A 72,089-nucleotide genomic window follows, 5' to 3' on the forward strand; every position below is an offset into this window, starting at 1 on the left:
AAAAAAAATAACGTCATCAATAAATATTACGAAATATTTGACTACTAACACATCCTTTTGTTAAGTCATTTTATATTAAAGCCTGAAAAAATTAGATGTTAATTGGAAAATAGAAAAAAACATCACACACAGCCCACCAACAATACAAATCCTAAGCGCATGCTCTGTACATACTCGTATGTGTATGAGCGATATATACTCGTAAACACAATTAGTTATTATTAATTTACAGCATGTCGTTACCTTTATTGTATGATACAACCTTTCCTTCAAAAAGAAATAGGGGAAACATGCCAAAATGTGTGTTGGGTTTCAGTATGGAAATCCTAGACCAGATTTAGTTGGACCTAATTGGTTTGGTCCAACAAAAAAGCTTGGTCTAGACCGGTGTTATATAAAAATTTGGTCTAGATAGTTCCAAAGGAAAAATTCCGTCTTGTTTGGTCCGGAAAAAATCGGTCTAGACCGATTTTACAGATAAATTGTTTATATCATAACATCATATGTTTTTTCCAAGTACAATGATGTTATACGAAGTTTAAAGCTCGGATTAATTTTGATTCCGCCGTCTTTTATATGTATACAGTATTTGATCTAGAAATTATGGTGTACTTTTGAGATTTTTTTCAAAAATATGAATGACAGTTGATCTAGAAAACAAAATTGGTCTCTCATAATAAATGAGACGTGAAAAAAATTATTGAATAAATTAAGACCGAAAACAAAATCGATCCATAAACTGAGATTGAATCAAAATCGGTCCATAAACTGAGACCGAGAAAAATCGACCCGCAGTCTGACATCGCGTTCTGGACCGAAAATCGGAAAATGTTTTTAAAAACGCCCTTTGAAGACTAACATTTTAGAAACATAATTTTTTCGTTATTATGCAACAGAAGATCGAATTAAAAGATCCTCCTAAAATTTGAACCCCCTAGTACACACGTTAAAATGAAAATTTAGGAAAAATTGACCTTATTTGTGACCTCTGACCTTTTTATGACCTTAAACATGTACTTTATAAACTTAAAATGTTATATAACTATTGCTTTAAGTATAAAAATACTTTAATGAGCACCACATTTACGAGTTTCTTTTACTTACTTTGAAAAAAGATTAAAAAAATACGGATTCGGATTTTTTTTAAAGACTGGACTTGACAAGACCAAATAAATAAGGACTGAGATAAATTGAAATTGTATTCCTCTCCGTTTGGAAACGGAGTAAAAGTTTAATTTTATAACTTATTACTTTGTTATAAATTATACTATGAAAAATAGTAAATTTTGAAATAGCCATCACGTTTCAAGTTAAACAATGGAATCGAGAGCTCACAAAACAAATACAAAGGGTATTTTTGTGTTTGCAAAGTAACTCCATGACAGACATCCAACCCATGTCTATATTTTAATTTTGTATTACATTAGAAACTTTATTACAATAGTAGACAAATATCTTACCTATTTCATGTGAAATTTCGTTAAGGTAATTGTAATTTATGTTTTTAATATGAAAGCGGAAATATTTTTACTTTATTTCTTGACCTTTGTACAGTTAGGAAAGAGAACCATAATATATGAGTAATTGTTCTCAATATTAAAAAGAGAAAAAAAGAATGGATATAATACTATGTTGTATTTGAGTACAACCACTGGCAGCTTAAAGAGCAACAACCATTGAAAAAGACCTCCCTCTCAGGAAGCATGAGAATTTTTTTTTCGCTGTTTTTCCTTATTTTGAATGTGTGTATATTTTTTTTACATTTTTCCTTCATTTTTTTATGTAATGAAGCCGAAAGGTTAGATCATGAATAATACATTTTTTTTCTATGCCTTATTTTTTATGTTTTTATAGGGGGGAAGGGGCTTAATTAGGTTTACATTGAACAAAAGAAGCAATTAATTGCAGATGGCATTTTGAGCAAGTGCAACTGGTGTGTACGTCATAATCAATGTTTAGCACTGACACAGCTGAACAATTATAAAAAAAATCAGATATATGCAATATTAGATTATAGGCTTCAAAGTGTTGAAATTGGAGTAATCTTTATTGTCAAATAGACATTAGCTATCAATGGTATAAATAAAAATCGTGTGTATTTCTTAGGTCAATTGTTATTGACTTTTTGGAGTTGGAGAATAAATTTTCTTTTCCGTAGTTGTTGTCATTATTGTTTAACTCCTGAGTGGTGAACTTCCTTTCCTATTAGATTCAATTATATTCAAAACCTGACTGAACATTTGTCTATGCTCATCAAACACGGGGAATAACCTTGAGGATTTGTTCTGGAAATATATTTGTACGTCCTTGTTACTAACCTGCTCTAAAATGCCCAAAATATTTGTAATTTTACGGCACTAATAATTAAATTAAAATATTATAAAATGTACAGAGTTCACTGCATTTTTTTAAATAACTTAGAAAAGTAATAAATAATAAAATGCCAGTCATAAATAATAGTAAATAAAAATCTGAATCGCAAATGAAACATTATTTTCACAGTGCTGATTGCATTTCAGAAAAAAACACCTGATTCTTGATTCCGATTAATTGTCCCATCACTAGTAAAAATACTCAAAATTTCAAATCGAAAATTCTCAAAAACCTGATTTTTGACGAAAAATGTAATTACATAGGCTATCAGCTGGGCAAGTATTGCAAAATTGAATATGAAGTTAAAAAGGTTTCTTGTTTGTTGTGGACTTCTGCAGTAGTTGTTTGTATTTCTGTCGTTGGGAAACGACTCTCTAGGCACACATTGCCAGAAAAAAAAGAAGGTTCATTTCCTTTTTATCAATCTACATACATACATATAGGAAGGTCAAGGGAAAAGTTCTGGACTGACAATGATAGACTGCGACTTGCAGTTAAAAAATAATTTTAATTTTGTAGTTATTAACCCTTGATACTTGATCGAGCAAAAAAAAAAGTCCATAGTTACAAATCACAGCATAAGATCAGCGAAGTCGTCCTACAGATTGCTGCATAAATGGTTTCTGCATTTTCTTTTGATCAGCATTCAGTAAATATGTCATCCATCATGTTTCACAGCTTTTCTTTCAATATTAATACCGTCTCTATATCTCATTCGTCTACTGTACAACACGATATCATGCACTTTTAATGTGGTTTCCGATGTGGTTCCAGTTCTGAACCGTCCATTACCTGAGTAATCTTCGAGATATATGCAACCACGTTTAAATTCACCAGCCCACTTTTTAACAGTTGCATTGGGTGGGTACACCTTTGTCAACTTAATCCACCCATAACGAATAATTTTATACCCGCACGATATTCAATTTTATCCATTCCATATCCAAGATGTTTACTTAAGTATTTTGGGGGAACAAACTGCGTGAGCAAACCAGTCGAAACTAATTGTAAAAATGTATGACCCTTGCACCCAAGAGGAAATATATTTTTTACCGATAGCAGCACCATCTCTCTATCAGACTCTGAACTTTTCACCTTACTCTAGTATATTTAGATATATTCTTCCATTATGAAACTTGTATAAACAGAGAAAATATCATCATCATCAAGAGAATTCATCTGATGAAATGTATTTATGAATGTATGAGTTAGGAAGGAAAATTAAGAAAATAAATCGTTTATGTTATATTGTGTATGTATGTATGTAATGAAGGTACCGAAAGAACGAAAGAAGAAGAGTAGAATAGGGAGTAAATGAAGATGTTAACAAAATTACTTTCATTAGATGTGTGAGCATGAATAGGGAGAGTGAACAACGAAATAGGAAAATTACCTTTATAATGTTTAGAATAGTCAATTTACACAATAAAATAAAAATATGTATAAAAAAAGTGTACCGGGTGTAAACTAAAAGTGCATATTGTTTGCATATCAGAAGTATTTATTACTATTGATTTTATTTCATTAGGGGGGAGGGGCGTGTAGTTTTTAGATTTTTATTTTCAAATATTACATTTTTTTGGAAAAAAATCAAAAATCCACAGCTATTTATAAAAAAAATTCATTTTTGAGAAAAAAATAACAAATAATTAAATTTTAAATATTAAACTTTTTGAAAATAAATTCAAAAAATTATTGTTATTCACAGAAAATTTATTTTTGTGGAAAAAAAATTCAAAAAAATCCCATTTCAAACATTAATTTTTTAATAATAAAACTTTAGATATGAAATTTTTTGAAAAAAATTTCAAATATTCTTAGTTATTCACAGAAAAAAAAATGTTTTGGAACTTTTGTTTCAAAAATTACAATTCAAGCACTAAATTAAAAAAAAAAGTTTAAACACTAAATTAAAAAAAAAAAATTAAATATTACATTTTTCGAAAAAAAAGTTCCAGTATCCTAAGCTTTTCACAGAAAGTTAAATTATTTTAAAAAACAATTGAAAGTTTAAATTAATTTCAAATATTACATTTAAAAGAAAAAAAATATATAAATTTTCAAGTTAGAAGTATAAAATCCCTAATTTGGGTTATGGCTACAGCCCTCTAACCCACCCACTGCGGGCGTTTCTGCATATTAATTATTATTCTTCTTAAATGCTTGATCTACTACATTTCTTATAAAATATGTTACAAAAAAACTAAATCTAATCCTGTCCAGGGCTATGTATTTGGAATCGTGGACTCGCACATTTGCTATGTTTTTTAGGACCTGCACTTGTTTAAGTTTAGTGCGAGTCCCGAGTCCTTCCCCCCGTTTTGTTTTATTCATAAATAGTGATGTAAATCCTGTGAATTTTTTAGCTGGTCTCTTTTTTTGGAATTGGCAATCTGAAGAATGGATTTTCTTTTCCTTAGCATATGTCATAATTATTTAATTCCTAAGTAGTGAATTTCTTTCCTAAATAGATTCAATTATATTCACACCCTGTTTGAACGTTCGTGTGGTCTCATAAAAAGACGAAGAGTAATTTTTTAAGATTTGTTGCTGAGTTATAAATGTAATTCCTTGTTGGACCAGAATGGAGTTGGGGATCGACATTGGAGTAATTGTTTCCAATATTCTCGTGTATTGTACCTCCCTTGTCAGAGCTGATTGTGTCTCCTCCAAAACATTCTTCAAATTGTCTTGGTTGCCATGTTGATTTTTTTAACATGCCCATTAGATACACGATTGTCATCTCTATTCATAAAAATGTATAACGCCCACAGTGAGTCAGACGCTGAATAGTCCGTTTTCATTTACGCATTTGTGTGTGTGTTTTTTTTAATTTTTAATAAAGGATAGTTGCATAGGTAGTCGTCTACTGGAGTTATTCATTCTCTATTCATGAATTTCACCGTTGCTTAAGATCAATAGGATTAAAGTATGCAATCACCAATGTTGAGAATGGACTTTGACTCCGAGGTAAAACAGTCTTTGACTCCATAAACAAATATCCTTTTATCTATTCCTCGCATGTATGTGCCCTTGTGTTCACATTAGTATTAATTCCAATACTGAGTGTTGAAGGACTGTTCTCTACAATGAAATTTATTTTAAGTCAACAGGAGGCATCTTCTTAATGCAATCCAGTTCTTAAGTGCAAACTGGGATATATACTAAATGCTTGTTTGTTGCTTTTTCTCGTATAATATTTGTAAATATACATACATTATCTAAACGAAAATGTTTAGTTTTGAAGATAATGTTTACCTTCCATTTTTATGAAAATCAAAACTATGTTACTTAAGTATCTATTACTAATAGGTATATTATTGTATGTATACCATTTTGCAGATTATGAGAGTGTTTTTTTGATCGTTTTGTCGTAGTGTTCGTCAAGATCGATTGACAGATTACAATATATGTATAAATATATACATATATCCAAGTGTGTACCTTTCCAGATTTCGGACTCGGAATGAAATTCCCGTTAGACTTGGAATCGGTCTCGAATTTCAAGTCGATCCTGGAATTCGGACTCGCCCTGAAATTTCAGCGAGTCCACAGTCCTAATATTGTAAACAATTATTATATTCAATTTTATCATTATAGGCTGTAATACTCAATCAGAAAAAACACAGGACTTACGAATGTATTGCATATTCATATTAATTCAGGCCTTATGAAAAGCCGACATCATTGACTCCATACTTCCACGACATTCTCTATATGTCCTTATCTCAACATGCAGCCCGTATCTATAATCAAGAGGATTATTATTTGGGATATTGGGTGCCCACTATTACTTTTTCAAGTAATTGATATTTTTAGCTAAAAAGGTGTTGGAGATTTTGGCTGTATGTTCATGAGGTACATACTGCTAGAAGATTACATTGCCCGCCAGTGTATACATTTTAACACTATAAAGAGTTTTGTTGACCACTCCAATTATCTTTGCAATCTCAGTTGGTTTCTGATCCGTACGAATTAATGTAATAAACTTGAGTTTTGTGTTTTCTGTTCAACCAGTCCTTATATATTAGGTCCAGTCCATACATTTGACCCAGTCCTTAAGACTGTTAATCCATCGGACTGTAAGTACCATAACCAGTGATGTCACAAATGCGTTACTTTAATCCGACTACATTTTTGTATTAGTGAGAAACAAAACGTCCTAATATTTTCAAAGGAGCAATCAGATTAAAGTTACTTACAAGTTCAGGGGGTGTTACTATTTTTGTCATTTTCCTTCGAAAGTATCCTCTCCCGTTTAAAATAATCTGGTGTTTTGTTTGTTTTTTACTTTTGAGGCAGAGCTTCAGGAGACCTACTCTATAGAAAAGGAAGTCATGGACTACCTGTGGTCAACCTTTGACCTTCAGCATATCCATCAGTTTTGCAATATCATGAAAATTTTCTTGAATTATAATGCTCCAACCCCATCAAGTGTTGTTCATGTGGAGTGGCTATTCAGCCTAAAGGGCTTAGTGCTCATGCCTAACAGAAGTAAACTTTCATACAGAAGATTTGAAAAGCTGCTACTCAATGAAACAAATAGGGTAACTTGTAGTCTAACTTAGTTACTTTGAAAATCAAGTAGTCAGTAATGTAACTAGGTTACTTTTTGAAGGAGTAGTTAGTAAACAGTAGTTGGACTACTTTTTCCATGTAACTGTGGCATCTCTGACAATAATTGACTTAAATAGGAAGAAATAAAGTTCGATTGACCTCATCAAAGACCGGATTTTATAAGGTTCAGGACTGAACTGGACCAGACCAAGACTGTACCGTACATGCCTGTAGTCCTCATTCCTAAATAAGGACTGTCATAAGACTACTTGTATTCCACTCTGATATGTTTTTGTAGGTGAATTAAAATATAAAAATGTTTGTTAAATGTTGATATTTTATGGTTGGTATGTAGGATATGCATTTTTAAAATTACAATCTCACAATTTGAATTGTAAAGTGTATAAATTTTTAGTTTACACCTGCTATAAAAAATTTGTACGATTGAAGATACCTTCCCAACTGTATGACTCACAATACAACATTTACTTTAAAAATACAGCATTTAATAGATTGTCATTGATGTATATTGTATCTATATGTATACAATATATAGGACTAAGTATATGTACATAAAATATAAGGAAATTGGCAAAGAAATCAAGTGAAAAGTAATTTACTTCTATTATTGTCTAATAATGAACTTTAACTTCTAATTTCTATCAATAAATGCAAATTAAAGCTGTGAAATGAAATTTAGTTTGTATACTTACAAATTTATTTATGCATAAAGCGATACATATAGGCTTTGGAAATAGATCATAACACACGAGATGTCATTCCCATCTGAGGATCACGATGCATGCTTACCTACTTAGTTGTGACATTTAATCTAGGCTATATGCATGAAAGCACGTCAATGGCGTTTCTACTCGTACCAAACTAGCTTGAGTACTTCGATCCCTTAGTTTGTAATTTTTTAAAAATTGCACGAGAATATACATTTTTTAGGTATTGGTGAACCTGTATATCGTAGTTAAGGACAGTGGCGTCTCTAGCATTTTGTTTTGTTTTGTTGTATGGAAGGGGAAGCCCAACATAAAGTTTCTTAATCCCCTCAAAATTTTTAATAAATCTTATATATGGTACTAGGAAAACTCCTCTGAGGAAAATTTATAGTTAGAAAAATTGCCCGTATTTTGTTCACACTTCATGATGAACAATGACACATTATATATTCACTTATTATTTTATGACAAATATCTAAACATATTTGTTTGTTCTATCACCCAAGGAAGTACCTTCAAGTGTGATTAATATTATTGCAATAAAATTTTCTTGTAATTTTTAATATTCAATTCAAACTTCCAAGAAATTGATCGAGAGGATTGTTAAGATGTTAATCTTAAAATATGGTAAAATACCCTATATATATATATATTGGTCCTGATGTAGTTTAGAATTGCTAAAAGCTACCGCCAGTTCATTCAAAGAATCTCTCTAAAACCACAAAATAATTTCAAGCCCTCAGTTTGTGTGGGGTACTTGGTGAACCCTTGGATCCTTAAAAGCCACTGCCAATTCATCCAAGTCTTCTCTTCTCCCCCTGTCTCTTTCAACATCCCTCTTTGTGTGTCTTTTTTACTACCTTCTTTTTTTGTTTTTATTTCCATCTATTCAGCCCTGCAACACGGACTTCAATGAAGGCGCAAAAACCATTCTATTGAATTTTACTTTGCTTAATGGCGACATGATAGACATCAGCCCGTGATGTGTTCTTCAAGAAATATTAAACTTCTTGGTGCTCACATTTATAGAGATAATAAATTGTTTGCTAAGGCCCAAATGCAAAATAAGTGCAAACTATTATCGTGCTGAAAAGTCATTTAGAGTTTTACTAAACTAATTTAATTGATTATTTTTTTCACTTTATGTTTCAAACTATACAATATGGAGGTATAATACGTACACATGGGAAAAAATTTGACAAAGTCATTTTGATATAAATTATAAAAGATAGATTTTATACGTTTCTTCATTTTGAACCTACCCACATATTTTCCATCAACCTTTATCATATTCATAGTTACTACATTTGATATTCTAACCCATAATTCCTACGCTTCATATATGCAAAAAAAAACATAAAAAATGTACTTTTAATTATGGTTTATTTATGGGTTGTTTAAGACGAGAAATCCCTATTTGGTTTTTTTTTTATCACCAGACACATTCTATATAATATTTCCATAGAATTAAAAAATGAATGACAGTCCAAGGAATGATAATTAGGGGGATAAATTAATGATGTTTCTTGGTTTGAAAATTCTTCTGATTGAGGGGCATTATTTATTTATTTTGTTAAAACATCTACCGTTAATTCGTCCCGTCTGACTTCTAGTTTTATTTATTATCGAATGAATTAATATATTTTTTATATAGTAATTGGTTTATTACACAGATGTAAAAGTTTTGTTACATTTAAAAGAATATTAACAAACGTTGTATGAGTCTAGAATATATTATAAAAACCATCACTGATGAGTGAAGTTATCTTCTTATGAATAGAGTAAAGTTTATTTCCATGGATATATACTGCTCCCTAATGTACATCTTAAACATATTTATGCATAAAAAATAACAATGTTTTGTATTAATGAAATATTTCAGGTCCTTTTCTGTTTGTTTCTGTTATTCCTCTTTGATGAATATCATAATTCATATACATTTAAAGTATAGGTTAAGATCCAAAGACGTTTTGTTTGGAGCATGTGGTAAGCACTGGTTTATTTTCTTTTGTTATTGAGTGCTCTAGAGACTAAGGTACTCATCAGGCAACCCATGATATTATTATTTTTTTCTTAAACTCTTATTTTTATTCTTTTATATTTAAGGAAAGAACAAATATAAATTGATAAAAATATTGAGTAGTTACGTGTAATCAAAATTTGTTTTTGAGCCGACCCCTAATTACGCCTAATCCAGGCGATACTAATAACATATCTAAGGTAACAATCCCTCTAATACAACTATTTGGTTATCAAATGAAGGCATTTATTAAAACATTAAACATTAATAAAGTGGATAAAAGGGGTTACTCCCTATCATTATTTATTTGGTTTATACATTATGTATATACAGGCGTACGCATCTAAAACTGAAAATTCCTTTAAATTTTACGGCTTGAGGGCTTGACGAGGGGGTTCTCTTGTAGACCTTAAGACCAAGATCTTTCTTAACTAGCCGGTCCATGGTCCTACTGCTGAAGTTGAACTCCCTGGAGAGGCCGCTGACGGTGACCTTCCCTCTCTTGTCCTCGACAGACTTTTTCACGGCAGTAACCATTTCGTCCGACCTTCGAGGCCTTGACTTAGATCTTGTTGTCGCCTCAGGAGTTTCTTTGGCTACCGCGCTGTAAGCGGTGGTGCGGCTGCAATTCAGAACTTTGGCAATTTCAGTGGGAGTTTTTCCCCGCGCGGAAAGTTCCAAAATTGCAACTCGGTGTCTCTCCATATTATCAGCTATTGGTTCACTGGTGCTATTTTGAATTTGCTGGAGTTTTGGTTATAACTAGTCAAGACCCTAGTCTCTAAGTATAAACCGGGTTCAACTCAACTTTGGTTTATACATTACGTATATATTTATAAACGGAAGTAACTCCGTTACTTATTATTTTTTACAAAATCCTGGCGATATTGTGACTGCTTATCGGTTTTGTTTATTAAGGGGAAATGAAGAAAAGCTCTTCTTTTTGTGAAATAAGTTTATAAATACAAGAATAATAGTATTAAATAACCCGTGTATTTTTCAACTCAACTCTTGTTTTTTATGGAAGTTGTGTATATTTAGGAATAATTTATTTCTACAAAAAAAGTTATTAAAAAATAAAATATCGAAAAAACTTAAAAAACTACATTCATTCTATTAAAAAAACCCATTTTACTATGATACCGTAAAGTTAGTACCGCAGTTCGTAACGAACCATGGGTTTATCGTACTGTCCTACCCCTACTAATTACAGACATATTATCGAATATTTTTTTAACTCCGAGCGTAAGAAGTAGTTCAATATGTGAGCTTGGTGATAAATAATATTGATAATTGAATAACTGTAATTATAATTATTTATTCATTTATTTTTACAACATTCATTTTTTAACTCGTTTAAATGTATATTTTATACGTGCCTATGTATATCTATGAACTCATAATAGTAAACCCCTTCTTAAAATGCGTCGTAATAATCATAAATTTTTATGACTATGTTTTTTTACTCCTTTAGCCCAGTCTGTACTGTTATTATTATTTTTTTGCCACATCGTAAAGTACCTACATTTAAAGTATTTTAATGTGTGCTTGAAATAAGAGGAATTTTTTGTAACATTTGATAAAAAATATGGAGAAAGATTATTTCTAAAAAGGCACCGAAAGGTGCATTACTCACAGAGTCAAATATATATTTTTATTATTTTATTTTAACGCAAAAGATTTCCCAAATTTATGATCGTGTTGTTTAGACATAAATATTATTTTTTGTCAAAAAATAAATCTAGAAAAATATTTTTTAAGAGCCCGCTCCACTTTTTCTAGTATTATTTGACTGGCATTCTAAATATACATATTTCTTCTTTTTTATACGTGGTACATGTATTTTGAATTACATCTTAATTCCCTAAATTATAAAAAATACATAGTTTCCACTTCAAGGAAAATTAATATTTACATTTACATATTTTTAAGTTGAGGAACAAAAGTAACAATAAAGCCATTGATAATGACAATATAATACTCAGCTACGATTGTGAATATTAAGTACTTTTGGTTTGTAAAAAAGAAAATTGAAAATGGAACTGGTAAACTATACAATTTGAAGGATTTTTTGAGTATCACAACTCCGTTAGAGTTAGTAGTTGATAGAGGCACAAATTACTCCGATGCTGATCCTTAATTCTACTCTGAGTACAAGTGGGATTTACCCATATAACTTTCCAGTACCGGGTGCGGCAAAAAATATTTTCACTTTTTTTTTGCTACATAAATCAAGGTTTTTGTAAATGCAGTGAAATTGTTCTGGTTAAGCAATAATAATAAATAAAAAAATGAAATAAACAAAAAAAAATTATATATTTCTAAGATTCATAGAAGCCGAGAAAATGCCATCTGAACGTGACCATCGAATTTTGCTTTGCACACCTTTGAAAACTGGCAAGAAACCAACAGAGGAGAAGTTGTTACCATTTGTACAGACCAACTACCCGGACATGAATGTTGTGTTCCAGCATGATGGTGCCCCTGCAAATACGTCCAAATGGCCCAGAAGTTGTTGGCAGACAACTTGCCTTTCTGGTAAAAGAAAATGTGGTCCCTTACTCACCGGATGCCAACCCCTTGGACTTCACTTTTTGGGTGCATGTTGAGTCCAAGGCCTCAACCGTCTATCACCCAAATATCAACAACCTCAAGGAAACCGTCAACCAGCACTGGGATGTCATGTCTGAGGACTACATCTACAATGGGTGCAAGGCCTTCCATGGGCGCCTTGAAGCCATCATTGCGGCCAAGGGGGGCTACATCGATAATGATTAGGGTAGCTAAGACATCAGATTAGTTATTTTTATTTTATTGACATTCCCTATTACAACTGGTTGGTGGAATACATCTTGATAAAGCTCTAGATTGAAACTATAAATATTTTTTGGATGCACAGTGTTACTCACCGTTATGAAATAACCTTTTCATTACTTTAAAATTATATGTTATCTCCTCAACAATTAAAGAATAATTAATTCTGAATTTATACATATTCTACTTTAATACAACATATTTGAAGTTTAATAAGGTTGTAATTCGTGAGCATTTTCAGTGTGTAATAAAAAAACTGATAATTAAAATGGTAACTGCCAGAATTTAAAAAAATATTCTTATAAAAAAGTAGAGTGGCTTTTATAAAGTTTCATTAGCTGCAAGCACCTATGAAAAAATTGAAACAACTACATGTCCTTCTCAGTATCAAGCAAGGACAAATGCAGTAACTATTCCGTTGTCGATCTTTCATTATACTCTGAGTCCAACACTTGTAAAACTTCAACATTACTTTCCTTCATTCTTGAGCTCACATACTCGTGGTTATATTTATACACATACAATAATAACGATCGCAGCTTTTTTAAAGAAAAAAATTATTTTTCGGGCTGGCAACTCAATAATACCTTACGTTATCAAATACTTAGGATTTACATGCCTACGTATAGTCGAATGGGATTTCTTCAAAACTACAATCCCTAAAGACATTTGTCAAGAACCTACTTGTCACTAATGGTGCTTGCTGAAAGAGGAATTAACCGGATCACTAGGTTTATTGCCAAATGTCAAAGTGAAGGAACAAGGAAGGATTTGCTTCAAGGAGTATAATTAGATTAAGGAATTGGATGAAATTTAAATTAGAAAACACTGACAAAATAATTAAAAAGAAATAATATAAATCTATTTCGAATTCGGTCATTTTTATCTTAGGATCCATTTATGAAAGACATATATTTTTAAGAGTTGAGAAAATAAATTGACTTTAATCTTCTACTCTAACTATTCAAAAGTGACAAATTATAGGGCGACCCCTGGCCCACTGAGGGCTCTACGGGACTCTACTTCTCATCAATTAGATTATATATATTTTAACTTTTCTTTTTTTGCATGTAAATGTGATTTTTGACAATGGATTTATGCAATTAACATTTATCAGGTGTCAAGGTGTGAAAGGAAAATGGGTCGCATTGAGAGGAAAATGCATCAAATGACCCTCTCAAAATATTTTTTCCTTATTTATACCAGTATGTAAAAACGTTTGAGCCAATAAAATAAATTTGATTAAAGCTTTGACATGTATAATGTATTTCTTGTTAAATAAACATGTTTTAAATATTGGAATATATTATGTATATACTGGTAGTTGCATAAAAACGCGGACTAATTTTTAAACACTTATATCTTGAGGTTCCGTGACTGGTCATAAATAATTCCAGCACAAGTAACTCGGTAAATCTTTTAGCTTTGTTTTTGTTTTTCATACTCGCATCAAACAAAGTCGTTTACAATGAATAACGAGGTCAAACGTCATATGGTTGCCACTCTCCTCCGCGCCGGTAGGTCTGTCAAGGAGATAATCAAGGACATTGGACTATCCAGGACTACTGTGTTCAAGGTCCAGAAGCTTGTCAAGGAAGGAAAAGATCTGAAAGACCCGCCCATACCTCTGGAATAACTCAGGATTGGCTTGCTGCTAACATGCCATTTTGGAACAAAAACATAAATCACCTTATTTGAATCCCCTTGACTACAGTGTGTGGTGGCAAATTGAGAAGAAAACCTTTGCTACCCGCCACCCAAGTTTGGACTCATTGAAGGCCAGCGTCAATGAGCAATGGGCAGCCATGGAAGACCATTACATTATCAATGTGTGCAAGGCCTTCCTCGGGCGCTTGGAGGGTGTCATAGCAGCTGATGGCGGTTATATTCAGTAATTATATTAAATTTTATACCAGAATAAATTCCCTGTTATTTAATTCTCAAAAAAATACGTCGTACGAATTTTATTACACATTGAATTATTTGCCACAAATAGTCCGCGTATTTATGCAACTACCGGTAGATCACAGTCTACTTACTCATTTAATGAAGTGGTGTGCATGAAATGTCGTTTTTGTAGAATATGAAGGGAAATCCCCTATCGGATTTTTTATTCACATTAAGTTGTTCCATATTAATTGTAACAGAAATATATTTTATTCCCCTTAATATCCGGGGATTCGTTTTATCTTTTGAAAAAGTATTAAGGGTTTTGAATACTTATGTACACACAAAGATGGAACCCGAGTAAATATTTGTGCTGACGCCCCCCTTTGGAGATATTATACATACATGTGTCTACAATTTTAAATGATAGGGAGTATTTATTTAATACAGGGTGGTAATTTCATTTATATGTACTTTTCGTACGAAGAAGACACTAACTGAAATTATTGGAGTCAATAATAAATAGAATGATTCACAATGTAAAATATATTTGTAAATGATTATACTTGTGCCTAAAAATCCTCACATAATCCCTCCACACTGAAGATTTTTTCTCATCAAACATTTGTCAGTCGAGCAACGAAAAAAAAAAAGAATGCACCCCCTACTGAGTCTCACTTATGATCCCTCCCGGATCATAAAACATTCCTTCGCAAATGCGATAAGAGTAAAAAAAACATATCATATTTCTACGCTGCTATTTCAACGATGTGTATGTCAATATACATATAACAATATATGTAGCTTTGACCCACTCAATGTTGAAAAGTAGTTTTAGGTTAATTTGCCGGGTGGAGATTTAGTGGCAGGAACATTTTTGCCAACTTTTTTGATTTTTTTATTAGAGATCTTCAAAACTTTAACTTTTCTGTATTGTATTTCAGAATGGAAACAATTTATAAATGCATTATTTCAGGGAAAAGTGTACTGTTAATTAATGTTTATTTTCTCATTACTGTGGAAAGGTTTATTGATTTATTTTTTAGATATTCTGTTTCTTCCGTACCTTTTTACATAAACAAACTATACTGATGATCTAGTCATTTCATCATCATGAGCGAGCAAAAAGCAACGCATCTCAGATCTCCTAGATGCTGGAGTTGATGTGATGAAGATTACGGACATTATTAAGTGTTCTAGGAGCCTGATTTTTAAGTTTATAAAGTTGAAAAAAGATGTGAGGAAGTGGAGGGCATAATTTAAAGAGGGATACGAAGTTCTTGTTAAGTTTGTAGAATAATATAAAAGGGGATCCCACTAAGTCGATGAATCCCCTCGCCAACAACTTCTCTGTTACTCCTAGGACCATCAGGGGGACTATTAAGCACAACTTGGTATTAGTTTCTTTCACAAGGACTCCACGCCACCCTTTGAAAGAGGACATGAAAGCTAGGACGCTCCAGAGATGCAAGAAAATCCTCACATGGATCAAGGCAAATGGGTGAATTCTGAAAATTTTCTCCACAAAGAAGATTTTCACAGTTGATCAATTCCACAACCGCCAAAACGACTGCTGGCTTGTGGAAACAAAAAAAGAGGTCCAAAGGGGTTACCACAACAAATATCTTGCCCAAACAATGGTCTTCCGCGTTGTGGCCTCAGTTGGAAAGAAGATACATTCGTTCTTTTTCAAGATTGGACAGAAAATCGGTCATGAGGCCTACTATAAATTGCTTAGGTACACCATGGCTGAAGATCAACTACCGGGAGGGTAACTACGTGTTGACTCAGGACGGTGTCCCATCTCACACATCCGCCAAGTACCAAAATTTCTGCCTAAATAACCTGACTCGATTCAGATTCAAAGTGAGAGGAGGCCCTTCATCACCAGATTTGAACTCACTGGAATTTTTTATATAGGGCACTTTGGAGAGGGAAAGCAGCAGGATGTCACACCCAAATGTGGACTCACTGAAGTACTCCATAGGGGCTGCATGGTACAACTTTTCAGAGGACTTCAGGCGACGTCTAAGCGATCGTAGTAGTGATTTTTCAATTTGTATTCATATATTTGAAATTTGAAAAAAAAAAAATTGAACCCAACTAACTCAATGAATATTAATGTTACAGATTTCAATGGGGTCCAATCAAATTTGGTTTCATGCAACAAATATAAATTGGTATACTTTGTCTAAATCAAGTAAATACATATTTTAAAGACTTTTTTGGAATTACCAATAAGTAAAAACATTTTGAACTAATCATCAGAAATTATAAAAGAAGATATCTTAATAATTCAATGATGCATTTTTTTTTGTAAAAACATTATTTTTCTAAAATCTCTCTCATTTAAAATGAAATTTTAATTTTGAAAAAAAAAAAAATCCGTTATTCCCATCATCACATAATTAACCTAAATTTTCGGAATGACATCCCATTTTTCCGTCTGTAGGAAATGTCATCCCCCCCCCCTCCTAACACACACAACATCCAGCACAGCAACCACCCTAACTAGGAGCCGATTAAGATGGGACTTTTATATATACGAGTTTATAAGTTTTACAGGAATTCTCTAATATTTTTTTCAACATTACAAAAATTATCCATTCTAGATAATCCAAAGACTAGTTGCTTAATTAGTAATCATAATTCATCTTTACTGATTATGAATTGTTATACTTTTCTGTAAAAAAATTATATAGGTATAATTGGAGTATATAACACAAAACAGTTTAAAATTTCGTCATTACGTCATTTCCATAAAATGTATTTGTCAAGCTCGGCAACTACCAAAAAACGTGATTGCGCCGTCCGGGAATCGAACCCGGGACGTAAGAATGGGAATCTTACATGATACCACTACACCAACGGCGCTTGATAATATGTGAGCAAACAATACAAATTTTACGCATTTACTTTATTTTCCGTACAATACTTTCATGTATTTTCTAAATACATTATGAATAATATTTATTACATAGCACAAGTATTTATACTAAATAGTGTAATTTTATAGCAATTTACGTATACAATTATTATCACAATTTTTGAGAATTAATTATTATTTTATAATTTACCAAAATTCACTGTTTGTTGAACTTTTTTTGGAGTATAAAGTACTTTAGTTATAGGCCGTGTTAAATGTTTATAGCGCTGTAAATTAATATGATTTAGTTGTTCCTATTTGGTTTATATATAATTAAAACCAAGGACATTTTTATATGTACAGCCAATAATATCTTAACAACTAAGATAAGAAGGCTCTCATAACCTCTCATCCCTCAATGACTTAAAGAAATTCAAAATCCAAGTAACAATATATAAAAATTAAATTATTATGAGTAACACAGTATTAAGAAGGAGGCGTGATATTTTAATTTAAAATAGAGTGTTTGGTCTATTTTAGTATATAATCATGGGGAAAATATGCATTGCACCAGGTTCTCGTTGTAAATATAGAGCAACCAAGTCCGAAAGTATCAAAACTGGCCCCGGAAACATAATAAAACCACATTTGAATATATTTCTTAGGGATCAGTTACTAAGAAAACTTTTGATTCAAGCCGTACCTAGCCAGAATTCGGAACCCTCCAAATATTCTGCCCATTTTTTGTTTCATCTGCGTATCACATCCAATGAGTGGCTACTGATATCTACAAAAAATTTGCAAGACTTTTTTTTACTTTCATTAACAAATAAAGGTGCAAATTTTGATTACCTTAGCCTTTATGGCATTTTATGATCTTTTTTTTAAAAACAAAAACAATAACATTGTCAAGTTTTATAAAATAAATCAAAGCAAAATTCTAAATAAATAAAAAATGCAATGAAAATTTAGTAAGAGATAATTTTATAAAAAAAAATGACCTCCTAGGTCATTTGAGGCCGAGAACAAGGACGTGTTTAACAATAGAAATATATTTTTTTTAGTCAATATATAATATTGCTATGTAGTTTATTGTCTTATATTTAAAGATTTAATAACAAATCAAAAGTATTCATTTGATATATATTAAAGTGGTTTTGTTTTTATATTTACATAATGATGTCCAATTCAATCAATTTTTTTAGCATTATATGTAAGAAAAACTTTTGTATATTTATTAAACTTTTCTTCTTTGGGTCAGGATAAAATCTTCTATGGTCTTCAACTACTTGTAGAAGAAATTGCAGCTGCTATTCGTCATTCTTAAGCAAGCCACCAAATTATTTTAGGAGCCCAACTCCACTTTTGGCAAAGATTATTAATAATATTGAGAGACCCAATTATTTATCATGTCTGCTTGAAATTATCTCTATCATTCCATGATGCAGGATCAGATGCTTAAAATACATAAGGAAGTATCATATTTGAATAAAAAAATATTGGCTTATGAGTAATAATTCTTCGAAACTTTATTGGTTATATTTCTCATATGTTCTCTATTATTTACATTTAAAGAGTTCAGCTTCAGTCTATTGCATGACAAACTAACTGGACCATCAAAAAATGCGAGTCCTACGAGTTCCTCCCATAAGTACCATAAATATCTGAAAAGTTTGCATGATGTTGACTTGGAAATTTGACTATTAATGGTTGAGTATTTTATTAATGACTTCATTAAACTAAGGTCATTGTAAGGAGTGTGCTGAGCACTTTTATGCATTGATCAAAACTTTTATACATATTCTTACTATAAAAACACAGCTATCCCCCAATTCTCGTTCTTCTCTAGGATACATTTAAAATTCAGATTTAAAGGTAAAGATATTAAGGCTACATCAATTTTTTTGATAGCCAATGGGTGCATTACACCAGGTATTATAAATTTAACTCCTTTCTTAGGAGCAGTACCAAGAAATATTATGACTAGATCTAAGAATTACTTATTATTGTCCCTTAGAAATTTATTTTCGAAATGTTTCTTACTAATGTCAATGGTGCCTTGTCGTATATCTTCCACAATCCTAGGCAGGTCTTTATCTGCAGTTCCGTATTCAAACTTCGTTTTATTGATCGATTGCCAATTATCTTGGAATCTTTTAAATAATGAAACTTCAGGAGATGATGTGCCGCCCAAACACTCATGCAAAATAGTCCCAATATTAATTTCTGAATATGCTACCTACATGTAAAGGGAAAGAGGTTTTTCCAAGTAATTTTTTAGGCAAGACAATAGCTCCAGTATTCCTACCAACTTTAAGAATTACAAATGAAGGCTCTTGACTTGTTGTAAAATCATTAAATATTAGATATTGTGCTCCTTTACAATATTAATTATTAACTTAAAAACCCCGTTCTTGTTCTCAGCCTAAAACAGCATTCGAGGTCATTTTTTTTCTAGTCAATTTTTATTCCAATATTTTTTATTTGATATAATTTTTGATTTATTTTACAAAACTTCACTATATACATCTTTTTCCTCAAAATAAATAAGTCACCAAGGTTAAGGTCATCAAAATTGGCACTTTATTTTTTTAGTCTAAGTAAAAAAACGTATAAACAAAGGTTTATAGATATTAGAAGCCGCTTATTGGCTGTGATACCCAGATGAACAGACAAATAGGCCAAAAAACTGTATTTTATTTGAATATTTTTTATCGTTATTAAGTTTATAAACTTAAAAAACCCTTTTATTTATCATCTCGGGGCATAACTCAGTGGTAGAGTGTTCGCTCAAATGCGTAAAGTCACGGGTTCAAATCCCGTTGCCTCTCTAAATTTTTTTCGTAAAAAGGTATCCTACATTTTTTAAAATGTATTTTTTTGATAAATTTTAACCGTTATATTTAAGAATTAAATTCAATGAAACAAAATAATAGTACTTTTTACAACATAAATATCTATTTTTTCCTTGCACTACTTTATCAGTTTGTTACTTTATCGTTTTAGTTAGTTAATGTTATTCTGGGTAGCGCATCGGGTAAACTTGTCAATCTCAGAATTTGTTCCTGAATCATTTTTTAAAGATCGAGACTAAATTGATTTTATTATCACATCATCTATAATACTTGTATTTATCTATATGAAGAGTTTCTTTATTTATTTTCCTTCCATACGAATATATATAACTCAATTTTCTTCATTCCAACTATTTATACAAAAATTATGACTAGGGTATACAGTTGAGGCCAAAAGTATACGTACCCTTTCAATATTTGCCATATCTAATTCCAAAATCTTTCACAATTGTTTTTAATATTCTTTTATAATTTGTTGGATAATAATTTCTATTTATTGACTAAAAATATCAACTTCTTATATAAAATATTTTTTTATTCCTCGAAAACAGTTTTTGCTTCTTTCAAAAATGTTCATACACCTCCAAAAAGGTAAAATAAAAAAAAACATTTTCTGGTTTTTTTATCATGATGAAGTCTAGAAAGATTAAGAGACTTCTATAAAGTACTCGAGAGATAAATAATTTCCTTGAACTATCTTATGAGGTATAAAAGAGGGATGAACAAATTTCATGACCAAGATCAAGGAGTACAGGGAGGACATCTGCCAGCTTCTAGTTCATTGCCATAACCAAGATGACAGCTACAAAGACATTTCCATCAAGCTTTCCATTCCAAAATCCTCTATCCAAAGAATCATCACCAAATTTATTAGAACAGGCCATGTCAGGAGTCTTCATCGACATGGTAGTAAGTCCAAGTGAGCTCAACACAAGTGAGGTATGTAGTCTGAGAGGTTCTCAAGAATCCAACAGCAACACTCAAATATAATCCAGCAGGGGCTTAAGGCAACTGGAACTTTGGTTGGACGATCAACAGTACAAAGGGTTTCGCAACAGAATAGATTCCGGGGTTTTGTACTAAGAAAGACTCAACTCCTCCAGTGGGTTTTGTACTAAGAAGGCTCAACTCCTCCAGAGTAGGCACAGAATGCCCGGCTGAAGTATTCCAACTATCCCGACTCAACTTCTGGCGCACTGTGCTGTTGACAGATGAGCCAAAGGTGAAGTTGTTTGGCTACAACCAGCAACAGCACATTTGGCGACCGAAGTGACAAGCCTTCAACCCCAAAAACACTATTCCAACAGTAAAATACCGTCGTGGAAGTATCATGATCAGGCTTGTTTTGCTACCAATGGAACTGGAGAAATTGGTGGTTCCAGCAAGACCCAAAGCACACATCCAAAAAAGTTCAAAAATCGTTCAATAGGCGTAAGGTTAGGATCATAGACTGGTCAGCCTAAAATCCTGACGTTAACCCTATTGAGAATACAGGGTGTCCACGACAAATTGGAACTACTTTAAACTTCATCCAGATCCATAATGTGGATATTCGGGGTTAAATCATACAAATATAAAAGGTTGCGTGAACAATACACTATAACTTCAACCACAATTGTTTTGACAACAAACAATAGTCATCATGGAACAAGCAAGGAGAGACGCCATCCTCGAATAGGCTCGCACGGGACACAAGCCCTCTGCTATCTACAAGCTTCTTAACTACCCCAAGACCACGATGTACCATGTCTTCAATGCCTGGGCGGTTGAGGAGAAGGTCTGCTGCAAGGCCCACAACATGAGAAGTGACCGAATCCGCACTCCCCGCATCCTTGAAGGCCTCTGGAAGTCTATCAAGGCTTCGCCGGGGACTTCCTTGTCCAGGTTGGCCAAGAACCGTGGAGTGAGCAAGCAGCTGGTCTCCAAGGCTGCGAATGAGGACCTCGGATACAGGTCATACCAAATGGCCCAACAACACATCCTCACAGCATCCATGAAGGCCACCAGGCTGACCAACGGTAAGCGTCTCCTCAATTACCTGAAGAGCCATGGAGGAAGAATCATCTTCTTCTCCGACGAGAAGAACTGGACTGTCGACAGAAGCTACAACGTCCAAAATTACAGGTGGCTTGTCAAGGAGAGAGAAAAGGTCCCTGCGGTCTTCACCACAAAGTTCCCGGCCTCCGTGATGACCCTGGGTGTCATCTGCAGTACCGGTGAGGTGATGCCTCCTTTTTTCTTCAATCCCAAGGAAAGGGTTAACGTGATAAGGTACTGCAAAGTCAGGGAGGAGTTCGTCATTCCCTGGATGAAGGATACGGCCGCTGGGAGGGAGTTCATATTCCAACAAGACTCTGCGCCCGCACACATCGCCATGAGGACCACTAACCTCTTCAACTCCCACGACATCACTTTCTGGGATTGCAACACCTGGCCCTCCAACTCACCCGACCTCAATCTGTGTGATTACTACTGGTAGGGGAAGTTGGAGAGGGAGGTGTACGAGGTCAGCCACAAGAGCATCGCCGCCTTGAAGGGCTCCATTACGAGGGAGTGGAATGCTGTCGATTCGCAGAAGTCATCAGGGCATGCAAATCCTTTAGGGACAGGATGGAGAAGATGGTGGCTGCTGAGGGAGGACATGTTGAATAAATTTATTGTTTAATATCATGTCTAAGTTTTTCATATCAACAAATACACTCCAAATTCCATTTTTATCAAGCAGGTTGAATTTTAAGATTGTTCCAATTTATCGTGGACACCCTGTATATGGACTACATTGAAAAAAGCAGTGTGGAAAAGACATTGAACAAATATCGATGGCTTTTGGAGATTTTGTTAAGAAGAATGGGCAAAAATCGATCCAAGTGTTTGTCTCAATCTGTTAAGGACCTATCTCAAGCGTATTCAATATTTGAAGAAAGCCAGAGACCATATTACAAAGTATTCAGTCATTTTGATCCTTGTTTTTGAATAATTATGAAACGCTATAAATGATATTTTGTTAATTTACTCCGAAAAATGAAATAATTAAGATATTTTTTTTTTAAAGTTAAAAGTAGTTTTTGATTGACTAGGAATATTCTAAATGAGTTTGTAGATCCAACATGAATATCTAAGAATGTTTTCTTGGTATTTTTGTAGTGGTACGAATAGTTTTGGGCTCAACTGTATAAATTAGTGGTGTACCGATGCATTGAAATGGGCAAGAATAACTCAATAACGCCGATTTCACCGATAATTATGTATATGGATAATATGACTTATTTGAGCTTATTTTTGAGACAAAATTGATGGTAAAAATCAATAAAATGGCTGCACTAGACGACATCCGGATGAGAAGTTAAAAAAAAAAAAAAAAGAATGGGGGAGGGGGCGGGGAAAGTACATAGAAAGATTATACAAATTTGATGGCTTGTACAGAAAATTTACTTTAGAGTAAGAATTTAGAAATTACCACATTTTTATTGCCTTATACATTTGAAATATATCATGAATCTTTCAAGAAGTCCTTCATGGTAAGAATTGGGTTCAGTGGTTAACTCTGAAAGCATTAAGTAATTTTTTACTAAATATTTCATTTTTGTATGTTTGTTGAATAAAATTGTTTATAACAGAACTGAAGACAAGGCCATATTTTCTGAGTCAAGTTCAAGTCGTCAGTATTCGTCCTTAGTACATTAAAAAAGACATAAAATCCAGACTTGATCATTGTTTTGACCATAATTTCAATTCCTAGGGCAAGCATATTCAACTCAGATAGGAACTGGAGACAGTTCAGGACCATTTGATCACATATGGGCCGAACCAGTCAAACAATAGAAACCAACATATTGTTAGGTTTGCAAATATTTATTTTTTAGCATTGTGGCAGTTGAAATTAGATGACTTTAAATATTTAACAAATTAATACTAATACTCACTTTTGTTATTTGTTTATGAAATTCCTTTATACATAATAAATAATCGATATCGGAATCGTACATAAAGATGGTACCGGTCCGGTTTTTTGAAAAGAAAAAACTCCAACTATTTTAAATTAAATAAAAAATGATCATACAAAAATATGTTTTCGGTCTATACTTATACAACAATCATTTAAAAAGAAGTAATTCAATATAATAAAAAATATTTTTTTGTACGTCTAATAAATAGATTTTAAGGGATGATAATTTTCCCAACGCAGTTGTGGCCGAGTGGTTATGGCGTCTGACTCGAAATCAGATGGGCTCTGCCCGCGCAGGTTCGAATCCTGCCAACTGCGAATTTTTTATAATTTTTTAAATAGGTAAAATATACTTTCAATGTTAATATGATACTAGCGTATATATAAATATCTGAAGGAAAGAAAAATGACACAATACGTCATATTTGTATTTTTCTTTTTTTCATAGACAGTCTACATTTCTAAAAATAATGATATACTTATGAGACAGTATGTATAATGAATCACACGAAATAAAAATAAGAAATTTTTTTGTCAATATATATATTTTTAATTTATTTAGGGAGAATTTTGTTGTAGAACGTGTAGTAGTAAATTTTTGACATCATCGCACCCATAGGGTAAACGAAAAAATGAGACTGAAAGAAGAAGAAGAAGCTGGTAAAAGATATGTAAATAGAATTAATGATAATATTTGGTGCTGAAATCCCATGTTTATTTTTTAAAATAAATAAATAAATCTTGGGAATTTTTTAAAGAGAAAAAAAGAAAAGTGCTAAGAACATAATGGGGGTGCTAGAAATGTTGTCTTATTTGCAATAATAATAATAACGAAGAAGCTAAGGAGAATGAAGGAAAAATAGGATCGTATGTCTTATTAAGATTATATATTTTTTTCATTTTTATAAATCCCACCATTACTCATTTTAACATGACTTTACCACTTTACACTTTAAAAAAACAAAACAACTGTAGACAGTTAAAATTTCAAAAAGTACAAACTTAAAAATAATTAAGGTCAGGGATAACGATTATTTTCATTACAAAAATGATTAAACATTATTGGAAAAGCTTTGCTTAGCTAACTGATAGCATTTCAATGATGTATAATACTTGTCTATCATTAATTTTATTTATGATACATCACTAATCAAATATTCATCAAAATGCTAGTTTCTTCATATATAAGACCTCATAAATCCAAGATATATTGATTTACTGATCCAATTTGTCGTCACTGAGTAAGACTATAATCAATTGTACAACATACCAAAATTTGAGTAAAATCCGTTGCTTCTAGAAAATGTATCGTGGAACGTACGTATTATTTCTTATCAATTATTTTCGTACCACTGTTGACTGGCCATTCCATGAGAAATGAAATAATATGTACAATTATACAACATTCAATACATAATTTTTTGATATTTATCGTTCAACTATTGATTGTAGATCATTCCTGCATAACAAAGTGCTATGAATTATTCCAATGGTCTTCATAGTGTTCTGTACTACTCTCATAAGATGGGGGTTTCGGTCTATGAAAGCTTAAATACTTTATTTCCACCTATGTTAGAAAATATTTTTTGTTGATTACGTTTTCTAATTTTTTGAAGTAATGTTTTCATACTAATAGGATAGAAGTGTATACCTTTTACTTAGGGAAATGAATCGAGAGATGAAAGAAGTGAGTCATATTCCTTTCATGTATAACGAATATGGTTATTAGTATGATTGTAAATCATAAGCATTTTTGTTACGAAAAAAAGAAAATAAATCAAAAATCAACTTGGTAACCAGGGCTGCGGAGTTGAAGTCGGTGTTGAAGTATAAAGTTGAAGTAGTAGTCAATGCCTTTTTTGGCGGAGTAAAAGCCGGAGTCAGGAGTCAGAAAATTTGTACGGATTCCAGCTACAAAAATTATTATAACTCATGTAAATAAAACTTATTCATAATCTAAGGCACACGTTGAGTAGTTATTCACAGAAAATTAAATTAAATTTTTGAAAAAGAAAAGAAATCAAACATTTAACTTTCCAATAAAAAACAAGAAATCCTTAATTTGATGGAGCTAAAGCCCCTCCAGCCCACTCCATGCAGACGCCTCTGAGTTATGTAAGACATGTATAATATTCTTTCAAAATCTCAAGTACCCCATTAGAGAACCACTGTTTTAGAGGGGATCAGTTTAGCTGTCAAAACGTTCTATTATATTTGTGGCAATGAGAGGAAGGAAATACACTCAAGTCCTCTCCGTATCAAGCAAGGACAAAAGGCAGAAATTACGCCGTTCTTGATCCTCAATTCTACTTTAATTCCAGGAGGGGTTTATCCTAACAACTTCATATACAGCATCTTTTGTTATTCTCCATGATTCATGAGCACACCACCTTGTGATTAGACTTTATACTTAAATATTATCTCTTCAAGAATATAATTATAGTAAATACAGTTTTAGAAAATACACTGTTCAGGTTTTTTTTTTAATTTAACTTTTTGAGAATAGCTAAGGATTTTTTTGAACTTTTTTCCCCAAAAACTTTAATACTTTGTAAATAACTCTGGAGTTTTGTATTTTTGTTTTCCCAAAAACTTAATTTTCTTTGAACAGGTGTGGATTTTTGAATTTTTTCCCCAAAAATTTTAATACTTTGTAAATAGCTATGGAGTTTTGAATTGGCGTCGGTTTTTAAGGATCCAGTGGTATCCCTAAATACCCCGAGCAACCCAAGGGCTTTGAACAAGTTTTTTTTGTTTTATTAGAGGGGGTCCTTGGTGGGTCTTAAGAATCCCACACTACCCCCAGACCAATCCGAGGGAAGAGGTTATTCAACCATATTTTAAGGGGCTCCAAGCTATTTATTCCTCCTCTGTACTCCTATATTGCAATAATATTACTCACACTTGAAGGTAATTTATTATGTGCTATTATTCATCATGAAGTTTGAACAAAATAAGAGCAATTTTCCAAACTGGCAATTTTCCTACATGGCAATTTTCTCCACCTGGTAAAAAATACTATACATTTATTTCAGTGATATTTAATGAGTGTTATTATACAATTATTATTGTTGATATAGATGGTAAATCCGTTGATAGCTTAAAAAAGTTGTTTTTCTCTGCATATTAAAAATGAAGATTTTGAAACAGACACTATACAAAAAATAGAGAACTAAAAAAAAGTATCCTAAGGAAATGTGGTATACTATCTTTAAGATTAAAAACAAAAGTAACAATTAAACAAAGGACCAGTATAATATCAATGGCTCAGGTGAAGTGTAAACCAGTGGTTCCAAACCAGGGGCTTGATGATACACTCTCAGTGGTTTGGCAAGCCTTCTGTATCCTCTGACGCAACTGTCGACCGGAGCGATCTGCTTTTTCAGTGCGAGTGTATTGAGTTGTGTTACTCACACCGAGGGATGCCTAGATAAAAAACAAACAACGGGGGTGGACCCGCTCTGAGTTCATAAAAGTTTCTCAATTGACAGATGCAGTGGAGTCAACATCATTGAAGCCTAAACAAAATTGGAGGCATTTAAAAAAAAAAAAAACTTTTATAGGAGCGATGAACTTCACAAACTTTGCCCTATTGGACAACATTGTTAGTAAGATCGAAGACGTGGCTAGAATTGGAGACATTTTTGTATCTGAAGAGCTGAAGCAAGCAATTGCAATGCACTCACAAGAGCTTGCAAAGTCTCTCGAGTGATACTTCCCTTCTCCACAGGTTCATATCCAGCACTGTTATCTTTTACGTTTAGTGTTGCGGCAGCAGACGTTGACAATAAATATCTCTAAGAAACTAATGAACTTCAGTAAAGCCAGCTTCAACAGAAACTCTTCAGAACAACAACACTGTCAATGTTTTGATGTCACCAAATCGTACTATACACTCTTATTGCAAAGAAAGCCTTGAAGATACTCATATCGTTTGTAACAACGTATCTTCGTGAGAAATCCTTTTCAAGATTGTCGAAGAAAAGGAACTGACTCTGTTGGGAAAACGATATGAGTGTGCTACTTGCCAAGGCGCAGCCACGCAATTCTGAACCTGTGTATGATAGGCTACAGCAAAAAAACATATGGATTTGGAGCAAATATTCATTTCGTTAGGTTTTTGTATAAAAATTCACGTTTTGTTGGTTTTGTTCTTTGAACACAGTTTTTGTTTGCAAATGACTCATGATTAATTTTTGTACTCTAATAAAATAAATTCTTATTTTCTTAAGGTCTTTTTCCAATCATGAAGGGGTTTGGTGAATGCACCGATAAAGCTTGCAAGGCTTCAGCACCTCCAATAAGGTTAAGAACCACTGGTGTAAACGGAAAAAGGATGAAGTAGAATTAAGGGTGAAAAAGTTCTTAAGAGAAGATGATATTTCAAACTTTTGTTGGAGTTCAAACAAAAATTAGATATCAAAAATAATAGTAAATAGAATGGAAGATGAAGATCAATTTATGTACAGAACATAATCAGATTAAAGTATTTTGCACAACACACAATATTATTGAAATGATAACGCTCTTTTTGAGAAGATAATTGATTATTTTTTGATTTAATAACGATATTTTTATTTAATTAATGATTGATAACTAGTTTTAATTCATTTTAGGTTGTCCAGTTATTGGATTTAGAGTAAGTATTCAAGGAGACTTGAAATATCAAATGTAGAATACTACAAATAAGATTTTAAACAATGAAATAAGTCATTCGTGGTGGCAGACCCAATAAATACATGTAGCGATGTTTTAAATTTACTTGCTTTTTTGAAGACAAAGTATGAGAACGTTATGTAACATTATACAATAATTAGAATAAACAGCATCAATCAAACCATTTCTGATCTAGAACAATTAATTTCCTATGAAAAAATATCATTTGTTTCCTGGCAATACATGATGGGATTGTCAAATAAAAATAATAACTCTTGAACTGAACAAGAAATTACTTTTTTTGTTAGTTGATAGTTGAATTACTCTATAGTTGAATTGCTCTATATCAAGTGATTAATATAATCATGAGGTATTCATTCAATTAAATATTCATAGCATTCATATCTAAATGTACTTCCAAATATATAAATATTTGGAAGTAAAAGTTGCTGCCACAATAAATGATCAGAATCAATTTAAAATGAAATAAATATCAACCCACCTTCATTAGTTGCCGTGTCTTCAGTTTGAATAGAGGCGATAATAACGATTTGTTGCATTAAAATAAGTAAAAGATGGAGTAATTCATGCTTCACATGTTGTACAATCCACACTTAGGTTCTGTATACCAAAGGTACATATTCAAGCAAATATCGTCTAAATATTAGGCCTACTTGATAAAAAACTCTTCAAAAATGAAACACAAACATTTAATCATCTAAGTTATCAAATCAGAAACACGATTTTCTACACTTTTATTGAATTAGAAAAGGGAGATCAAATCTAAACACAAGAGATGAGATAAGAATTACTTGATGTGAAGTCATATATAAATGAAAACAGGTTCATCAAGAGACACTCACTCTTATCCAATACAAGAAAAAATTATTATTAACTACGAAGGAACTGACAATCTCATAACTATGTTAAGGATATTCCTTCAAAAATGTCTTCCTTCGATGTGGTTTAATAAGTGGTCCTTTCTCCATTCTTACTAAAAAAGGCAATCTGCAATTCGGCAAGATCTGAAAGGAATAAAAGGAAATCTTGTATAAAAAACAATCTCTTTCTTCAATAGAATTGAATCATATGTGATATTTGCTTCTGGAGGACTCTTTCAAGTTTCACCACCAAAAAATGAAATTTCCCGACAAAATCTTTAACCTGACGATCCGCAATTCTATGATTATTTACTTAAATCACAAATGAGGTGTTTTCAATAAACGATCGGATAAGTTTTTATCTCTGCGTTCATGATTCATCACCTTTTAACAAGAATTAATTATTATTTTCTACAATTGTTATTTAATAGAAGAATTAATTCTTATTTATTTTAAAAGTTTTAAAAATGAGATTGCCTGGCTTGTGTCTATCCAGATGTTAAATACTCCATGCCCTAACAAAGAAAACATTTTGGCTGGTTGACAAACGTATTGTTCCGTGGACAAGGAGTTCAGGAGAAGTTATTTTGATGAACTTAGCGTGCATATGTTTCATTCACGGTCGCTCATAGAGAAATAAATTTAGATTATATATACGGACTTCAAAGACATTTTTTAGGTTCAATGGAGTAATTGAGGTACGCAAATGTTTATTTATACTTTAATTAGTGAGACTCTATCTGACCAATTAAATGAACATTTAGAAAAAAAAGTATATTCCGGAAAACGGAACAGTCTACTATTGTACATACAACTCTTGCAAATAATGTTAGACAATAAATTGAAAGTGCACTTTAAACCTTAATGGAACATTATTTGGTTTGCACTTGTATATTTTTGCACAATATGTGTACTCCTTTCAAATATTTGATGTAAGAATGAAAAAAGCACCACAAAATATATTTAAATACAATTTGAAATTTAAATATTATGATGCATTTATTGGAGAGGAGGAATGAAAAGCGAGAATAAAGATCAATGTAAGTATGTACACGTACACATATTGTGTCATGAATGCATCATTTTATGACGTATAACCTATTCTTTTGGCTATTGTAAGGCTTCCAAGTTCCACTCGAGTAGTTCCTTTCAATTTACAATCCCCACAAAAGGAATACATAAATAAATATCAAATTCGTTAACACCACATTCAACTCTTTATCTTTTGATTGGAAATCCATGTTTACTTTGTTAGAGTTCCCACACCATCTACTCTCTAGAAACGAAGCAACTCTATCTATCTTATGCAAATAACTGAGATTTTGATTACACTCACATGAACAGAATACAGGGCGCTTCAGATAGACGTCTCATTTCATCATTAGTTATGTAAATCCTGTGACCTTTTTATCTGGATCGTTTTTTGTTTTTTTTTGGATTAGTAATCTGAAGAAGGGATTTTCTTCGTCTCCGGAGCAGGTGGTTATTATTATCTAACTCCTTAGTAGCGAACATTCCTTCCTAAATAGATTGAATAACATTCAAAACCTGATTAAATATTCGTGTGTGCTCAGAAGCTAGGGAGCTTAACCCTCAGGGGTTGAAGTGGAGTTTTAATTCTATGTCCTTACTGGATTCAGAGTATAATTGGGGATCAACATCGGAGTAATTGCCAATGCCTTTGTGTATTCTCTTCCCCCCTCCTCCATTTTCAATGCTGATTATAGCTGATCTCTTCCAAAACATTCTTCATATTGTATGGGTTACTATGTTGATTTTTTTATTTTTTAAACATGCCCAATAGATAAAGGATTTTAGGCTACATAGGCTGTAGCCTTTTTCAAATGAAGGATTTTTGCTTTTTACAAGAAAATATAATATTTGATTCTTTTTTTCTAAAAATGTTAATTTTTGACAGTAGCTGAGGATTTTTGAAGCTTTTTGAAAACAAATTTAATATTTGAAATGTTGTAGCAAAAAATTTAAAACATAAAATTTAACTTTTGTACTTTTTTTCAAATTTTTTCCAAAAAATTTTAATTTTTCAATTTTTTTCCCAAAAAAAAATTCATACCTATGTCTTCCATAACCCCCCTCCCCCACAAAAAAATCCTGCAGGCACCACATGTAAATAAATTTAATAGGAATGTTATGTAGGACTAAACTGGACGGGGCAAAGACTAAAGTGGACGGGACTTCAGCTCTAAATGAGGACCGACAGAACACGTGAATAGTTTTCAATTTATGAGTAAGCAATGTTTTTTCTTCAGAGACTTACTTCCCTCTAAACTCAATCTTTTTTTCTTTAAAGATAATTCTTGAAAGGAAGAAAACATACTTTAAGATATAATATGTATGTTGTACGAGTTCAAAAAAGAAAAGGTGTCAAAAGTGACAAGTTTCTAAAAGAAGAAAAAAAATATTTAAAATTACTTAAAAACGTATAGCAAGTCAAAGTGAAAATTTCCTTCACAAGAGCAACATTACAACAATAAAAAAAATGACACTTGGTTTTTGGTTTTTTTGTTAATTACATTATAAACTAGAGGGCGTAATCACACTTAACTCGGAGTTATTAGGCGTCGACCACAGAGAGACAGACAAACATTGCTTTATTAATGTAAATATTAGCGTTGAGAACTCGGTCCAGCACCGATTTTTTTTTTGGTTGGGTCCTAAGTGAGTTTTTGTTGAGCGATTTCTTGTGAAGGGAAAACAGGAGAACCAAATGAATGCAAGGGGTTGGCTGGAGGAATTGTAGCCCTCCCCAACTTCTGGAGTTTTTGTATTTTACTAGAACATTTAATATTTGGAATTTTTTTTCATTTTTTCAAAATATATCTTTTTTTGTGAATAGTTGTGAATTTTTGAAATTTTTGGTAATAAATTTAATATTTGTAATCTAATTCTAAAAAATAAAATAATTTTTTTTTATTTTCTGTGTGGAAGTGGGGTTTTTAAAAAAAAATTAACTTTTTTTGAATAACTGTGGGTTTTTGAAATTTTTTTACTAAATAATTTAATTTTTGATATTATTTTTCAAAAATTTAAAATTTGAAATCTTTTTGGTAAAAAATTTAAAATTTACAATTGAATTTTTAAAAATTTTATTTTTGTGAAGAGCTGATGATATTTAAATAAACTTCCAGAAAAATTACTTTTGTGTGGGTAGCTATGATTTTGAAAATATTTTTCAAAAAAATTAATATTTCAAATTTTTAGTGAATAGCTGTGAAATTTTGTTATTTTTTTCCAAAAAATTTAAATTTAATTTCAAAAATGGTTTCCAACAAAATTAATTTTAAAAGTTTGTTTTCAAAAAAGTTTATATTTTATTCCTAAAAATTAAAAAAAAAAAACCCAATCTTTACCCCCCACCCCCCTCTCCCCTTTGCATATATATATATATGTATATAATTCTGTGGACGCCCCTGAATACTGTACTTCAATACCCTAAAAATAAAACTGTGGCCGGTTTGAAAATAAATAAATAACAAGAGAAATATAATATAAAACGAAAAAAAAAAGTTTTTGAAAGTTTTGCACTTCCAGCAAACTGTCACTAACATAATATTACATTGTTGTTATTTTTATTTATTTATGCGATTAATTTAATTTCAAGGAAGAGAAGCAGAGAGTGAATAAAATAAAATATTGTGAGTGTAAAAAAATGTTTATTACACACATACATATTAGGGAATGTTAGAGGGGAAATGGATGAACCAAAATCCTTCCCGGAAAAAATTTAATTCTATGGTTCAAGTTACGCTTATTAACTGTAGGATTTTTTGTTGTTAAAAGCAAAATACCAGACACATCTGGCATTCCACTTATGTATACATGGAAAACTGTGCGTTTTTCTTCTTTTTACACGCTTATCATATTTAAGCTTTAGTCATTATAAGTATATGTATGAGATCGTATATAATCACAGATCCGAGGCTACGGTAAGGGGCAATTTGGAGTATTATACTTATATTTTGGGAAAATAGGATGTCATTCGGAATTCTTTGATTATGTATAGATTTTTCGCTTTGTTGGAGCACGTTCTGCATTTATTTCCATCACTAATAGTTTGTTACTTTGATTGGTAACCTTAGAAAGGACAGTAGCTAAGATAATTTTGAAAGAAGCGATTAAATATCTTTTTTTGATTGAATAGTATTTTTCGTCTGGAAGGGATAATTATTAATCCCCTGATCAGATCATTAATGTCCACAAATCTATACATTTCCTTTGAATAATAGTCCTTAGTAGCAAGTATGGGTGGCACATATCTGATTGAAATCATTATGGGATCATTTGCTGACAACAATTATCCAGCCTTTTGTTGGGCAACTCTTAAAACTTTAGCTTACATTGCAGTACTTGAAATAAGTTGAAATGATGGTCTTTTGAACAAATAAAGTTATACCTTTTTCTATAAAAAGACTTATTAAAAGAACGTTATTAATCTAAATATGGACACAATTTAGAAAAAAGGACCCAAAATACTTGAAATTTTCCCGAAAAAGGTGACTAAAAAAATTAACCATTTATTCAATAAAGCCCTTATCTTTATTTTTATTTTATAAAGTAATTTCATATTAGATTCGGGAAATTTAAAAAAAATATTGAAACATCCCCCTCAAAAATCCTACAAAAAATAACACGTATTCTGAATGTATAATGTACACATTTCAAAGAAAATTATAACTTTTAATTCTAGGTCAGAGGACGCTCAATTATAGCTAGGAAAATCAAAGATGATGTCATGACCTGGTTATATGCTTCAGCGGCAAAGATAAATCTTCGGACTTCTTTTCTTTCAAATGACCTTTTTTCTAATACAAAATTAAGGAATGAGCTTTTTTAATAAGTATTTCATCAAATGGCGTTTTTTTTTGTTGCATTTAAATTTTTATTTCATTTTTAAAATGGTCAGGAACCGTCAATCATTTTTATGGTTTTTTTAAACAAATGACGTAATATTTTGAATGACTTTTTTTTACAAGACAATTCGTGACACAATGTTTGTATATGATCACAGTAAGAGAGTATTTTATTTTGAGAGGTCAAGGTCTAAGGTCAATGTCACACAAAACGTAAAAAAGCATTCTCGACCTTAACTTTGGAATAAATTTAGATAAATAAACAATTTGATTTTAGGCGGAGATTTTGCTATCTACTGAGTGACTTTTCTAGTCTATACAGTATCATGCAACTTTTCATTATGAAAGATCACAATTATAAAGGTTCTTATAATTTGTAGTTAGCCAATTCTGGGCCAGTTCTTCCCCAACTAGGAAACTATAATTCAATATTTGTTTTAGTATTGTTTAGAACGTAACAAGAGCTCATTATAATTCAGCCAATCAATCTTCAGAACGCTGATGAGGGGAGGGGAATTGCAGAAACATCGACAGCTGACAGCAAATACATTGTACTTATTTTTTGTTCGTGAGGTAACGCCTTGTCATATTTGGTGTTATATATTTTTTTTGTTATTGTCGAAATTGTTTGACTGCTATGTTGTGTCATCGATAGAATGTAAAAGATTTTTTGTACCCCTGTATAAAAAAATAAAGTGAGAAAGTATCAAATTATTCGTGATTTAGAAATATCTAACTTTTCAAATAATATTACATAAAAAATGCAAAAATATCTAGATAGAATAACGGGACAATCTCTGCATATATTATACAATTTTTTTACAAATACTTTTGAACTACGTGTTTATTAATTAATTAAAAAGGGAGTTAAACAATTTTTCAAAATAAGAAAAAGAGGAATATATGTATAATTAAAGGAAAAAAAAATTCTTTTGGATACATTTATCAAATTCTTTAAATTCTAAGCTTCATATTTCATTACCAACAACAAATACAATATGAAAATTCTGAAAATATTTCAAAGTTTTATTTTCATTTATTTTTCTTGCTCAGTGCATTTGTGTGAACTCAGAGTTTTTTTTAAGAAATTGTTAAGCCATGAATGTAATCCACGAGAAAAACAAGATATTTTTATTCATGTAATGGCTCACAAAAACCTTTTTTCTACAGATTATATTAGTTGCATGATTTCCTAATTAGATCATGCACTAGTTAGACAGAGTAGGGTAGCAAAACGAGGACTCGAGTGATGGATTTAGAAATTACAATTATAATGTTACATTTTCAATAATAAGCAAAAAAAAAAAAAAATAATGTTAACAAAACATGTAGACAAGGTTTTTGCAAAACTATTTTCTCTCGATATGTATACCTTCATAATCAATCTCAACCTTTACACGTCGCCTACAAAAGTCCAGGCGAGTTCCAATCTGGTAAAGAAGGGGCCCATATCTTTTTGGACCAGAATTGAGCCATGTTATCTCCGCAGAATTTTTGACACTTGGTAGACGTGTGAGAGGGGATGCCGTCCCGTAGTTACCCTCCGGAAAGTTTTGGCAAGATGGTGTACCTAAGCACCTTATAGTAGACCCCCTGGCCAATTTTCTGTCCAGCCTTGAAAAAGAACGGAGGCATCTTCTTTCCATCAGAGGACATAACGCTGAGGACCATTATTTGGGCTGGTTATTTGGTGTGGTAAATTCCTTTTACCTCTTCTTTTGTTTCCACAAGCTTTTGTTGGAATTGATCAACTGTAAAATCTTCTTGTCCGAGATTTTTTTTACAATTGACCTATTTGCCTTGATCCATGTGAGGATTTTATTGTACCTCTCGAGCCTCCTGGCTTTCATGCTCCCTGTATGGGGTCCATACGAAAGAAAATAATACCAAATTGTGCTTTATAGCCTTCCTGGTGGTCCTAGGAGCCACAGAGAAGTCGTTGGCGAGGCGATTCATCGACTTAATTGAATCCTCCTTTATATTCGTCTCCATACTTAACAAGGAATTCGTATCCCTCTTTAAATTATGCCATCCGCTTCTTGACATCTGGAGAGGTCTTTTTCATTTTGTTTCTTCTTGACTGACTTAAAAACTAGGCACCTAGAACACTTAACAATGTCCGTAATCTACATCAACTCCATCATCAAGGTAATATGAAATGTGCTGCCTTTTTTGATTATTATTTGCTCATGATGATGACATGACAAAATGATTAGTATAGTTTGTTGTTTTAAAAAGACGGTGTAAACAGAATATCAAAAAATAGTTACCTAACCTTGTTCAAAGTAATGAGAAAATAAATATTAATTAACTGTCCACGTTTTCCTGCCTCACCCTGCATACTTAGATAAGTATTGTAGAGTCCAATTAAAGTACATACTTATCACCATTAATGTAAGATTCGGAACAAAATCCACGGTTATTGACAAATTATAATATATATATATATTTATTATTAAGGTGATATAAGAATGATTAATAATTTTTTATCTGTAAACAAATATTTTCATATTTTCTTCTGTGTGTGTTTTTCTTTAATGGGAAAATATATTGGTTGTGGCGCTGTGGTTTTTGTATATTAAGGGAAGGTGGATGTGGTATATAAACCAATAATAATAATAACAAGTCTATACATAATAATAACGTTGGAAAAAAAAAAGAAATATTTAAAAGATAAAATGTTCTTTTTGAAAATAAAATAAATAAATAACATATATTTTACAGCAGGAATGAAGACATGGATGAAAGCAGGTGCTTTATTGTAGATACATAAATGTATATTATACTTTAGGTCATTTGGTATATAGAAGTAGTGTAAATAGGATTTGGAAACGTGGAGAGGTGGGGCCATTTTGAAAATATTCATATACCAAAGTAAGGTTGTAATTCGTGAGTATCTTTGAAACAAACAACTCTGAAAATTAAAATGGTAATTTGAAGAATGGGGCAGAGGAGAGCAGCATGACGTTTCATTGGACTAGCTTCAAGCTGCTATGAAAGAGTGAAAATACACAAAAGTCCCACTCCGTAGTTCATAGGCAGTAATGAATACAATGTTGATCCTCAAGTATCAATAAGGAGATACACTCATAACCAGTGATAAAAATAGCTTTAAGCGCCTACCTAAATTTATGCACATGGGATAGAATAAGTGCGTGGAACACGTACATTGTGCCCCAAAATCACCCACTTGTTACAATTATCTCCATTCTGTCCAAATATAGCTTCTGTGATTAATATAATTGAAGTTTCTTTCCTTAAAATCTTAAGGAAGAAAAATATATCAACTCAAAAAATGCACCATTTTTAATAAAATATGGTGGCTTAAGCGTGATATCATTCGCTAAATTTTGGAAATGTCTCAACTCCTATTGGATCAGGAAATTGCGGGGCACACAAGACTTTTGGAGTCTCCAATTGAACTACTTTCTAGTTATAAAAAGATTAAAATACACTAACTGCCCATACTTTAACCTCTCCAAAGTCTTTGAAAAACTGGATGGATTCTTGGCCAGGCTCAAAGGATTTTGTGATGGCTATTGGGAATAAATCTAAAAACTTGATGTCCCCTTGGGATGGGAAATGCCTCTGAAAATTTTTTATTGTGGAGAAGAACAGCTTAGCTGTCATGTTGATCATTAAATCAGTCACAAGCAGCTGTAATGAGAGGATAAAGGGAGAAGTAAATATAAAAAGACATAAGGAAGAATTACATAGGACACATGCTAATGTTCAACCTGTTTTCCTATACATTAATAATAGCTTGTATGTTGCAAGTAGTAGAAAAATAAGTTTACTTCCCGCGAATTAATTAATAATGATTACAGCTACGGAAAAAAACTGACTCTTCACATTGGCAACTCCGAAAAAAGGGGCAGTTGAAAAATGGTACCGATTAGCATCACTGCTTATAATTCCCCGGCAAATCCTCTGCTTTACTCTCCATCATCCCTGTGCACACTCATTTGTGACTACTTTTTACAAAGATCTTCTCTTTTCATGAATAAAAAATAATGATAACATCTTTAGAAAACGAAAAAAAACACTCTTCATATTGCGAGCAACAACGAAACTCGCACGTTGAAAATGCTTCGTATTTAAAATCCTACATATATGTATATATATAATAGCTTCATCAATGTAATAAATCTGTAAGGGACATGTCTCCCTTGTTTGCAACTTGCCAAATGCATTCTCCTTATACTTAACAGAAATGAATCCCCATGGAGAAAAGGAAGGAACTCGGGAGGTTATGTACATAAAGTCACGTGGGTCCACATTCGGGATTACAAAGAAGGATTATGACGTATTTTATTGATCTGTTTGAATTATGGAGTGTGTGCTCTAATGAATGTTCAGAGAAGGGGATGAGTTAGTTCATATCTGAGAAAGACAAAATACAGATGTATAACCAAATATATATCTTGTTTTGTTTGAGTTCATTGCATAATAGATTTAGCTTCTCCCAGTCCTCACTATACTCACAATCATAAATAAAAGCAACACCAGCCTCAAAGTTTGTAAATTGATAAAATATATCATCAAATGGCTTTAAGAATTAAAAAAAAGACTTACAACTGCATTGTATACTACTTGATATCAATTATAAACGGGATATTTGAGTATAAGCAAAGGGAAATGTAATGAAAATCACAAAAAATGGCTAAATTTGAGCAATTAATTTTGTTTTTGACCGATTAAGGAGGAAAAAAGTAGGACAATTAGAGAAAAATATCTTATTATTTTCATTGTCTTAATTAATTTATTGTCTACAACACAGAAAAAAGACTGTGTTAAGATACAATAACATATTTACAATGTATATTAGGATACGATATATAATCATACGAGTCGTTGGAGTGATACATTTCTGATAGATTTTAATTTTTAAGTCATTTTATTTGCTGGTCTCACTTTTGATGTCCTTTAGTTCACTGTTTCTCTTAATATGAGTCAAAAAAGGGTATTGTACTATTATAAAGCTTGGTTATTTATGCCGTCAAATTGCCTCACATCAATCATGCTGATATCACAGGGAAAAGGTCTATAGTATATTGCATGAAATGTGTACCTACATATGATAGCACTTCTCCGGAAAGGTAGACGGCTAACACCATTGCCATAGCTACATATACCTATATATTGCTTTATGTTTCTTTCCCAGAAAATTATATTATATAATAAATATGATAAAAAATATTTCCATTCCCGTATTTTTAATATATATTAATTTATTACAAGCTCCTTTTCTCTTTAGAAAAAGATAAAAGTATATATGTAAGAAGTCGTAAATTAAATTTAAATGCTTTAAAGGCAAAGTAAAAATTCCTGAGGACAAATAACAATGAGAAAAAAATAATAACAGAAATTATAGGCAAAAAGATTTTATTTTAAAGAAAAAAAATAATAATAAGTATAAATTCCTGAATCAGAAGTTTTTTTTTTTTTTTTTTTCTTCTTCTTTAATATTATGTCTAAGAAATGATTTGGAAAATACCCTGGTGTTTCAAACTCATAATTAAATTTATGCAAATGTATATATATTTATTTATGTATTTTTCCAAAAAAATTATTTGAAAATAAAGAGACTGACAGGCAAGGAATAATATAGCTACGAAAAAAAGTGAATATAAAACGAAGATTGATTGACAATCGCTCATTATATTATCAAAAAAATGTAGAAGAGGGGAGGAGAGAGGGTGGGGGGGGGGGGTAGAGAAGCTGATCCCTATGTGAAATAAGATGATTAGTACTAATATGAATAGGAGTTTTCCTGTACTCTTCTTCTCCTTCCTAACTCCCCCTTATTTATATACAAACCTCAATTTTACGAAGGATTTCTGCTTTTCGAAAAGTTCCCTCCGTTTCTGTAGATTAATTTTGAACGATAATGTACTTAAGTGGGTTTTCACGTGTATAGAGGATGGAGATTTTATATCTAGAACAAGTTTAGATCTCATTATCTTGACCACCCAGAAATCTATGTTTATAAAAGTCTGCTTATTAGATTCAGCTGATAAAACTGATAAAATAATCAGGCCAACCTCTACTTGATATTAATCAATAATGTATCAACGTATTCATGTTGTATAAAAGTTGTACTACTTTGTATAAACAAATTTTACAAGTGGCATTTTCTTCGTCTTGAAATGCATTATTTAATTACAACATTGGTCATTCTAATGACTAACTATACATTGATACTATCATTTCAGTTTGATCTTTTAAAATAACATGGTTAATATGTATTTATGAGTAATTTAACCTTGGTCTTTTGAACTTTATAATGTGTCACAGAATACTTATATTTAAGGCATATATAGTGAAATAGTCAAAAATTACACCATTAGTACCATCGATAATCCATGAAATATTCAATTACCGTATTATCCTCTACCAAGTACTGTAAATCCTTCATTTAAGAGTATTCCTCTCCTTTTTTGGTTGCAACTTCTACACAACATTTACATAATTATATGTTGTGTGCTATTTATAATTTATATAAGCTACATGTACTTGAGATAATGATAATTAAATATTCCTTGCAAGGTCGATGTACACTATTAGTAGTTATAGTGTCTTTTCTCACTATTTTGACGATATAATCTGAAGCATGTTATAATGCTCTAAAAATAACAGCTATGTTACTCGTAAAGACAAAATAATCCAGTAATTTTAGCAAATCAAAAGGAAATGATAGCAGCAAGTAGTGATTCAGCATTAAAGTAATTATTTATTCCTGGCTAAATACACTGTTTAGTTTTTTTTTTGTAAATTTTGATATTCGAAATCCAAACTAAAATCTGCCAATTTCAAATATGTATATATTTACATTTCTAGATAATCTATACAATACAAATAGGGTTCAAAAATTACAACATCATTTGTCTTACAAAAAAAAAAGCACTTGCATTAGCGAATTATAATCCGCATTTTATAAATTTCAAAAATGTATAAATTTGCATTATTTTTTTTTTTTTTAGATATTCGATCCATAACTACGTAAGCATAAAAATCTTTTGACTTGTTCAAATGTTCAAAAATGGAGTCATCACGCCTCAGCTCTTGTTTAGGAAAATAATGTATCTATCTGACTTTAATCAAATATTACAGTGGAGCCGCAAATGTTGTTATAAGAAGTATGATTTAGCCATTATTTTTATAGGTTGAAGGGCAAATTATATTTGTTTTTATATTATAGGGATCTGGAAGTGGTTCTGGTAACCTCATCTGAAGTAGTGTTTACAATTTTAGTTTTGTTACTCATAATATGAAGTGGTAGATTAGGACAAGGTGGGAGAATGCTATCAAAAACTCATTCAGAGTGGGAACACAAAGCTTGCAGTAAGTATTTAATTCATAATTTATTTCCGTTATTTTTAATTGATGACATTTGAAACAATAATAACAAGTTTTGTTTTATGTTGGAGCAGCAACAAGAAAACCCAAAACTTATGCAGCAACAATGAGGCTAACTTCTGGGCTGCCTCATTGTGACTCTCCTCCAGCTCTGGCATCAACCCTGTGGACTTTGCAGTTACAGACATCTTAGAGAAAAATGTCTGGGGGCACCTCTCATTCAAATTTGGATTTGCTCCGACCTACCATCATGATAGTGTGGAACGCCATGAACACGGTCTTCATCGTCAAGAGCTGTCATTCTGTTCAACGGCGTGTCTAGGATGTGAACTTTTTATGAAGGAGAAGATATTAAATAAAAAATAAAGCTACATATAGCAAAACCAACATGTCACAAATTGGTTTGGATAAATCTTTTCTTGATTACATAAAAATCACATTTTTCGTAATTGAGTCATGCTACTCTTTATATTCAATTGTTGTATCTTTTTGGCAAAAAATAGCAATGTATTAATGTCCTTTCATTTGAAAAATTTTATATTTGGTAAAACATAAATTTCAAAAGCGATAAAAATTAAAATTTTTATCTCTTCTGAACAATTTTGAAATGTCCAAAGCAGGGACATCACTTGTACATATGTACATATTAAATCTCTCCAGGGAAGAGTTGAGAGGGACGTCTCCATAAATTAAATTATGTAAGGTTCTTACACCTCTTTGAATAATACTTTGAAAGAAAGAAGAAAATACAGACTAAGTTTTTTTATATTTTTAAATGACTTATATATTATGTATGTAGTCAACATAAAAAGAGCAAAGGGAAATAAGGAAAGGAAAGAATATAATTATTAGATAAGAAGGAAAAAAAAGTTCTTTATCCCGTGATTTTTATCCCTTTAGATTGTGTGTACATAAAAGCTGTATTAATTAAGGTCGTAACTTATGTACAAGGGTGGTATGAAAAGTTTTCAAACTTATAAAAGTATAGGACATTTTTTTTGAATTTTATTTTTCAACAGACTCCTTGTAATTTTACATACTTGTCCTAGTGATGCTCCAATCTCTATAACCGATCCAAATAGAACTTGGTGTATTTCTCAACAAAATTATTGTTCAAGATACACTTTTTTTTTGGCTCAAATACCCCGAGCTACATTGACTTAGACGCCTCAAATTTCAACACAAAAAGCATGTTTGCTATTGTTTAAATATATATAAAGGTTACACTTTCAAAAAAAAAAAAAATTCTAAAGACAATTCGATACTCGATTTTGTCCCTTTTTACAAAAACACTCACATCAATCCCCTCGAACGACTGTTGCAAAACAGCTGCGCGTCGAAAATGGCTGAAACTTTGGTGAGTAACTGTCAACAAATGCTAGATAGATGTGATTAGCTTTTATTTACAAGTACTGTCATCTTCACGTTGAGGTCGGAAACTTTTCTGACTGCCCTCGTATGTTAGTTATGACTACTATGCACATATAAAATGAATGTAGACTCTACGTAGACAGCCATGTTTTTAAATACATTTTTCATCAATTTTTCAATTCTTTGCTTGTGAAATTTAGGATAAAAACCTCTCTTTTAAATAAAAAATTACAAGACTAATTGTATTTGAAAATTATCTCCTCAATTTCCCGGGTTGTCTTCTTTTTTTTAAGAAACTTACAATAGAAACATCTTTGTCAAATTAAAAATTACGTAAATATTAGTATTTGGCAAATCTTTTCTCAATTTCTCCCATTTCTAATGAGAAATTTACGATAGAAATTTTTTTGTCAAAATAAAAATTGCGAGAATATTAATATTTGTAACATCTTTTTCTTCATTTCTCCATTTTTGGCTCTATGAAATTTAGGATTAAAACATCTCTATCAAGTCAAAACTGGAAAAGATATTTTAAATTTGAAGAATCTCTTCAATTTTCTGCAAGCCTCAATTTTTTAATTTTCTTATCATTTCCCTCACTTAGGCCAAAAATTAGTAATTTGTCAAAACACAAACCTAATTTAAAAAAAATATAACCTGCCCATTTATATATAAAAACAGCTCAAAAATATTTGGATTGGAAGGACTTAATTAAGTGCATTAAAAGGATGACACAACACTAAATATTACTCCTCTACTAATGATGGGATTCATTAGTAGAATCACTTATTTTTGTAATAACAACATGTTTGGAATCTGTATATTTCATACGCAAGTCAATAATATTTATATATTAAATATTAATTTGAGACAGAAAAAAAAAAAAAAAAAGGAGTCAAAGCAAACAGGGGAAAAAAAAACAATAAATAAATATTTTTTCTCTTTTTGCAAAAAAATATAAAAAAAAATGAAAAAACTGACGATCAAAAACATACAGAGATTGAACGAAAAAATATATAGCTAGATTTTAAGGTAGGTAATAATAACTAATCTGAAAATTTGACATGTAACACAAAGTTAGCCTTTGGACAAGAATTATTCCTGAGGTTATGGAAATAGAAAATATATAGCAATGTATGTAGTAGTAAAAATGATAATTAATAATATATTAATCAGTCTTGACATATAAATAATAATAATAATAATTATAATAACAATCTTTTGAAGACACCTTTTATCTGTGTGTTGTAACTGTTGGTTTTTTTGTTTTTTTTCTAAAAAATAATGGAGATAATAATTTATTAATGTTTTGACTATGAATAGGTAAAAAAAATCACAATGAAAGAAGTGTGTGTGTGTATTTTGGGGGGTGTGGGAGTCATGGGGGGTCATCACGTTACATGTTATGTTTGTTCACAGTTTTCGTATGATCGTACAAAGAAAATAATACATTTTCCAGAATGATCAACGATACGCCGAAAGATTTTCCTTGTTCCAAACAAAGAGGCATTTTCCAGAAATACAACCAGGACAGAGAGATGACGACCCTGAGGCGCCACCACTCCTTAGTAATTGCTGCTGGTAGTACGCCTCCTGCTGTTGTTGCACCTGCTGTTGTTTAGCATAGATCTGTTGTTGCTGATGTTGCAACCACATTTTATTGGAGGGACAGCAGTTGGAGCTACAGCAAGAAGCTCCACTCCAGGAATGGTGAATGAGAGGTGGACAGGAATTGAGTCTCCAAAGATGCTGTTGCTGTTGTTGCACGGAGACCAAGTGTTGCTGTTGTTGCTGCTGATAGCGCTTCAACTGCTGCTGTTCACAGAGCCTCCGTTGCTGACATAACCACTCACTGGAAGGTCGGCTCCTTTTAGCGGACGGGGGGAGATCCATTCAATGCTTCGGACATTGGAGCTGGAGTGATAGGTACGGAATAGCAACAGGCTGTAAGAGAAATAATGAAAGAATTAAAAACTGGGTTGAGATATAATCTCAACAAATAGAGATAGTCTCTACGGAGTCTTTTTTTTACCTGAATAAGCGTTTCCTTTTGGGACAGCGGATATGGATGACGAATAAAGTGGATGAGGAGGATGGGTGGACGAATGAATATTAATGTAGTTGTTGCTATTGGGTTGTTGAAGGGAAGAGGCATCTCTTTTCCGTGCCATCCTATTATTAGCACCACTACTGCTAGGGCTACCCGATTCGGAATGATGCTGATCGTTCTTTGGCTCATAACCTGGATGTATGACAAGGAGGGGCAAACTATTTTTTTGGGACTTTGGGTACGTTTGGAAGCTCATACTCTACAGAGCAATCTACAAAGAGGGGTTTGTAGAGGCTTGAGCTAGGAGGTGAGCGAAGGATGGGTGGCCCACCATTCCCCTTGCTCGCATCCATCACCAATACTTTCCGTTTCCGATGACTGGAATAGGGGATATTGCTATTGGTGATGGGGATGATAGGACTATTCGACTGGTGAATATTAAGGTTCTTGGATTGCACAGCGGAAACAACAGATGTAGTGGAGGAGGGTACACAGCCTAGTTGATACTTTAAATGGTCTGAAGACGGAAATCCAAGGGATTCAAATCCTCCATAGGATGGAACAATCACGGACACCATTGCAAAGATTGATTTTTTTTTTTTTCAATTTGTATTCATCAATAAACAAAGAGGTTCATTTATTGGTTCTTCTTATTGGTTTTTTTTTTTTTTTTCGCAAAAAAAAAATACTATTTGAAAACACACATCTCACTGAGAAGAAAAGCTGGCTGTGGTACTCATTATATATTTTTTATGTCTTTTAATCTTTAAGTAATGAATATCCTTAGTTGAGAGCGGCTAACAAATCAATAAAAAACTATATGAATCCGTAAAAAACTAAACAAAATAACACAATTTTTCAAAGAGAAATTATCTTCTCTTGCCTTTCACGATTTTCTATTAACTGAGTCAGAGAGCCGACAGTGTGTCTATTTGATTTTTTTTTTTTTCATACAAGGCATGCCTTACATTCGTCCCGCGTACGCTTTACACTGCGCTTAAGTGTACATGATTTAATAATAATAAAGAGATTCACTTTTATCCATTCAAATAATTATTTATTGCGTCAAGTTGACGCATTTTTATACTTCATCGTCTTGAACAGAAGAAGGAATGCATCGAAGCTATGAATTAACATTGCTACATTATTAGGAAGTTCTTGTAGGTATGTTAATAATAATTATATTTTAATTTTGTGAAAAGTGAAATATGGATTCTAAAATAATAATATATATTAAAAAAGGCTTTTCGTTTCTTTTTCTGTTTTCCAAACAAAAAAAACAGCGGAAAACTCGTATAATAGCTTATCATTTTATCCTCATTTTTACGCGACAAAGAAAATAACTAACAAAGTCCTGTAATTATAAATGTTCATAAATTACAGGGAACCCTACAAAAAAAAACCCATGTGATTCATTGGAGCAAATATATATTATAGACGTCTCTTTTCCTACCTCTATAAATATACATTATGTATGGGGCCTAATTATACACTCCTCATCAGAGAATGCATAAAGTTGTAATCAGTCATAATTTGGGGTTATCAAACGCATACATATGTGTCGAAAAAGGAGTCATCGTGTGTTGCCATGTAAAGGAAAGGCACTTACTTGATTGGATGAAAACTGAGTCATTTTGTACTCAAGGGGTATGCACAAATCCTGGGGATATTTAGGAATAGGGGATGGGTCTTAAAATCCTGTTGATCCTCGTTGGGAAGGGAGGATCAACCAAGGAGAGCGGAGTAATATGATAAGATTCCATAAATCACGTCAAAGGGAATAGAGGGGGGAAAATGAAAATATATATCAGAGGAGTAAGTTCAATTTTGTAAATTTTTCCTTATTAGTAGAAATTCTTTAATCATTTGGCAAAATTATGCAGCAGAGCAAAAACTTTAATATTTGAAATTTTTCCAAAAAAAAAAAAGATTGAAAATATTTGAAATTTTTTTACAAAAAATTTAATCTTTTATGAATTGCTCAGGATTTTTCAATTTTGTTTCGCAAAAAAAAATTAATAATTCAATTTTTTTCCCCAAAAAAATTAATTTTTTGCGAAGAACTATGGATTTTTGAAATTTTGTATAAATTAATTAATATTTGAAATTTAATTTTCCGTGACAGCCAATAATTTTTGAAGTTTTTTTACAATTACAAAAACCAAACCCCCCTCAAAATATAATCATGCATATATGGGATCCATGTTTTTCTTCGTATAATTAAGAATGACTTTTTTAATAAACACTTAAAATATAAATAGGTATTTGTTTAAAAAAAAAACATAATTAGGTGAAAACTAAATGATCAATTTGTACTCAATTGACATTCATAAGCCACGTGGTCACTTAAAGTAGTGGAGTAAGGCCTAAAACCACGTTTATTCAAATTGGATATGGAAGTTCAACTTCAAACCACGTAAACCAGAATAATAGCTATACCAAGATGACATACATGACCTCACATGGAATGAGGACAAAATGATTAATATAAAAAGGATCCATCATTCTCTTTTAAGAAACAAGAGTGGTTTTTTCTGAACAAAAAGTCCACATGACAAAAATGCAGAGGCGTCCCCAGGAATATATATATATATATATTTAGGGGGTATTGAAATCAATCCCCTCGACTTCAGTGTATGGAGCATCTTAGTAAACAAGATTAGGAAGACATCACCGAGAAATATGCGGGAGCTTAAGGCCAGCATCAAGAATTATTCTTGCTCATAATTATGTATAGTACTTACTGAATAAAGAAAGGATAATGTCATTGAAGTCAAAGTAATATATGACATTGAAAAAGACCTTACTCGCTAAAAAATAAAGATTTGAAACAACTACAAATACAGATTAACAACAAAAAACGATGATGAATTCGTTACTCAATATCATAATCTAAAGAAAAAAAGGAAAATAATGATTAATTAATTAATCAATATGTAAAAAAAAAAAAAAACAGACAAAAATATATAGAAAATTCATTAATTATTTGTAATACTATGTAAATGAAAAATATGATTACGAAAATACATAGAAAGAATCAATATTTGACAAGAACTTTTATCAATTAATATATATAGAATGTATTTTTATGTACATACATAATTAATATCTACACAAATATTTTTTGTTATATGTCCATAAGTTGATGAGTGAACGGTAGGGGAGGGCAAAAGGCTCAACAAACCAATCACGGCTTATTTATTTATGACAAATAAAATGAAATATTATAAAATTTATGCAATGTACATATATAAGTCAAAATTAAATAAATAATCAATGAAATCTAACAAAATAAAAAAAATAGGTTATTCGGCAACTTTTCACCGACAAAATATATTAAAAAAGCAAACCCATACATATACTAAAAGGAGTGATCAACCCCTAAAGTATTATAATAACATGACGTTATAAATATTCTCTAACTACTTAATAGAATATAAAGAGGTTTTTTTAATGTTTTTAATAATGAAAAATAATCACGAATAAAAATAAAGAATGGGACAATGGGATGTTGCTAAGGGCTTTAGTCGGTGGGCTATAAAAGCCTTGAGGTAAATCTATTGTAACTGTGCGAGTTTGACATATGATAGATATTCAATTCATAATACCATCAACTAAAAATGAAATATTTAATGTTCATGGATAAAAGGAGCCTCTGCTGATACGATCGAATCTTTAGCAGTCGTCAGGAGTTATTATTACGACGACAGATCTGTTTAAACCACAGGTTTACAAAGTGAACTATATCTACTGGTTTGGGCGATAAAATAGAGCTATTAGGGTCTATGTTAGTAAAATAAACATATTTAGGAAGGTCACAAAGTTACGTAGAACGCAAATTTTGCATTCATAAATTTAATAGTGAATTAATATTCTGTATATTTGTGTATACATATCAATAAAGTCTAATGAAATAACTCAAATACTTGTATTAATTTTACTGTGCTATGTGTCAGCCTTTCTTAGTAAAATGGATTTGATGAAGAAGAAAATCGGAAGACTTGAATTTTACTTTCGACATTTAAATGTCCTTCATGCTAATTTTAAAACCAGTTTGAACATAGCACAATAGACGATCATACGACCATATGATAAAATGGAAGACACAAATGTCATGTTACAACAGTGTTAACAGTGTTAACAGTGTTTCAGAATGCACTGTGTTAATGAACATAAAGTGGAATTCAGAGAAGAGTATCAGTGGTAATCTCTATCGCATACTTTACTTTGTGTTCTATTTCTAGAAAGTTATTAATAGCTTATCCATAATCATACCTCGTGGAAAGGGGATCAAGTGGAGTTTCTAGTCAATTTAGGAGAAAAATGAAATCAATTGACAACAAATTGTTGTACAAGCATCAAACTCACTCATAAATGATTAAATCATTATTTTCTAGCAATGTTATCCAAGTAATACTTTTCCTATATTTTGATTTGTTTCTTTTTAATCTTAATATTGTACTAGGATTTTTTTATTAAGTTTTCTCTTCTTTCTTCTTTATTACAATTTTCCAATTAAAAAAAAAAAAATTTATCAAAGTGAGAATTACCGTGCAAGTTGTCAAAAACATTTAAAATCAATAATTTTGATAAAATCCAATAGGATATCTAAGGGGAAAAAAATAATTTGATAAGTGGTCTATGCGCTGAAAAAGTTAGAAAAGCTCTGTTTTTCTAGGAGGATTTATTTTTCAGTTGGCATCATTGTGATAGTTTTTGATAGGTAACGGTATTTGAGTAATTACTCAACGTAAGTACAACGTACTTACATATACATATAATCAGCTTTTTTATCCAAATAGAGAGTAGAGTAGCTCATGGATCTGATAGTTACAGATGGCACCTCTTAGATGTTGAAATGTATAGGATGTCTTATTAATTAATAAGAAATGCAATTAAAAATAATTTATAATGATCTGTCAACAGTTTTTTAGATGGAGGACCTTCAAATGAAATACAAAAATCCCATCATTATCACACAAAAGAGTGTAGGGAAGGATATTATGTATAAGTTCATAAACTGTAGTAGTGTGTTTTTCTATTCACAGGGTGCCATTATAAATACAGTCATATTTCAACTCCTTTTTATTTTTCTTTCTTTTTCATTTTAGATATTGAAAAAACAAATAAACTCTAACTATGTTTATATTAGTCCCTGGGAAATCTCGGATTTCTGTTTTTTCTTTCCTAGGGAAGAAAATAAAATCATCTCATTTTTCAAAAATAAATAAATAAATACTGGCTTGACGAATTCCTTGTTTATCCTTGAAGGCAAAGTGTTGTTACATCATACATATCCCCTTCTTCTCATGATTCATAACGTTTCTCTGATTTATGTAGGGTCTGAGGGGGGATTCCATGAAACTTGTCAATCAATTATACTAATCATGTATATATAATTATGAATACATCAAAGTATCTTATAATGATACTAAACTCAAACTTTGTGAAAAACATTTGATTGTAATAATTAAGAATATATAAAACTTCAATTCAATTTCAGTATCTTTTTTATTTATTATTCAGTTCACCGATATTTATATTAATATATAACAGAAGATTATACAAATAAAGTCTGTCGCACTTACGTATTTATAAATATAAAAAGAATTATAGTTTAAACTCGTCCACGGAAAATTGCGCTGGAGAAAAATGCCTCTGGAAAATTGCCATTTATAAAATTAAGCTACTTGGTAACTTTGACGTAGCCTTTATCAACTCATGGACCTGAGGTTCATTTTGAAGTATTTGGAGGGGGTCTAAATGTTTTGTGAAGAGTTGGTGGGGATTTTTAAACTCCTGGGTAGCCTTGCCATATTCTTAATCAATCCATGGACCTGGGATTTATTTTTGGAAGGGCATATATGCTTTGTGAAAACAGCGGGGGTGGTTTTAAACATACATGGTGTAGTCTTAAGCTACCCATGGGCTCGGGGGTAATTTTGATGTTTTTGGAGGGTTCTAAATGATTTGTTAAGTGAAGGGGTTGGTTTTAACATGCTTGATAGCTCTGATATGGCATAAAAACAAGTTTTAGGTATAAGTTATTCTGATTTTGTTAGTAAATGACTGGAAATTTTCTCATTGAACATTTTCTTAATGGGAATTTACTCCAGAGCCATTTCCTAGAACCGTTTAAAATTAGTTCCCCGGAGTAGTTCTATATATTGTACAAATAAACGGAGAAAAAATTCACTAGAATTAAATTAAAACTCCAAATTAAAAACAACACACAAAAGGGAAATGATAAAAAAAAAAAGATTCTATGTTAAGCTTTTATTAAAATTATGTAAAGTTTATTTAAAAATTCTTCGACTGCCATAGCCATAGATGGAAGATACTGAATATTTATTTTGCTACTATGGATCATGGATCCATTTCTTTCTTTGTAATTTTTAGCGTTATCTTGCAATGCAATCAAAATTATAGCTCTTGTTTTTTTTTTTCATTTATAATTGGTTCATACGACGTTAGCCTCATCGCAATCATTACTATTGAGTTCAATAGAGCAAAGTCATTTGCTTTGGTTTCTTGGATAGTTCCTTTGTTTCATCGTGAAAGTCCAAAAAGTGCAATCGCTTTATGAAACTTTTCATCGCCACTTCTTGCAAACCCTTTACATTTAATTTTACAAATTGTTTTAGAAAGGTTTAGAGAAGGGTAATCTATAAATCCGTGGATTGTGTAGTAGTTGAATATCTTCCCACAGTCCTTACAAGACCTGGAGAAATAAATACAATTAGCGGAAATATGTATTGGACTGTTAAAATAATTTCCGTCACTAATTCCTTCTTAACGATGATCTGATTCTGCTTTTCCAGTTTTCAGGAAAACTGAGTCGTTTTCTATATAGATCGTATTGTCTATCCGCCTCACATTCAAAATTCGACAAACTTATTTTCAAATACCATGAACATGCATATATAGAGCTCCAAATTCCTACCAATAAGAATCTTGGATTTTCTGTCAATGAAAAGATCTGATGAGTGCATCAATAACCTTGCAATATAAAAAATTGGAATTACACGATATGCAAAAAATATATTTCTACAAACTGATGTCGTTATTTTTTGAAAATCCATTTAATATATTTCTTTTTTTATAAACACATTTGTATTAGGTTATGAAGTGCTGTAAAAATTTATTCAAAATCCAAAAAGTTACTAATAAAATTAAAAGTAATTAATTAAATCCGTCTCTAATTTCCTTAATCTTGTATAGGGTACATTGAAAATCCAAACCGTTGTAGTATGTAATTATAATTTATCAGCAAAAGTCTGTTATGTCAATAACGACAATGCTGTAATATTTTTTAGAGGTGCAACGGATAACCAAATACGTGGATAGGGTCCTTTTTCGGATCATCATATATTCCTATAAATCTATAACGAAAGTCACAAATTTTGACTAATTAATTAGTATATGAATATATATCAACATTTTTTACAAAAAATTTCAAGTTTCAAATACACACATTTTTTCAAAGATTTTCTGCTTAACCCCCCTGCTCGAGAAAATTCTTGCAAAAAAGAATTAAGAAAAAGTCTGCTACAGTAGGAGATAATTTAGCAATCTTTTGAATAAGGGGACAATTAATTTTTTTTTGACCATCACAACGTTACTTTTCATGTGTCATTAGTATTGGATCGGTCCTAGGACTGATTTCCAAATGAGTCATGTGTTTTTTTATGTCCGATCTTTTTTTACCATTAAACATCCTAAAGACCGATTCATCGGTCTTTAGTCCTACGGTCATAGCTATCTTTTTATTTTCTTCACTTTTAGCTAGGATTGAAGAATATAATAACTTAAAAAATGATTTATAGTATCTAGAACGTAAAATAATGTGTTCTAGTCACACACACCTCCAACATTTAATTGAAAGTATCTGGAAACTTCAGAGACTAAAATGTCGTTTTTAGTAGTAACTACGTAATTTGAGCTGTTCTAGTTTCCATAAAAGACCGATAAGGACCGGTCATAGGTCTGAAAAATTTAACTAAAACTGAAAGGACTGCAGTATTTGTAGGGTTTTTTTTTTGACCAATCCCCCGCTATAGGTCATCCTTCTTTTCATCGTCACCACATCCAAGATAGAAATACATATATCTTGAAAGATATTAGATATTCAAGCACTTTTACTTTTCTACTTTCCATGACAACACAATATTAGGTAATTAGTACTTTTGTCTTAATGCACAACATTTCACCCTAAGTACAAATATACTAGAAGGTCATCAGATTTGAAAAGCATTCACTGATCTGAGGATCACAATTGTTGATTCGAAATCACATCAAAAAACATTTATTGTATTTACTGAATTGCTATTTATGATTCATCAAAATGCCAGCTAATTACCGATTTTATTTGACAAATAATCATTAATAATAAGTAAAATGAACCCCAATGACACACTCCCTTCTTAAGTACATCCTAAAGCCTTTTATTTCTTTTTTTATGACAACATACACTGTTTGAAATTCCCAAATTAGTATTCATTTAGGAAAATAATATAAAAACAAAATGATGTATTTCATTTCTTATTACATCATGCCCACTTATCTATAATTCCAGTAATCGATGCACTCTTTAGTTATATATTTATGACTAAAGAATAATTTTATTGTCCAGACCTAATTGGCTATAGACATCAAGCTGAACAAGTACTTGACAAATTGACTAATAGTTATACAATTTCGGAAGCCTTAATTTCATTTTATTTTTGTTACTGCCTCTACAAAATAAAAGGCTGTGTTGCTTTGTAGAGGGAATTGCTTTTTTGCTATAGAATTCAATTATGGTGCTTCTAATTGAAACATATTAATATTGTAGAATTAATAAGTCAAGCCATCTATGTACTAATAAAGAGGTATTTTTGTATAATTGTATTAAGAGATTATGAACATAAGATAACATAGGGTCTTATGTTAAGTAATAGCTAATGTGAGATATGATTATAATTAAAGCATTATCTTATCTTAATTGTAATCCCAAGAGATGTATATTGAATAATTATTTATTAGATGTGTCCTTTGAGAATGACAGTGTCGTAATAATGTTTCTTTTTGTTAGAAAGGCCTGGTTGATGTGACTATGGATCACTCACGATTAATAAGGTCGATAAATATTTTCATGGATACAAGAAAATCACTCGTGTTTACACCCCTGATAAATAATATAGACTACAATGATTGATAAGTAGTTTTCATTGTTGGGAAGAATTGACGACGAACTATTTAGGTGTTTTTTCAATTTCTTTTCAGAAAAAGGTAAATTAATAAAAGAAAGACCTGATAAAATAATGATGACAATTAAAAAAAATCAAAAATATAATTAATATATACAATAACTTACCTTAAACTTAAATTCTTTGGAAAAAAATTGAGAAATTAAAGTTTTGGATTTTTTTTTTTGAGGAATTAGATTTTTGGGATCTGTGTTACTGTTAATAACTATAGATTTTTGAAATTTCTTTCCTAAAAATTTATTATTTGAAATTTTTTGAATAATTGTACATTTAAAAAACAAATATAATTTTTTTCTGAATAGCTTTGGATTTTTGAAATTTTTTTCCAAAAAATTTAATTTTTCTGGAATATCTATAGACTTTTGAATTTTGTGTCAAATTTTTTTTATTTTTGAATATTTTCTTCCAAAAAATATCAAAAAACCAAGGCCCTACCCCGAAAAAAATATAATCTTGCGGACTCCCTTGATCAATCCAAAAGGATTAGAAAAAATAATGTTTTGAAATAACATTCAATTTTGTTTAACTGGATATATTTATAACTCACCACCAAATATTACTTAATATATAAGTAAATAAAAGATACAAAGTATGAAAAGCTGTGGGCATTAGAGCTTCAAGTCATGTAAATATTTACTTTTCCTTTCCAACTATATAAATACTTACAATCACCTAATATTTCAAGCTGTTTTTGAATGTATAAAGTATTTATACGTGAATATATACGAATTATAATTGAAAAATGATATCTACTATTTCCATTTAAGAGAAGATTTACAGCGTCTAAAGGACAACAATAATTAATTCCCTTCTCGTTTACAAATACATAATCACTAGTGTTGAAAATTCGGTCCAGCACCGATTTTTATTTACAGTTCGGTCTTAAGTGATTTTTTCTAGACAGATTTGAACCGATTTTTTCTGTCAAGACTGCAGTCTCTGACCGTGGACCTATTTTTTTCGTTCTCATATATTATGAGAAACCATTTCTTTTCTAGATCAACTGTCATTCATTTTTTATCAAAAAAATCTCAAATGTACACGATAAGCTCTAGAACAAATACTGAATACAATAAGAGACGGTAGGATCAAAATTAATCCAAGCTATCTCTGTGTAAACTTCGTCTAACGTCATTGTACATATGATGTCATGTTATAAACAATTTATCTGTTTAGACCGATTCTTTTGGGACCGATCTAGACTGAATTTTTATATGAGCCTGGTCCAGACCGATTTTTTGGGACCGATGGAGACTGAATTATTAAATGAGACAAGTCCAGACCAAGCTTTTTGTTGTTCGGTCCAACAAAAAATATAACGGTCTCAGGCCGGTTTAGGATTTCAGACCGAAACACAACACTAACAATCACTTTGAAATATATCGCTTATATTCCTTATTAAATATTATGGGGGGAAAAGGTTAAGTATGCCCTAGCCATTTTTATATAATATCTAAAAAGGTGTCAAATAGAGTTTTAACCTTGCATAACTCCTCATAAATATATATAACAATAATATTGCCCATGTGACAAAGTCATTTATGAGCTGCAATAAGGAATGAAAGAAAATACGAGCGACCCACATGAACACATTTCTATAATGAACTGTGTCTGATTAATTATAAACATTCTGTGAATAATTTCAATTAGGTTCACTATAAAATATAAATAAAAAAAACCATTAAGTACACTGTACTATTGTAATGAAAATGTTTCTTCTTACAAAATAAACGTTTTTAGCAGTGTTTTTAGTGTCAAAAGATTGATATTTTGGGTTCATACTTATATGCCATTAATCCATGAAATGGACAGTTTCTCCATAAAAAGTTTACGACCGTGACAGGACTCGAACCTGCAATCCTCAGATCCGAAGTCTGATGCCTTATCCATTAGGCCACACGGCCGACTATTTAATACTTAAAATTATTATGAATCAACTTAACAAAATGTAATTGATCTTTTATGGATTTCTAAAAGAATTTTTTTTTATACGATAACATACAATTTATATAATATTTCCTCATAATTCTTTTTTTTTACAACGGATTTGAACAAAGGAATGACATTTCACGTTTGAATAATGTTGAAATAAAAAATAAGATGAAATAGAATAAACTACACGAACAACAATAATTCATGTGTGTTTATGTTTGTATATGTACAAACCCATCAGGCAAGTCAAAATGTACAGCAATGTACTACACAAATGATAAAAAAAAAGGAGAGGAGGAAAAATGAAATGTAAATAAGAATTTGTTCTTTTAAAAAAAGATATTCTTTTTGACATAAAACGTATAGAATTACCATTACAAAAATGTACTTTATATATATAAATGACATGTATATTAAATTCCTCATGTTTTGAGGGGTTTCTCGAACCTCCCTTCTCTTCGTTTCTCCACCTCTCTGTTTCTTTTTAACACACACACATATGAATGATGTATATATGTGATAAATTCGCTTTTGTGTCAATGGATCCCACTTAAATACAACATAGTAGAATAGGATTTAAGGAACGAATGTTTCAATGACTGAATGTATTCTATTGTGCCAATTAGTCTATTATTCCTTGGACAAAACAATGTCACATTGCATATTATAAATGTACGATATACTCTGTTTGAATCACGTACAAATATAGCCATATACAAACTAACTCACATTTCAAATCCCTAATGGAATTTGACTTTTTGCACGAACGAATTTTCTGAATTTGTATTTTAAAAACAAAACAAAAAAAATCGAGAAAAAACCAAACTGCTCTTGATAAATATCAACAGCACGTTTCTCTTTCCTCTTTTTTATTTTTACTCATATAATAAAAAGAAACAAAGATTAATTGAATATACGTAGAATGATAAGCGAGCTTTGAATATAAAAACGTGACATTTTTTGGTCTGTCTGATTCCTTCCTTTCTTTTGAGGGACTTGACCTTATTTGATCTCAAATAAAGTAAATTCCATTTCTTTCTTAAATTGTTGTTTTTTGTTGTTGAGGAATGAATCAAATTACAGCTGACCTATGGAGGTTAGACTCATATTTAAACTCATTGGGGATGTGCCTCCAAAATATATATTGTGCATCAATACAACAATATACCAATTAGCACTTACATCCATATACGTACTACTCTGGGATGTGGGCTGAAGAAACCTCTTTTTTGACATCATTATCAGTTAGCGATGACCCATAACAGGGGAATAATATATCCTTCCCCGCCTTAATCTTAACTACACGCATTAGAAGCTTTTTGTTAGGATTGAGGACTGTCAAATGATGGTGAATAAAATAAAATTATTATTTTTATATTAGTGGGTGTACCTGGCATTGCTCGGAGTATTTTGGTAACGATAAGGGGATAGAAAAAAGTTGCATTAAATAATACAAATAGAGACTCCCCTTTTTAGGCTTTAGCTACACGCGCTCGTTGCTTCATTTTCATTTGTTATTTTAAGTCATCCAATACTAGAAAACCTCTAAACGAAGACTCAACGCACCCTCTAGATCTGGGGATGAAAAATTACAACAATGTGCATAACATAAATAAACTATTTAAATGTCATAAGTATTATATTTTTCCATGAAAATGTGACCAATGATCGACAAATGGCCTTTTTAAGTTATAATATGTCATTGTAGTAATTTCTCACTTCTTCTGTTCCATTTGTAGAGGGCACAATTGAGCATTCTCTTACCAGTTTATAGTATTTTATGGATCAAGTAATCATGCATATTTAAGATATTAAGTATTAACTTGAAAACCAGGCTTTAATCTACATAAAACCTATGCTTTATTAATATAATTGCAATAGAATCCGGTAAATTAAATTAGGCGTAGGCTAAAAGGCAAATTTTGCTTGAACAATATGGACGATAACTCTACAACAAATCCTCACTATTACTTTCCATTTACATGAGCACACTCAAAGCCACTCAATACTTATACCAATTCATATATGTTGTCTCCTCAAGAATGAGCCGGGAGTACATTAGTCTCTAGAGCACTCACTAACAAAAACAGTTCTTGAGTTCTTCTCAATGTTTCATAAATATATACATAATCTGTCATATCTAAGATCAAAAATATGAATATACTACACATCAGGGATACACGCTCAATGATACATGGCAATCTCCAGCGATATTTCATTAATATGACTAATGTTTTTTTTAGATCATAAATATGAAAATGATTTTTTTTAAACATTGTAACATTTATACGATATTTTTTACTCACTAAATGGCTCTTATGTTGAATGAATGGTACTTTTTAAGACATTTTTAGGTACAATTAGAAAGGTTTTTTTTGCAAACAAAAAAAAAATACAATTTTATAAAAATGTATCAACTTACTGAATGTTCTATTTGTATTTCATGGTCATATAATGAAATGCCCTAATTTCCTAATTGGAACATTACTTTAGATTCAAGGAAACAAGATTTGATGTTATTATTAATATCCGGGAATAAGCTTTGATTTATAAATAATGTAGTTTTTTCAAATTGTATAGGTAATTACTCAATATAAGTTACTTTAAAGATGAATAGCGGTCCCGCCCCGTGCAGCTCTAAATCTTAAATTCGTGTCCAAATCCGACGTAAAAAGACTTCTCAAATAAAAACTTCTGCGAATAATGTCATCCTCAATCTATCTTCAACCATTTTCTAAAAAGAATAATAAATACTCTAAAAAGGTATACAATATACATAAAGACCAACGACTATTGTACATAAAATAGACTTTAGGTTTTACACAAACAACTCTATTTCTAAACTGAGGTAAATTACTACAATATTAGTCAAAATGATGCAATTTAGAGGGTGAATAATTTTAAGAATTTTTGAAGGGCTGTTAAAGGAACTAGAGTGATTTTAAGTTCCACATTAAGGAACCATACAACCTTCAATTAATTATTGATTTTGCGTTCTAAAAAAGACTTAACTTGAGCTGAGTATACCTATTGGAATAACACATAATTGTTCTAAACTAGTAATATAAAGGGGACACGTTAGTTTAAATTAATATACTATTTTAATTGAAATAAAAGGATCCTATGACATTGTTTTTTATTTTTTATGATGAAGTAGAACATTTTATCTTCTAACAAAATATAAAGAGATGTTTTTTTGTGTGTGTAGAATAAGAAGATGACAAAAATTCTTAATTACTTTTTTTCCCTTTTTAGTTTTCTTATCTTAACTTTTTTTTCTTTTTGAAATTTTTTGTCACCTTTATTTCAAGAATTCTTAATTAAGTCTACAACTACCAGGACGAAGACGACTTCTTCCTACCTTGGTTACAAAATAACGTATATGTACATACATATGTATGAAGATTGTCCAACTTGAAATCTCTGACGCAGAGTTGTTTGACACGCCATGGCTTCAAGGAAATGTTTGTTAGCACTTTTTCACCTCATTATTATTCTTTTGACTTTTATTAACTAAATTACTCATGCAGAAATGAAATAAGGAGAGAAAAAAGCTTACATAATATACGCACAAATATACATTCATCCCATTAGAAGTCCCCCAGTAAATAAATTCATTAATTAGGCAATAAGCAAAACAGTATACAAATAAAATAAATAATATTTGAGACTATTTGTATCAGTTCCTCAAATGGAGTAATTAATTGAGGATTCGTTAAGTAATAAGTATTTTGGCGTTAATACCTAGAGTTGTAAATACTAAGCATATTTTAAGCGTGCAAGTTTTGTTGGTGTTGCCAACCTGAAAAATGTTTTCTTTTTTTTAAATTTTCTAAAGCTCTCATAATTACTGGTAGACACCCTTATTAAGGACTGAATGATGCAGTTCACTCTAGGTCCAGTTTGTTCTTGTATTACATTTCTAAAAACTTATAAAGTTCTTTCTTTGATGACGTCACTCACCATTATTTCCCCTGAGTCCTGAGTTGAACTGGAAGAAAGAAGGACCGACACACTACTAGTCATTAGCATTCTTTCATGATTAAAGAGAACACATATACGTATCAAGTATAAACACAAGTGTATGCGCTCATGAATGACGGAGAGTAACGCTGTGGAGTAATGAGTAGAGTTGTAAAAAACATCTCTTAGAAAGTGAGAACTGATTTTTCTAGCTGGTATTCTGAATATAAAACTTTTCATTTTTTAAGTCTGGTGTTATTATTATTTCATTTAATTCTTCAAAAGGAAACATTCAAGAATAAAGTAATTTTTTTTTTTACTAGAATATTTACGATTAATTTAATTTTCAAACTATTTTTACAAAAATTAAATTTTCTGCGAAAAACTATGGATTTTTAAAATTTTCTCCACAAAATGTTATATCTGAAATTTTTTCCAAACGTTATAATTTAATTTTTAAATTTTTTTGTGAACAGCTGTAAATGTTTGAAGCTTTTTGTGAGCAGCTGTGGATTTTTGAAATTTTTTTCAAAAATTTAATTTTCTGCGAATAGCTATGGGTTTTTAAAATTTTCTCCCAAAATGTTATATCTGAAATTTTTTCCAAACGTTATAAATTAATTTTTGAAATTTTTGAAAGCTTTTTTTGAAATTTTTGTGAACAGCTGTGATTTTTAAAATTTTATGTTAACAGCTTTTTTTAACAGCTTGTATTTTTGAATTTTTTGAAATATTTCTGGGAATAGCTATGAGTTTTTAAAATTTTCTCCAACAAATATTATATCTGAAACTTTTTCCAAACTTTATAATTAAATTTTTGAAATTTTTTGTGAACAGCTGTGGATTTTTGAAATTTTCTCCAAAAAATTTAATTTTCTGCGAATAGCTGCGGAGTTTTTAAAATTTTCTCCGAAAAATTTTATATCTGAAATGTTTTCCAAACGTTATAAGTTAATTTTTGAAATTTTTTGTGAACAGCTGTGGATTTTTGAAATTTTCTCCCAAAAATTTAATTTTCTGCGAATAGCTATGGAGTTTTTAAAATTTTCTCCAAAGAATTTTATATCTGAAATGTTTTCCAAACGTTATAATTTAATTTTTGAAATTTTTGTGAACAGCTGTGGAATTTTTGAGAACAGCCAGGGATTTTTGAAATTTTTTTCAAAAATTTAATTGTCTGCGAATAGCTATGGGTTTTTAAAATTTTCTCCAAAAATGTTATAACTAAAAATTTTTCCAAACGTTATAATTTAATTTTTGAAATTTTTTGCGAACAGCTTTGGATTTTTGAAATTTTGTGTGAACAGATGCGGATTTTTAAAATTTTTGTGAACAGCTGTGAATTTTTGAAATTTTTTGTCAACGCTGTGTATTTTTGAAATTTTTTCAAAAGTTTTATTTTCTTCGAATAGCTATGAGTTTTTAATATTTCTCCAAAAAATGTTATATCTGAAATTTTTACCAAAAGTTATAATTTAATTTTTGAAATTTTTTGCTGAACAGCTGTGGATTTTTGAAATTTTTTCCAAAAAATTTCACTTTTTTAGAATAGTCATGGTTTTGTTAATTTTTTTCAAGGAAATTTAATATTTGAAATTGGATTTTTGATTTTATTTTTCTAAAAAAAATTAAATATATATATAATCCTGTGGATACCCCTGAATACCTTGGCTTTTTTATCATGAAAGACGAAGAGTATCAATGAGGGCTTGTTTGGGAATTTTAAGTCCTTGTTGGACTCGAAGTAGAATTGAGGATCTATTTACTTCCTTATATCCCTTCAAATATGTTACATAGCTGTACAAAATATTAATAAATTCAAAAATGATGTAATTAGGATTGTTCTGATTATATAGGAGTCATATGACCTATATCATATCATGTTTCCTTTGACTCTAAATTAGACAAGTGTTCCTTTTCTTTTTTTTCTTCAAAAGTCTGTGTTATTTATTTAGAGATATTCATTTTGAGGAAATGTATTCCTTATCTTTTTCGTGTGTTGCTTATTTTTCAAGTTTAATTAAATACTTATACATAGTATAATATAAGTACAATAAAGATTATTTACAAATACTCTCTTATACATTTAATTACATCTCAAAATGTGGGTTTATTTTATGGGGGCAAGAATGTAAACTAATATTAGTTTAATACCATATATTTTCACAACTGCTCTACTATATACCATATATTTATTGAACTAAATAAGCGTATTCTATTATGTACAATACTACCAAAGGGTTACCCGACGAGCTCCCACAAAGGAGGGAGCGGGAAATCACATTGACAATGGCCAATACTATTTCTTCTTAATGTTTGAAACCATTCAGCGCGAGCGAACGATAAAGTATCCGTACATACCCTATAATATAACTAGAGTTGTTGGAATCGTTGAAAAAGAACGAATTTGAATGGTTGAAAGAGATTATATAAAGAAAGGAATAAAATACGTTGGTACCCTTGCATATTCTAAAAAAAATTATCCTCAGTATTGTACCAATCATCAGCAGAGTAACAACTTCCCCTTACTGCTCTCTTACGTGCATCATCATCATCATGCCGAAGAAAACATTCCTCTTTTCATGGCATTCTAACAAGGGAGGTACTCATGTGTGGAATTATGATTTTGAAAATAAAAGTATATCTTACCGTTTTTGCGGTTTCTCGTGCCCATCTCGTTCTGTATGACAAGTAATCCGCCACTCCAAAATATCCCAACACATCAACAACTTAAAAGTATTCAAGAAACATAAAGACTCAAGGAGACGAAGGAAAATTAAGCGGTTCATCATTCAATTTGAACGTAGCAAAGTTATTTGTGTCGTGGAACATCACTTTAAATGTTCTGGATCATCCCAATTTCTCCAAGTTTGTTGAAAAATATACTTGAAAAACTTCTCCAGGTCGATGGGTCGTTAACAACTTGGTTAGGGAAGTATGTCAAGCAAGCCTCTACCTTTGCCTCCCGGTTATTTCATATATCGGAAGGAGTTTTGAATAGAATAAAAGAAGAAGTGGAAGAAAATGACATTTTCGTTGCACTAGATGAGACAAGAGAAAAACAAGGGAGGTCAATGATGGCAATTTTGATTGGCCCTTTGGACAGAGATTTCTGTGGGAGGCCTTACCTTATTGAGTTGATTGATATTGAGATTGCAAACGCAAACTATGTAAAGAACATCGTCATAAGCTCAGTTTATAAGTTATTGGGAGAAGATTTTGTCCCGTGTAGACTTCAAAGTTTCATAACTGATTCCGCCCCATATTGTCTCAAAGCAGGAGACGATCTACGAGAAAAAAAATACCAGAACTGATTCACATTACATATATTGCTCATAGAGTTGCAAATATGGTTCAATAAAGTTTCCTCTAACGACCGAACTTATTTCCAATGTGAAGAAGATGTTTTTGAATTCTGGAAGAAGAAAGAGAGTATTAACTGGTTCGTACGAATTTACCATCCCTCCATCACCAATTATAACAAGATGATGAACTTGGTTAAAACTAGTGGAGCACTACCACCATCACTTTGAATCTTCAAAGAATATTAAAATAGCCTTGATGAAGATTTGGCAGCAACCAGAAGAGCAGAAGAAGTAATTAATAATGATTCCTTAAGAGAAGAAGTCGTATTTATGCAGGAAAATTTTCGTCAAATACCTTTGGCAATAACTGCACTTGAGGAAGAATTGCCTTTTCTTACCAGCCTAACCATTGTAAAAAATCTGACTCAAGATTTGAAGGAAGAGACATTCAAGACTAAGTTAAAACCTTGTATACGAAAATACTCCAATTGTGATGCTGAGAGAGTCTTTAGTATGATGAATATCATCAATACGAAAAGAAGGTCCAAACTAAGTAATAAGAAATTGAGGGAATTGTTGATCACCAAATGGAATGAATGTTTTGTTATCATTTAACTGTCAGATCGTAACTATTAACAATATTATTTAAATAATTTGTTACTTAATTGCCTCATTTCTATTCTTTAGATTTCGTGTCAGAGTTATCTATTCATCCTTTATGGTCAGTGGTCACTAAAAAGTTACGAGTACACTTCCTGTAATGATGGGTTTAATGTTCTCAAACTAACAATATATTTTGTCTTGCATAAATTTATAAAATATAATATACATTTATAAAGTTATATATAGGGAAGTTATATATTAATAATATACAACAATCCCTCTTTTATGTGTAAATAAATAAATAATTTAAGTTAAATATATATTCTAAACGATACTCTGGTTGGAATCAATATTTACTCTGAACTCTTGATCCAGCGACAGATACAACTGCACCATTGTCATATGTAGCTATAATATTTTTGAAGTAATTTCCATGGACATTCAATGAATCGATGGGTAATTTATTCAGTTCAAATAGAGTTTTCTTTTAGACACCTGCATACTCTAACATATTGGCCTCTCTTACCACATCTTCTGCATTCGACGCTTCTTGCAAGGCAAACTTTCCTATTCTTATGAGAAAATTGGAAACCACACTGTCTACACAATCTTTCTTAGCTCTTGTTCCACGATCTCCTACAACTTTGACTTCTTCGATAAATATTGAATTCACATGACTTTGTATTTGATACCAAATCATTTAGACTATTTTGATTATTCTTCGCTGTTTCTACTATTCTCCATTAATTTATACTTCACATATTTTATTTGCATCATCAAATAATCTTTATTGTTCTTCTCTGTACTACCGGACTCCGGATAATTTGTTAGACGTCATCCTTGAATGTTCTTAGAAGTAGAAGTTACATACTTGTATTTCAGGTCTAACGATGATTAGATCCACCTTGTATATTGATATTCTTAACCAAAGTTTTATATTATGACAATTAATATTTAATACTATTTGTATCATAGAATAAATTATAACTAACAATAAGACATTTTCTAGGTAATATTATTTTGATGAAATATTACCAAGTAAAGCTATATTTTGGTGAAGGAAAGCTTCTATATCTAGTAAATTTTAGATAAGTTGTAATGTTAAAAAAATCATTATTGAGATTCTTCGAAATTACCCATCGGCCATCAAGTATGATTTATGAATAAAGGTTTGTTTATGTCCAAAAGAAAACAGAGGTACCAGATAGCTGAAGTTGTATTTGCGAGAGCGCTTGCGCAAAACACAATTCCCACAAAAACCTAAATATAACGTACATATATTATACGTAATCTAATATATTATTATGAATTTTTATAAAAAATGTGATAAATACCATACATATATTCATGAAAAGATTTATGTAGATAAGAAGGCCATCTTTTATTTATGTCAAAAAATTGTCAAATCCAAATTTTTGAAGAAAATTACAAAAGACTGTTTTTTTCTAATCTTGCAAAGATAAATAAATAACCAATATCTTTTATTATTGTAAAGACGAACACAAGCCTACCAGGACTTTTTTCCTACTGGCGAAACCAAAGAAGTTATGGAGAATAATGTTGTTGAAAAAATAATTTGTTCATTTGTGCAAATATTGCAAATATTTAATAAAATGTTCCGGAAATTGGAAAAAATATTACGTTTGCTAAGATTTTTAATATTATGTCTAAATTGCATCGTTTTTGTAGCCTTTCTTCTAAAAAATTGACGTTTGTTGAAAAAAAGGCGTGAAAAATGATTAAAAAAAAAGATAGATATTTCAGTTAAAAATCCATATTTATGTCTCAAATTTATTTGCAAACAAATTTCCAAATAAATTTCTACAAACTTCATTTTATCTAAAAATCTAATATTCAATTAGAAATCCACTTTTTGCAACTGAAAAAACCAAACGGCAATTTTCACCCATTTCTTTTTTTTTTTTGCTCATAACTTTTTGATTTTGAATAAAAATTGAAAATGTCCTTATTTCTATAGTTGTTTGATGAGACGCCTCTAATTTTTTGATATATAATTCAATCATTTATCTTGTCTGCTTGAGTTCCAAAATCAATGGGTGTGTTTTATGTATGGAAAAAAGACCCCCTAAACAAAAAAAAAATTGCCTGACCAGTTCCAAAGAGGCACCCATTCAAAGTTTCAGTCTCCTAGGTCCAACAGGGTTGTCAAATCGTAAAGGAAACACTAACAGATTCTATTATATAAATACAGTTATATATAGGATATAAACAAAAAAATTTTTTTTTTTTTTGGTAAACTTTAAATATTTTTTTGAGGAATGAAGAATGCAATGCTAAAGTCAACTAATTCCTATTTTTTTAAAATACTGTGCGCCGTCCGGGAATCGAACCCGGGACGTAAGAATGGGAATCTTACATGATACCACTACACCAACGGCGCTGTTGTTATTTGAGAGGAAATTTCTTAACTATATATACATTTTTTTATCTCAATATTAAAATGTTATACATTTTTTGTGTATAAAGTGGATATCTAAAAGGAACTTATAATCTACATTAAATCCAAATAAAAAACAATTTAAATAAAAAATGATGTACATCACAAAGAATATTTTGCTCATAAATTTGGAGGCCTGTAATTTAAAACTTGAGTAACTTACGCAATCATTTTCCTCCCAATGTGAAAAATTTGCCATGAACTTTAAGATTTGAATATAAAATATCTATAAGCGTTGAATCCAAAACAGATTCTCCATTTTCTCTCAAAATTCTGGTTTTTGAGTAATCTGGGTGTATTGTAATTCGGAACTCAAATAATTCAGAGTCATTTTCAACTCTAAAACAATAAGACCATTTAAGATGCGATGAATATACACTAATGTTAAAGTGTTTAATTATTTCAAATTCTTTTTACAATATTGGATTTTAAACTGGATATGCGTAGATTTATACCTAATATATTTAACAATTTTAAGACTGAAAAATGAGTTTAAACCCTTATGAAATATTAAGGATTTATTGTATCATAAATGTCGTTAGCTTATTTATGAATAAAACAATGTTTCACTCCTTGTATTTATAATAATCATCAACTATTGCTTCTTACAATCAAAAAAGATATTCCATTAAAAAGTTTTATTTCATTATGTGACCATGAGGTAGAATTTGAGTATTCAGTGAATTCATACAGTTTTCAGTCAAAACATCTATTCCTTTGCAAAAATCTTGGTAATTACCGTAAAAAATGAAACATTGGTTCAACTTAAGAGCTATCTAGCAGATTTTATCCATTAAAAGACGTAAGTGGGTGGATTATGCACCCAGATTCATATACCAATACATTACAAGAATAAAAAAGGAGCTCTTTATAAAAAGAACAAACTCTTGCAGGCGTTTAGTTCAACTTATATTAAAAAAGGAAAGAAGAGTAGAAAGTACTTTATATAAAATTTAAAAAAGGCATGTCCCTTTAAATAAGGTTTAGCAAAAATATCCCTGGCTCATGAAATCATATTATTATTTTTTTCTCAATCTGTTATTGTTATTTTTTTATTCGTGTTTAGAAAATGTCTAAAGTATTGAGTATCTTCGTATGATTAGGGTCATAAAAACAGAGACAAAGGATTGGAAAGGTGTTATTTGGTGGCTGAATCCCTCCCGTCTCCTCCCCCCAAATGAAATTTTTTTTGTCTTGGCTTAAGAAATATTATCACACGGGAAGAAAAGAAAAAAAATGAAGCTTTATTTTCTAAAAAAAAAAAAGTCATTCGATCAAATTATGCAGCAAAGCAAAAAAATATATAATGCTCCTGGTTATTTTCTACATTATTAAGGAAAAATTTGTATGTTCACCAATGGCTAATAACTCTGGGCAATAGCAGGTACTAGTATCTAATATATTATAGAAAATATTACAACTTTTTTATATCTTTTTAAAATCGATTCAAAAAATATTATTTGTAATATTATTACATTTTTTGGGCATTTTATTTTTCGAAAGACTCAGGTAGCAAATAGATAACGATTTCAATATATCACCATTACCTTACAACTTTTTAGTAATATTCCACTTATTTTGACACATTTATATTCCTTGAGCTAAGCAAATACATAGGAATTTTTCGTTATTTTTAATCTCCATTTATATGTGGGTTTAGGATTAACACAGACATAGGTATTAAGAGTGTAAATATAAGTAAATCCTATGTTGTATGTTATCATCGTGTAGAATTTATTTAAATTTTCGTTTATTTATCTTTTATACACACATAAATATCTAAGGCTTTTTTTTTGCGATATCAACCCAGTTTATTTATGACAACAATGAATCGATAGCATGAAGAGGGGGGTATAAAATCTGTAGACGTGTTTGAGTTTATAATATACAATACATTTTTCAAGATATCATAAATCTTTTTTTTCTCTTTCGCTCTCTCTTTTCGTTCTTCCTTCTGTAAGATGAATAGCTATTTTGCTATACGATATATAAATATATATATTTATGTTACATACGAAAGAATATATACTTGTCTTAGAAAAAGGAAAAAAAAATATATATATTGAGATGTTCATATTCATATAAGTGTACAAATATAATTCATGTCTGCATTGCTAAAAGTTCTTTTTATTTCGTTCAAAATATAAAAAGACTAAAAGTTCCATGAATAATAACAAACAATGTTCTTTAATGGCACTACATAATAACATTGGGAAAAAAATATTACTTAACACTAGGACGAACAGGCTATCTTAAAGATCGCCGATGAAAAAAAAGTTTATTTATGTTAAAGTTTTAAAGTAAAACGATTTAACATAAACTATAATTATATAATCCGCAAATTTCTATTGTAAAACCTCCTTGTATGCAAACTTTTTGTGTCTTCTGTTTATTTGATATAAATATAATCAGACCAGCACTTTCCTTAGACACTCTTGAAAATGCAACATATGTGAAAATACTGATTTTGGTAAATATAAAGCAATTTTTCAAACGTTTATCCCTCTGATTTATTTGTTGTCATTACCACTACTAACTTGCCATGTTCCTTCTTCAACCATAAATATAGTGAAGATTGAAGATACATACCTATATTAACTCGCTCATCTTCTACCTATTTCCCTTTTTAAATTCGTATTTCATATACCTTCTTCTATTAATAATTGAGGCATACATCACACACACACACATATATAGATATATATTATTTTAATTATATAGGATGTTCCTTAACTGTTTAAGAAACTTCTCTATCTTGAGGCGGGATACAAAATCTATCGTTTGTATGCGTATATATAATCAGAGACGTCCGCAAGGGGTAGGCTGGAGGGCCTGTAACCCCACTCCAATTGAGGAATTTTTTGTTTTTAACTACAATTTTGAGGATGGAAAAATTTTAAGCAAAAATATGATAAAGCATCATAATATGGAGGTTTTTTTGGTAGATGTGATGAAGATGTTTGTCTTTTCAATAGATGATTTAATAAAGCCATATTAGACTTTTTTGTTGAAAATTACAAGTTAGTAATTTGTGGTAGATTATATAATATTAGTCGTAAATATAAGTGTAGAAGGTTTTTTTTTAATATTATTTCAAAATAAAATAATATTGTGTGATTAAAACGACTGATTTTATATATCTAAGTAAGGTATTTTAAAATAAATAAAAAATTACTTGTAAAATCTGCTTGTACATGTTACAACTTGTACAAAATAGTACTTTGTACACAACATACAAGTTGGGGATTCTTGGCAACCCTGGGATATGTGTTTATGAAAGTGTGATCATCGGATTTAACTGACAAAACTGTATAAAAAATCTTGTAGATGTTCTACAAATACGACCAATTTGTGGTCATTTTAGTGGGCCGGGCACACGCCCAAGGAGATTATTGTGTTTACGAATAAATTGTAAATTGTTGCAGTTCGTGAAAACTGAAATATTGATTCCCGACCTTTCCGGGAATCCCCACATTATAAAGACCCTTATGGTTTGGCTAAAGAAAATTTTGGACTCATTGCTAGCCAGATCGGATCCCCTAGTACTTCTATGTGTGTGTCTCTTGGTAAGAGAGTCCAATAAACGTGTAAATAGCAAATAGCAATGTCGACTCCTTGTAGGCTTCTATTCACAGAGCAATGGCTAACATAGACAAGGAGTTCCTCATCAAAGTATGTGTCAGGCTCAGAGCCAGGTTGGAGACTGTCGTTGAAGCTGGAGGTGGTTGGTTTGAGTGATTGACTTGCCTATGATAGATCCCTACTTAAAACAGGAAAATATTTGTGAATTGTATAATGATTTTGGCTAATAAATTCTAATATACATTATCCTTCTATTTTCGAGCTCTATAATCCTCGCCCTGTGCACAGACAAAAAACATGTTATTTGAGAGTTCAATTTATGAAAAGGGTTTATTAATATAAGGAAAGAGGAAAAAAAAAAGAAGATTTTTTTAGTAATAAATGAGCCATTAAAATGATGTAATGAGATTAAATATTTGTTGAAATAATTTACTGAAATAAATTCAATTATATCACAACTGATTCCCTCACATTGTGATTATAATTAGTTTATTTATGCCTCTTGATTACCTAATATTTTGTTTAGAATTGAAGGCAGTCTAAAAACTTTTTACAAGGAAACCTTCACAAAGAGATCATCACTTGCGATACACACCACATAGAACTTATGTGTTTAATTAGTATGTACAAATTAAATTTTAAGAGAGGAAGCAAAGATTTAAGTGTGGAACGATCTCTGTATTCATAACAATTTTAGATACACACATGTATGCCATACACTAGGTCTATGTATGTAATTATGTTTATTCTATAAAAAAATAGTCCTAAAATAGTTCAAATACATTTTCTCTTTAAATATGTGCGTGTGACGTAACAAAAGACAGTTTTTTATGCTCTGATATGAATCACAAGGTTCACACAAAAGTTGAACAAATATCATTGTTCATTGCCACCTTGTCAGTGAGGACTGGAATTTAGAAAATGCATTCAGGATAAAGGAAGTTTTTTATGTGTGTGTGGGGGTGGGGGTGTGTGTCTGTGTATTTTTTTGAAGAAACTGTGCGTGTGGAGGTCCTTGTTATTGATGGACTCTCACGTAAGTCTACAATATAGAAAAGACTTCAAGTTTGATATACAGTTTTTCGATTAATAATAAGAATTTTCCTAAATTGTTATTGAACTTTCAAAAACACCTTTTCAAATAATTTACTTTAAAGATCATCGACGATGACCTTTAAACCTTTCACCTCCCCCCACCTCTCTCATCATTTTTTAAATGATGTTTCTGTTTAAAAACCATTAATTTATCGATAAAATTACTTTATAAAAAGTTCAGTGAATGTTTCGCAACTACCCATAGATTATCCATCTTATTCCATTCCGGAACACAAATAAATATGAGAGAAAAAATTGAAAATAAAATTTGTCAAAGGCTCTAAATATATTCATTTGTAAAAATCCTCCTTTAAATCGTATATTGTCATTTCTTTTTCCCTACGTATTTTAGATTAAATCCATTCATTATCTGGCAAAAACCCACAAAAAAGTATAAAGATAAGGTGTGTACAATAATAATTTACCAGATTATATTTTTATATATTGTATTTTCCACACTCATATTATAAGTTTATATCTTTAAGTTTTAAAGCAAAATCTCCTTCTACAGTTTATATCAAAATAACAAGAATAAAAACAATATATTGCCATTCATAAATATATACATATACATAGTTAGGGATAAAAGATTGATTTTTACTATTGATTTATTCTGTATATTTGATTTCATATTCCCAATTTGGGGTATTGCACAATGACTACATATAA

General features: G+C 30.9%; 5 non-coding genes across 5 annotated transcripts; 1 reads left to right on the forward strand and 4 right to left on the reverse strand.

The window, feature by feature from the left end:
* Positions 1–17,182: 17,182 nt before the first annotated feature.
* On the reverse strand, positions 17,183–17,253 carry TRNAG-CCC (transfer RNA glycine (anticodon CCC)). The gene has a single exon. It is a non-coding gene; the product is annotated as a tRNA-Gly (tRNA).
* A 7,029-nt stretch (positions 17,254–24,282) lies between these two features.
* TRNAS-CGA (transfer RNA serine (anticodon CGA)) lies at positions 24,283–24,364 on the forward strand. The gene has a single exon. It is a non-coding gene; the product is annotated as a tRNA-Ser (tRNA).
* A 19,626-nt stretch (positions 24,365–43,990) lies between these two features.
* On the reverse strand, positions 43,991–46,164 carry LOC121121702 (uncharacterized). The gene is made up of 2 exons (XR_011781091.1): positions 45,217–46,164; positions 43,991–45,128 (listed from the first exon to the last, which is right to left on the reverse strand). It is a non-coding gene; the product is annotated as an uncharacterized protein (transcript).
* A 10,149-nt stretch (positions 46,165–56,313) lies between these two features.
* TRNAR-UCG (transfer RNA arginine (anticodon UCG)) lies at positions 56,314–56,386 on the reverse strand. The gene has a single exon. It is a non-coding gene; the product is annotated as a tRNA-Arg (tRNA).
* A 10,229-nt stretch (positions 56,387–66,615) lies between these two features.
* Positions 66,616–66,686, reverse strand: TRNAG-CCC (transfer RNA glycine (anticodon CCC)). The gene has a single exon. It is a non-coding gene; the product is annotated as a tRNA-Gly (tRNA).
* Positions 66,687–72,089: the final 5,403 nt, after the last annotated feature.

This window comes from Lepeophtheirus salmonis, chromosome 7, assembly GCF_016086655.4.
Source record: "Lepeophtheirus salmonis chromosome 7, UVic_Lsal_1.4, whole genome shotgun sequence".
NCBI lineage: Eukaryota > Metazoa > Arthropoda > Copepoda > Siphonostomatoida > Caligidae > Lepeophtheirus > Lepeophtheirus salmonis.